This window comes from Ranitomeya imitator, chromosome 10 (assembly GCF_032444005.1).
Source record: "Ranitomeya imitator isolate aRanImi1 chromosome 10, aRanImi1.pri, whole genome shotgun sequence".
NCBI classification, from domain to species: Eukaryota; Metazoa; Chordata; class Amphibia; order Anura; family Dendrobatidae; genus Ranitomeya; species Ranitomeya imitator.
Genome location: NC_091291.1, coordinates 59,063,368 through 59,135,456, shown reverse-complemented (window position 1 = coordinate 59,135,456; position 72,089 = coordinate 59,063,368).

Sequence of the window (72,089 nt, the reverse complement as noted above, 5' to 3'; positions counted from 1 at the left end):
CTACAAGATGGGTCTGGGGTGTAGAGACGTTGTCTTCCACTCCAAGGTGTTCCCCAGGTTTCCTCTCCATTGCTTCGATCTTCTGGCTCTCGTTTAGTAGTTGTTGAAAACAACACTGCATTCGGCCTACAAGTTGGGTCTGGGGTGTAGAGACGGTGTGTTCCGCTCCAAGGTGTTCCCCAGGTTGCCTCTCCATTGCTTCAATCTTAAAGCTCTTGTTTAGTAGTTGTTGAAAACAACACTGCATTCGGCCTACAAGTTGGGTCTGGGGTGTAGAGACGGTGTGTTCCACTCCAAGGTGTTCCCCAGGTTTCCTCTCCATTGCTTCAATCTTCAGGCTCTTCTTAAGTAGTTGTTGAAAACAACACTGCATTCGGCCTACAAGTTGGGTCTGGGGTGTAGAGACGGTGTCTTCCGCTCCAAGGTGTTCTCCAGGTTTCCTCTCCATTGCTTCAATCTTAAAGCTCTTGTTTAGTATTTGTTGAAAACAACACTGCATTCGGTGTTGTGAATTCTGTTGTCAAGCTCCCTCTTGTGGTCATGAATGGTACTTCGGCTGGTTCTGTCCATGGGCTTCCTCTGGTGGTTGTGAGTGGGGCTGCGGCTTCTGAGTTTCCTTCCACAGGTGACGAGGTTAATTCGTTAGCTAGCTGTTCTATTTAACTCCACTTAGATCATTGCTCCATGCCACCTGTCAATGTTCCAGTATTGGTTTAGTTCACTCCTGGATCGTTCTTGTGACCTGTCTTCCCAGCAGAAGCTAAGTTCCTGCTTGTTTTTCTCTTGTTTGCTGTTTTTCTGTCCAGCTTGCTATTTTGATTTTTGTCTTGCTTGCTGGAAGCTCTGGGACGCAGAGGAGCGCCTCCGCACCGTAAGTCGGTGCGGAGGGTCTTTTGCGCCCTCTGCGTGGTCTTTTTGTAGTTTTTTGTGCTGACCGCAAAGTTATCTTTCCTATCCTCAATCTGTTCAGTAAGTCGGGCCTCACTTTGCTAAATCTATTTCATCTCTGTGTTTGTAATTTTCATCTTTACTCACAGTCATATGTGGGGGGCTGCCTTTTCCTTTGGGGAATTTCTCTGAGGCAAGGTAGGCTTTATTTTTCTATCTTCAGGGCTAGCTAGTTCCTTAGGCTGTGACGAGTTGCATAGGGAGCGTTAGGAGCAATCCATGGCTATTTCTAGTGTGTGTGATAGGATTAGGGATTGCGGTCAGCAGAGTTCCCACGTCTCAGAGCTCGTCCTATATTATTGGTAACTATCAGGTCATTCCGTGTGCTCTTAACCACCAGGTCCATTATTGTCCTAACCACCAGGTCATAACAATTCGGCCTACAAGTTGGGTCTGGGGTGTAGAGACGGTGTGTTCCACTCCAAGGTGTTCCCCAGGTTTCCTCTCCATTGCTTCAATCTTAAAGCTCTTGTTTAGTAGTTGTTGAAAACATCACTGCATTCGGCCTACAAGTTGGGTCTGGGGTGTAGAGACGGTGTCTTCCACTCCAAGGTGTTACCCAGGTTTCCTCTCCATTGCTTCGATCTTCTGGCTCTCATTTAGTAGTTGTTGAAAACAACACTGCATTCGGCCTACAAGTTGGATCTGGGGTGTAGAGACGGTGTCTTCCACTCCAAGGTGTTCCCCAGGTTTCCTCTCCATTGCTTCTATCTTCTGGCTCTCGTTTAGTGGTTGTTGAAAACAACACTGCATTCGGCCTACAAGTTGGGTCTGGGGTGTAGAGACGGTGTGTTCCGCTCCACGGTGTTCCCCAGGTTTCCTCTCCATTGCTTCAATCTTAAAGCTCTTGTTTAGTAGTTGTTGAAAACAACACTGCATTCGGCCTACAAGTTGGGTCTGGGGTGTAGAGACGGTGTCTTCCACTCCAAGGTGTTACCCAGGTTTCTTCTCCATTGCTTCGATCTTCTGGCTCTCGTTTAGTAGTTGTTGAAAACAACACTGCATTCGGCCTACAAGTTGGGTCTGGGTTGTAGAGCCGGTGTCTTCCGCTCCAAGGTGTTCTCCAGGTTTCCTCTCCATTGCTTCGATCTTCTGGCTCTCGTTTAGTAGTTTTTGAAAACAACACTGCATTCGGCCTACAAGATGGGTCTGGGGTGTAGAGACGTTGTCTTCCACTCCAAGGTGTTCCCCAGGTTTCCTCTCCATTGCTTCGATCTTCTGGCTCTCGTTTAGTAGTTGTTGAAAACAACACTGCATTCGGCCTACAAGTTGGGTCTGGGGTGTAGAGACGGTGTGTTCCGCTCCAAGGTGTTCCCCAGGTTGCCTCTCCATTGCTTCAATCTTAAAGCTCTTGTTTAGTAGTTGTTGAAAACAACACTGCATTCGGCCTACAAGTTGGGTCTGGGGTGTAGAGAGGGTGTGTTCTGCTCCAAGGTGTTCTCCAGGTTTCCTCTCCATTGCTTCAATCTTAAAGCTCTTGTTTAGTAGTTGTTGAAAACAACACTGCATTCGGCCTACAAGTTGGGTCTGGGGTGTAGAGACGGTGTGTTCCGCTCCAAGGTGTTCCCCAGGTTGCCTCTCCATTGCTTCAATCTTAAAGCTCTTGTTTAGTAGTTGTTGAAAACAACGCTGCATTCGGCCTAGAAGTTGGGTCTGGGGTGTAGAGACGGTGTGTTCCACTCCAAGGTGTTCCCCAGGTTTCCTCTCCATTGCTTCAATCTTCTGGCTCTTCTTAAGTAGTTGTTGAAAACAACACTGCATTCGGCCTACAAGTTGGGTCTGGGGTGTAGAGACGGTGTCTTCCGCTCCAAGGTGTTCCCCAGGTTTCCTCTCCATTGCTTCAATCTTGAAGCTCTTGTTTAGTAGTTGTTGAAAACAACACTGCATTCGGCCTACAAGTTGGGTCTGGGTTGTAGAGACGGTGTCTTCCGCTCCAAGGTGTTCTCCAGGTTTCCTCTCCATTGCTTCAATCTTAAAGCTCTTGTTTAGTATTTGTTGAAAACAACACTGCATTCGGTGTTGTGAATTCTGTTGTCAAGCTCCCTCTTGTGGTCATGAATGGTACTTCGGCTGGTTCTGTCCATGGGCTTCCTCTGGTGGTTGTGAGTGGGGCTGCGGCTTCTGAGTTTCCTTCCACAGGTGACGAGGTTAATTCGTTAGCTAGCTGCTCTATTTAACTCCACTTAGATCATTGCTCCATGCCACCTGTCAATGTTCCAGTATTGGTTTAGTTCACTCCTGGATCGTTCTTGTGACCTGTCTTCCCAGCAGAAGCTAAGTTCCTGCTTGTTTTTCTCTTGTTTGCTGTTTTTCTGTCCAGCTTGCTATTTTGATTTTTGTCTTGCTTGCTGGAAGCTCTGGGACGTAGAGGAGCGCCTCCGCACCGTGAGTCGGTGCGGAGGGTCTTTTGCGCCCTCTGCGTGGTCTTTTTGTAGTTTTTTGTGCTGACCGCAAAGTTATCTTTCCTATCCTCAATCTGTTCAGTAAGTCGGGCCTCACTTTGCTAAATCTATTTCATCTCTGTGTTTGTAATTTTCATCTTTACTCACAGTCATATGTGGGGGGCTGCCTTTTCCTTTGGGGAATTTCTCTGAGGCAAGGTAGGCTTTATTTTTCTATCTTCAGGGCTAGCTAGTTCCTTAGGCTGTGACGAGTTGCATAGGGAGCGTTAGGAGCAATCCATGGCTATTTCTAGTGTGTGTGATAGGATTAGGGATTGCGGTCAGCAGAGTTCCCACGTCTCAGAGCTCGTCCTATATTATTGGTAACTATCAGGTCATTCCGTGTGCTCTTAACCACCAGGTCCATTATTGTCCTAACCACCAGGTCATAACAATTCGGCCTACAAGTTGGGTCTGGGGTGTAGAGACGGTGTGTTCCACTCCAAGGTGTTCCCCAGGTTTCCTCTCCATTGCTTCAATCTTAAAGCTCTTGTTTAGTAGTTGTTGAAAACATCACTGCATTCGGCCTACAAGTTGGGTCTGGGGTGTAGAGACGGTGTCTTCCACTCCAAGGTGTTACCCAGGTTTCCTCTCCATTGCTTCGATTTTCTGGCTCTCATTTAGTAGTTGTTGAAAACAACACTGCATTCGGCCTACAAGTTGGATCTGGGGTGTAGAGACGGTGTCTTCCACTCCAAGGTGTTCCCCAGGTTTCCTCTCCATTGCTTCTATCTTCTGGCTCTCGTTTAGTAGTTGTTGAAAACAACACTGCATTCGGCCTACAAGTTGGGTCTGGGGTGTAGAGACGGTGTGTTCCACTCCAAGGTGTTCCCCAGGTTTCCTCTCCATTGCTTCAATCTTAAAGCTCTCGTTTAGTAGTTGTTGAAAACAACACTGCATTCGGCCTACAAGTTGGGTCTGGGGTGTAGAGACGGTGTCTTCCACTCCAAGGTGTTACCCAGGTTTCTTCTCCATTGCTTCGATCTTCTGGCTCTCGTTTAGTAGTTGTTGAAAACAACACTGCATTCGGCCTACAAGTTGGGTCTGGGTTGTAGAGCCGGTGTCTTCCGCTCCAAGGTGTTCTCCAGGTTTCCTCTCCATTGCTTCGATCTTCTGGCTCTCGTTTAGTAGTTGTTGAAAACAACACTGCATTCGGCCTACAAGTTGGGTCTGGGGTGTAGAGACGGTGTCTTCCACTCCAAGGTGTTCCCCAGGTTTCCTCTCCATTGCTTCGATCTTCTGGCTCTCGTTTAGTAGTTGTTGAAAACAACACTGCATTCGGCCTACAAGTTGGGTCTGGGGTGTAGAGACGGTGTCTTCCACTCCAAGGTGTTCCCCAGGTTTCCTCTCCATTGCTTCAATCTTAAAGCTCTTGTTTAGTAGTTGTTGAAAACAACACTGCATTCGGCCTACAAGTTGGGTCTGGGGTGTAGAGACGGTGTGTTCCGCTCCAAGGTGTTCCCCAGGTTGCCTCTCCATTGCTTCAATCTTAAAGCTCTTGTTTAGTAGTTGTTGAAAACAACACTGCATTCGGCCTACAAGTTGAGTCTGGGGTGTAGAGAGGGTGTGTTCTGCTCCAAGGTGTTCTCCAGGTTTCCTCTCCATTGCTTCAATCTTAAAGCTCTTGTTTAGTAGTTGTTGAAAACAACACTGCATTCGGCCTACAAGTTGGGTCTGGGGTGTAGAGACGGTGTGTTCCGCTCCAAGGTGTTCCCCAGGTTGCCTCTCCATTGCTTCAATCTTAAAGCTCTTGTTTAGTAGTTGTTGAAAACAACGCTGCATTCGGCCTACAAGTTGGGTCTGGGGTGTAGAGACGGTGTGTTCCACTCCAAGGTGTTCCCCAGGTTTCCTCTCCATTGCTTCAATCTTCTGGCTCTTCTTAAGTAGTTGTTGAAAACAACACTGCATTCGGCCTACAAGTTGGGTCTGGGGTGTAGAGACGGTGTCTTCCGCTCCAAGGTGTTCCCCAGGTTTCCTCTCCATTGCTTCAATCTTGAAGCTCTTGTTTAGTAGTTGTTGAAAACAACACTGCATTCGGCCTACAAGTTGGGTCTGGGTTGTAGAGACGGTGTCTTCCGCTCCAAGGTGTTCTCCAGGTTTCCTCTCCATTGCTTCAATCTTAAAGCTCTTGTTTAGTATTTGTTGAAAACAACACTGCATTCGGTGTTGTGAATTCTGTTGTCAAGCTCCCTCTTGTGGTCATGAATGGTACTTCGGCTGGTTCTGTCCATGGGCTTCCTCTGGTGGTTGTGAGTGGGGCTGCGGCTTCTGAGTTTCCTTCCACAGGTGACGAGGTTAATTCGTTAGCTAGCTGCTCTATTTAACTCCACTTAGATCATTGCTCCATGCCACCTGTCAATGTTCCAGTATTGGTTTAGTTCACTCCTGGATCGTTCTTGTGACCTGTCTTCCCAGCAGAAGCTAAGTTCCTGCTTGTTTTTCTCTTGTTTGCTGTTTTTCTGTCCAGCTTGCTATTTTGATTTTTGTCTTGCTTGCTGGAAGCTCTGGGACGCAGAGGGAGTGCCTCCGCACCATGAGTCGGTGCGGAGGGTCTTTTGCGCCCTCTGCGTGGTCTTTTTGTAGTTTTTTGTGCTGACCGCAAAGTTATCTTTCCTATCCTCAATCTGTTCAGTAAGTCGGGCCTCACTTTGCTAAATCTATTTCATCTCTGTGTTTGTAATTTTCATCTTTACTCACAGTCATATGTGGGGGGCTGCCTTTTCCTTTGGGGAATTTCTCTGAGGCAAGGTAGGCTTTATTTTTCTATCTTCAGGGCTAGCTAGTTCCTTAGGCTGTGACGAGTTGCATAGGGAGCGTTAGGAGCAATCCATGGCTATTTCTAGTGTGTGTGATAGGATTAGGGATTGCGGTCAGCAGAGTTCCCACGTCTCAGAGCTCGTCCTATATTATTGGTAACTATCAGGTCATTCCGTGTGCTCTTAACCACCAGGTCCATTATTGTCCTAATCACCAGGTCATAACAATTCGGCCTACAAGTTGGGTCTGGGGTGTAGAGACGGTGTGTTCCACTCCAAGGTGTTCCCCAGGTTTCCTCTCCATTGCTTCAATCTTAAAGCTCTTGTTTAGTAGTTGTTGAAAACATCACTGCATTCGGCCTACAAGTTGGGTCTGGGGTGTAGAGACGGTGTCTTCCACTCCAAGGTGTTACCCAGGTTTCCTCTCCATTGCTTCGATCTTCTGGCTCTCATTTAGTAGTTGTTGAAAACAACACTGCATTCGGCCTACAAGTTGGGTCTGGGTTGTAGAGCCGGTGTCTTCCGCTCCAAGGTGTTCTCCAGGTTTCCTCTCCATTGCTTCGATCTTCTGGCTCTCGTTTAGTAGTTGTTGAAAACAACACTGCATTCGGCCTACAAGTTGGGTCTGGGGTGTAGAGACGGTGTCTTCCACTCCAAGGTGTTCCCCAGGTTTCCTCTCCATTGCTTCGATCTTCTGGCTCTCGTTTAGTAGTTGTTGAAAACAACACTGCATTCGGCCTACAAGTTGGGTCTGGGGTGTAGAGACGGTGTCTTCCACTCCAAGGTGTTCCCCAGGTTTCCTCTCCATTGCTTCAATCTTAAAGCTCTTGTTTAGTAGTTGTTGAAAACAACACTGCATTCGGCCTACAAGTTGGGTCTGGGGTGTAGAGACGGTGTGTTCCGCTCCAAGGTGTTCCCCAGGTTGCCTCTCCATTGCTTCAATCTTAAAGCTCTTGTTTAGTAGTTGTTGAAAATAACACTGCATTCGGCCTACAAGTTGGGTCTGGGGTGTAAAGAGGGTGTGTTCTGCTCCATGGTGTTCTCCAGGTTTCCTCTCCATTGCTTCAATCTTAAAGCTCTTGTTTAGTAGTTGTTGAAAACAACACTGCATTCGTCCTCCAAGTTGGGTCTGGGGTGTAGAAACGGTGTGTTCCACTCCAAGGTGTTCCCCAGGTTTCCTCTCCATTGCTTCAATCTTAAAGCTCTTGTTTAGTAGTTGTTGAAAACAACACTGCATTCGGCCTACAAGTTGGGTCTGGGGTGTAGAGTCGGTGTCTTCCACTCCACGGTGTTACCCAGGTTTCTTCTCCATTGCTTCGATCTTCTGGCTCTCGTTTAGTAGTTGTTGAAAACAACACTGCATTCGGCCTACAAGTTGGGTCTGGGTTGTAGAGCCGGTGTCTTCCGCTCCAAGGTGTTCTCCAGGTTTCCTCTCCATTGCTTCGATCTTCTGGCTCTCGTTTAGTAGTTTTTGAAAACAACACTGCATTCGGCCTACAAGTTGGGTCTGGGGTGTAGAGACGGTGTGTTCCACTCCAAGGTGTTCCCCAGGTTGCCTCTCCATTGCTTCAATCTTAAAGCTCTTGTTTAGTAGTTGTTGAAAACAACACTGCATTCGGCCTACAAGTTGGGTCTGCGGTGTAGAGAGGGTGTGTTCTGCTCCAAGGTGTTCTCCAGGTTTCCTCTCCATTGCTTCAATCTTAAAGCTCTTGTTTAGTAGTTGTTGAAAACAACACTGCATTCGGCCTACAAGTTGAGTCTGGGGTGTAGAGACGGTGTGTTCCGCTCCAAGGTGTTCCCCAGGTTGCCTCTCCATTGCTTCAATCTTAAAGCTCTTGTTTAGTAGTTGTTGAAAACAACACTGCAGTCGGCCTACAAGTTGGGTCTGGGGTGTAGAGACGGTGTGTTCCACTCTAAGGTGTTCCCCAGGTTTCCTCTCCATTGCTTCAATCTTCTGGCTCTTCTTAAGTAGTTGTTGAAAACAACACTGCATTCGTCCTACAAGTTGGGTCTGGGGTGTAGAGACGGTGTCTTCCGCTCCAAGGTGTTCCCCAGGTTTCCTCTCCATTGCTTCAATCTTGAAGCTCTTGTTTAGTAGTTGTTGAAAACAACACTGCATTCGGCCTACAAGTTGGTTCTGGGTTGTAGAGACGGTGTCTTCCGCTCCAAGGTGTTCTCCAGGTTTCCTCTCCATTGCTTCAATCTTAAAGCTTTTGTTTAGTATTTGTTGAAAACAACACTGCATTCGGTGTTGTGAATTCTGTTGTCAAGCTCCCTCCTGTGGTCATGAATGGTACTTCGGCTGGTTCTGTCCATGGGCTTCCTCTGGTGGTTGTGAGTGGGGCTGCGGCTTCTGAGTTTCCTTCCACAGGTGACGAGGTTAATTCGTTAGCTGGCTGCTCTATTTAACTCCACTTAGATCATTGCTCCATGCCACCTGTCAATGTTCCAGTATTGGTTTAGTTCACTCCTGGATCGTTCTTGTGACCTGTCTTCCCAGCAGAAGCTAAGTTCCTGCTTGTTTTTCTCTTGTTTGCTGTTTTTCTGTCCAGCTTGCTATTTTGATTTTTGTCTTGCTTGCTGGAAGCTCTGGGACGCAGAGGGAGCGCCTCCGCACCGTGAGTCGGTGCGGAGGGTCTTTTGTGTCCTCTGCGTGGTCTTTTTGTAGTTTTTTGTGCTGACCGCAAAGTTATCTTTCCTATCCTCAATCTGTTCAGTAAGTCGGGCCTCACTTTGCTAAATCTATTTCATCTCTGTGTTTGTAATTTTCATCTTTACTCACAGTCATATGTGGGGGGCTGCCTTTTCCTTTGGGGAATTTCTCTGAGGCAAGGTAGGCTTTATTTTTCTATCTTCAGGGCTAGCTAGTTCCTTAGGCTGTGACGAGTTGCATAGGGAGCGTTAGGAGCAATCCATGGCTATTTCTAGTGTGTGTGATAGGATTAGGGATTGCGGTCAGCAGAGTTCCCACGTCTCAGAGCTCGTCCTATATTATTGGTAACTATCAGGTCATTCCGTGTGCTCTTAACCACCAGGTCCATTATTGTCCTAACCACCAGGTCATAACAATTCGGCCTACAAGTTGGGTCTGGGGTGTAGAGACGGTGTGTTCCACTCCAAGGTGTTCCCCAGGTTTCCTCTCCATTGCTTCAATCTTAAAGCTCTTGTTTAGTAGTTGTTGAAAACATCACTGCATTCGGCCTACAAGTTGGGTCTGGGGTGTAGAGACGGTGTCTTCCACTCCAAGGTGTTACCCAGGTTTCCTCTCCATTGCTTCGATCTTCTGGCTCTCATTTAGTAGTTGTTGAAAACAACACTGCATTCGGCCTACAAGTTGGGTCTGGGTTGTAGAGACGGTGTCTTCCGCTCCAAGGTGTTCTCCAGGTTTCCTCTCCATTGCTTCAATCTTAAAGCTCTTGTTTAGTATTTGTTGAAAACAACACTGCATTCGGTGTTGTGAATTCTGTTGTCAAGCTCCCTCCTGTGGTCATGAATGGTACTTCGGATGGTTCTGTCCATGGGCTTCCTCTGGTGGTTGTGAGTGGGGCTGCGGCTTCTGAGTTTCCTTCCACAGGTGACGAGGTTAATTCGTTAGCTAGCTGCTCTATTTAACTCCACTTAGATCATTGCTCCATGCCACCTGTCAATGTTCCAGTATTGGTTTAGTTCACTCCTGGATCGTTCTTAGTAACATAGTAACATAGTAACATAGTTAGTAAGGCCGAAAAAAGACATTTGTCCATCCAGTTCAGCCTATATTCCATCATAATAAATACCCAGATCTACGTCCTTCTACAGAACCTAATAATTGTATGATACAATATTGTTCTGCTCCAGGAAGACATCCAGGCCTCTCTTGAACCCCTCGACTGAGTTCGCCATCACCACCTCCTCAGGCAAGCAATTCCAGATTCTCACTGCCCTAACAGTAAAGAATCCTCTTCTATGTTGGTGGAAAAACCTTCTCTCCTCCAGACGCAAAGAATGCCCCCTTGTGCCCGTCACCTTCCTTGGTATAAACAGATCCTCAGCGAGATATTTGTATTGTCCCCTTATATACTTATACATGGTTATTAGATCGCCCCTCAGTCGTCTTTTTTCTAGACTAAATAATCCTAATTTCGCTAATCTATCTGGGTATTGTAGTTCTCCCATCCCCTTTATTAATTTTGTTGCCCTCCTTTGTACTCTCTCTAGTTACATTATATCCTTCCTGAGCACCGGTGCCCAAAACTGGACACAGTACTCCATGTGCGGTCTAACTAGGGATTTGTACAGAGGCAGTATAATGCTCTCATCATGTGTATCCAGACCTCTTTTAATGCACCCCATGATCCTGTTTGCCTTGGCAGCTGCTGCCTGGCACTGGCTGCTCCAGGTAAGTTTATCATTAACTAGGATCCCCAAGTCCTTCTCCCTGTCAGATTTACCCAGTGGTTTCCCGTTCAGTGTGTAATGGTGATATTGATTCCCTCTTCCCATGTGTATAACCTTACATTTATCATTGTTAAACCTCATCTGCCACCTTTCAGCCCAAGTTTCCAACTTATCCAGATCCATCTGTAGCAGAATACTATCTTCTCTTGTATTAACTGCTTTACATAGTTTTGTATCATCTGCAAATATCGATATTTTACTGTGTAAACCTTCTACCAGATCATTAATGAATATGTTGAAGAGAACAGGTCCCAATACTGACCCCTGCGGTACCCCACTGGTCACAGCGACCCAGTTAGAGACTATACCATTTATAACCACCCTCTGCTTTCTATCACTAAGCCAGTTACTAACCCATTTACACAAATTTTCCCCCAGACCAAGCATTCTCATTTTGTGTACCAACCTCTTGTGCGGCACGGTATCAAACGCTTTGGAAAAATCGAGATATACCACGTCCAATGACTCACCGTGGTCCTTGTGACCTGTCTTCCCAGCAGAAGCTAAGTTCCTGCTTGTTTTTCTCTTGTTTGCTGTTTTTCTGTCCAGCTTGCTATTTTGATTTTTGTCTTGCTTGCTGGAAGCTCTGGGACGCAGAGGGAGCGCCTCCGCACCGTGAGTCGGTGCGGAGGGTCTTTTGCGCCCTCTGCTTGGTCTTTTTGTAGTTTTTTGTGCTGACCGCAAAGTTATCTTTCCTATCCTCAATCTGTTCAGTAAGTCGGGCCTCACTTTGCTAAATCTATTTCATCTCTGTGTTTGTAATTTTCATCTTTACTCACAGTCATATGTGGGGGGCTGCCTTTTCCTTTGGGGAATTTCTCTGAGGCAAGGTAGGCTTTATTTTTCTATCTTCAGGGCTAACTAGTTCCTTAGGCTGTGACGAATTGCATAGGGAGCGTTAGGAGCAATCCATGGCTATTTCTAGTGTGTGTGATAGGATTAGGGATTGCGGTCAGCAGAGTTCCCACGTCTCAGAGCTCGTCCTATATTATTGGTAACTATCAGGTCATTCCGTGTGCTCTTAACCACCAGGTCCATTATTGTCCTAACCACCAGGTCATAACAATTCGGCCTACAAGTTGGGTCTGGGGTGTAGAGACGGTGTGTTCCACTCCAAGGTGTTCCCCAGGTTTCCTCTCCATTGCTTCAATCTTAAAGCTCTTGTTTAGTAGTTGTTGAAAACATCACTGCATTCGGCCTACAAGTTGGGTCTGGGGTGTAGAGACGGTGTCTTCCACTCCAAGGTGTTACCCAGGTTTCCTCTCCATTGCTTCGATCTTCTGGCTCTCATTTAGTAGTTGTTGAAAACAACACTGCATTCGGCCTACAAGTTGGATCTGGGGTGTAGAGACGGTGTCTTCCACTCCAAGGTGTTCCCCAGGTTTCCTCTCCATTGCTTCAATCTTAAAGCTCTTGTTTAGTAGTTGTTGAAAACAACACTGCATTCGGCCTACAAGTTGGGTCTGGGGTGTAGAGACGGTGTCTTCCACTCCAAGGTGTTACCCAGGTTGCCTCTCCATTGCTTCAATCTTAAAACTCTTGTTTAGTAGTTGTTGAAAACAACACTGCATTCGGCCTACAAGTTCGGTCTGGGGTGTAGAGAGGGTGTGTTCTGCTCCAAGGTGTTCTCCAGGTTTCCTCTCCATTGCTTCAATCTTAATGCTCTTGTTTAGTAGTTGTTGAAAACAACACTGCATTCGGCCTACAAGTTGGGTCTGGGGTGTAGAAACGGTGTGTTCCACTCCAAGGTGTTCCCCAGGTTTCCTCTCCATTGCTTCAATCTTAAAGCTCTTGTTTAGTAGTTGTTGAAAACAACACTGCATTCGGCCTACAAGTTGGGTCTGGGGTGTAGAGACGGTGTCTTCCACTCCAAGGTGTTACCCAGGTTTCTTCTCCATTGCTTCGATCTTCTGGCTCTCGTTTAGTAGTTGTTGAAAACAACACTGCATTCGGCCTACAAGTTGGGTCTGGGTTGTAGAGCCGGTGTCTTCCGCTCCAAGGTGTTCTCCAGGTTTCCTCTCCATTGCTTCGATCTTCTGGCTCTCGTTTAGTAGTTTTTGAAAACAACACTGCATTCGGCCTACAAGTTGGGTCTGGGGTGTAGAGACGTTGTCTTCCACTCCAAGGTGTTCCCCAGGTTTCCTCTCCATTGCTTCGATCTTCTGCCTCTCGTTTAGTAGTTGTTGAAAACAACACTGCATTCGGCCTACAAGTTGGGTCTGGGGTGTAGAGACGGTGTGTTCCGCTCCAAGGTGTTCCCCAGGTTGCCTCTCCATTGCTTCAATCTTAAAGCTCTTGTTTAGTAGTTGTTGAAAACAACACTGCATTCGGCCTACAAGTTGGGTCTGGGGTGTAGAGAGGGTGTGTTCTGCTCCAAGGTGTTCTCCAGGTTTCCTCTCCATTGCTTCAATCTTAAAGCTCTTGTTTAGTAGTTGTTGAAAACAACACTGCATTCGGCCTACAAGTTGGGTCTGGGGTGTAGAGACGGTGTGTTCCGCTCCAAGGTGTTCCCCAGGTTGCCTCTCCATTGCTTCAATCTTAAAGCTCTTGTTTAGTAGTTGTTGAAAACAACACTGCATTCGGCCTACAAGTTGGGTCTGGGGTGCAGAGACGGTGTGTTCCACTCCAAGGTGTTCCCCAGGTTTCCTCTCCATTGCTTCAATCTTCTGGCTCTTCTTAAGTAGTTGTTGAAAACAACACTGCATTCGGCCTACAAGTTGGGTCTGGGTTGTAGAGACGGTGTCTTCCGCTCCAAGGTGTTCTCCAGGTTTCCTCTCCATTGCTTCAATCTTAAAGCTCTTGTTTAGTATTTGTTGAAAACAACACTGCATTCGGTGTTGTGAATTCTGTTGTCAAGCTCCCTCCTGTGGTCATGAATGGTACTTCGGCTGGTTCTGTCCATGGGCTTCCTCTGGTGGTTGTGAGTGGGGCTGCGGCTTCTGAGTTTCCTTCCACAGGTGACGAGGTTAATTCGTTAGCTGGCTGCTCTATTTAACTCCACTTAGATCATTGCTCCATGCCACCTGTCAATGTTCCAGTATTGGTTTAGTTCACTCCTGGATCGTTCTTGTGACCTGTCTTCCCAGCAGAAGCTAAGTTCCTGCTTGTTTTTCTCTTGTTTGCTGTTTTTCTGTCCAGCTTGCTATTTTGATTTTTGTCTTGCTTGCTGGAAGCTCTGGGACGCAGAGGGAGCGCCTCCGCACCGTGAGTCGGTGCGGAGGGTCTTTTGCGCCCTCTGCGTGGTCTTTTTGTAGTTTTTTGTGCTGACCGCAAAGTTATCTTTCCTATCCTCAATCTGTTCATTAAGTCGGGCCTCACTTTGCTAAATCTATTTCATCTCTGTGTTTGTAATTTTCATCTTTACTCACAGTCATATGTGGGGGGCTGCCTTTTCCTTTGGGGAATTTCTCTGAGGCAAGGTAGGCTTTATTTTTCTATCTTCAGGGCTAACTAGTTCCTTAGGCTGTGACGAATTGCATAGGGAGCGTTAGGAGCAATCCATGGCTATTTCTAGTGTGTGTGATAGGATTAGGGATTGCGGTCAGCAGAGTTCCCACGTCTCAGAGCTCGTCCTATATTATTGGTAACTATCAGGTCATTCCGTGTGCTCTTAACCACCAGGTCCATTATTGTCCTAACCACCAGGTCATAACAATTCGGCCTACAAGTTGGGTCTTGGGTGTAGAGACGGTGTCTTCCACTCGAAGGTGTTACCCAGGTTTCCTCTCCATTGCTTCGATCTTCTGGTTCTCATTTAGTAGTTGTTGAAAACAACACTGCATTCGGCCTACAAGTTGGGTCTGGGGTGTAGAGACGGTGTCTTCCACTCCAAGGTGTTCCACAGGTTTCCTCTCCATTGCTTCAATCTTAAAGCTCTTGTTTAGTAGTTGTTGAAAACAACACCGCATTCGGCCTACAAGTTGGGTCTGGGGTGTAGAGATGGTGTGTTCCGCTCCAAGGTGTTCCCCAGGTTGCCTCTCCATTGCTTCAATCTTAAAACTCTTGTTTAGTAGTTGTTGAAAACAACACTGCATTCGGCCTACAAGTTGGGTCTGGGGTGTAGAGAGGGTGTGTTCTGCTCCAAGGTGTTCTCCAGGTTTCCTCTCCATTGCTTCAATCTTAAAGCTCTTGTTTAGTAGTTGTTGAAAACAACACTGCATTCGGCCTACAAGTTGGGTCTGGGTTGTAGAGACGGTGTCTTCCGCTCCAAGGTGTTCTCCAGGTTTCCTCTCCATTGCTTCAATCTTAAAGCTCTTGTTTAGTAGTTGTTGAAAACAACACTGCATTCGGCCTACAAGTTGGGTCTGGGGTGTAGAAACGGTGTGTTCCACTCCAAGGTGTTCCCCAGGTTTCCTCTCCATTGCTTCAATCTTAAAGCTCTTGTTTAGTAGTTGTTGAAAACAACACTGCATTCGGCCTACAAGTTGGGTCTGGGGTGTAGAGACGGTGTCTTCCACTCCAAGGTGTTACCCAGGTTTCTTCTTCATTGCTTCGATCTTCTGGCTCTCGTTTAGTAGTTGTTGAAAACAACACTGCATTCGGCCTACAAGTTGGGTCTGGGTTGTAGAGCCGGTGTCTTCCGCTCCAAGGTGTTCTCCAGGTTTCCTCTCCATTGCTTCGATCTTCTGGCTCTCGTTTAGTAGTTTTTGAAAACAACACTGCATTCGGCCTACAAGTTGGGTCTGGGGTGTAGAGACGTTGTCTTCCACTCCAAGGTGTTCCCCAGGTTTCCTCTCCATTGCTTCGATCTTCTGGCTCTCGTTTAGTAGTTGTTGAAAACATCACTGCATTCGGCCTACAAGTTGGGTCTGGGGTGTAGAGACGGTGTGTTCCGCTCCAAGGTGTTCCCCAGGTTGCCTCTCCATTGCTTCAATCTTAAAGCTCTTGTTTAGTAGTTGTTGAAAACAACACTGCATTCGGCCTACAAGTTGGGTCTGGGGTGTAGAGAGGGTGTGTTCTACTCCAAGGTGTTCTCCAGGTTTCCTCTCCATTGCTTCAATCTTAAAGCTCTTGTTTAGTAGTTGTTGAAAACAACACTGCATTCGGCCTACAAGTTGGGTCTGGGGTGTAGAGAGGGTGTGTTCTGCTCCAAGGTGTTCCCCAGGTTGCCTCTCCATTGCTTCAATCTTAAAGCTCTTGTTTAGTAGTTGTTGAAAACAACACTGCATTCGGCCTACAAGTTGGGTCTGGGGTGTAGAGACGGTGTGTTCCGCTCCAAGGTGTTCCCCAGGTTGCCTCTCCATTGCTTCAATCTTAAAGCTCTTGTTTAGTAGTTGTTGAAAACAACACTGCATTCGGCCTACAAGTTGGGTCTGGGGTGTAGAGACGGTGTGTTCCACTCCAAGGTGTTCCCCAGGTTTCCTCTCCATTGCTTCAATCTTCTGGCTCTTCTTAAGTAGTTGTTGAAAACAACACTGCATTCGGCCTACAAGTTGGGTCTGGGGTGTAGAGACGGTGTCTTCCGCTCCAAGGTGTTCCCCAGGTTTCCTCTCCATTGCTTCAATCTTGAAGCTCTTGTTTAGTAGTTGTTGAAAACAACACTGCATTCGGCCTACAAGTTGGGTCTGGGTTGTAGAGACGGTGTCTTCCGCTCCAAGGTGTTCTCCAGTTTTCCTCTCCATTGCTTCAATCTTAAAGCTCTTGTTTAGTATTTGTTGAAAACAACACTGCATTCGGTGTTGTGAATTCTGTTGTCAAGCTCCCTCTTGTGGTCATGAATGGTACTTCGGCTGGTTCTGTCCATGGGCTTTCTCTGGTGGTTGTGAGTGGGGCTGCGGCTTCTGAGTTTCCTTCCGCAGGTGACGAGGTTAATTCGTTAGCTGGCTGCTCTATTTAACTCCACTTAGATCATTGCTCCATGCCACCTGTCAATGTTCCAGTATTGGTTTAGTTCACTCCTGGATCGTTCTTGTGACCTGTCTTCCCAGCAGAAGCTAAGTTCCTGCTTGTTTTTCTCTTGTTTGCTGTTTTTCTGTCCAGCTTGCTATTTTGATTTTTGTCTTGCTTGCTGGAAGCTCTGGGACGCAGAGGGAGCGCCTCCGCACCGTGAGTCGGTGCGGAGGGTCTTTTGCGCCCTCTGCGTGGTCTTTTTGTAGTTTTTTGTGCTGACCGCAAAGTTATCTTTCCTATCCTCAATCTGTTCAGTAAGTCGGGCCTCACTTTGCTAAATCTATTTCATCTCTGTGTTTGTAATTTTCATCTTTACTCACAGTCATATGTGGGGGGCTGCCTTTTCCTTTGGGGAATTTCTCTGAGGCAAGGTAGGCTTTATTTTTCTATCTTCAGGGCTAGCTAGTTCCTTAGGCTGTGACGAGTTGCATAGGGAGCGTTAGGAGCAATCCATGGCTATTTCTAGTCTGTGTGATAGGATTAGGGATTGCGGTCAGCAGAGTTCCCACGTCTCAGAGCTTGTCCTATATTATTGGTAACTATCAGGTCATTCCGTGTGCTCTTAACCACCAGGTCCATTACTGTCCTAACCACCAGGTCATAACAATTCAGCCTACAAGTTGGGTCTGGGGTGTAGAGACGGTGTGTTCCACTCCAAGGTGTTCCCCAGGTTTCCTCTCCATTGCTTCGATCTTCTGGCTCTCATTTAGTAGTTGTTGAAAACAACACTGCATTCGGCCTACAAGTTGGATCTGTGGTGTAGAGACGGTGTCTTCCACTCCAAGGTGTTCCCCAGGTTTCCTCTCCATTGCTTCTATCTTCTGGCTCTCGTTTAGTAGTTGTTGAAAACAACACTGCATTCGGCCTACAAGTTGGGTCTGAGGTGTAGAGACGGTGTGTTCCACTCCAAGGTGTTCCCCAGGTTTCCTCTCCATTGCTTCAATCTTAAAGCTCTTGTTTAGTAGTTGTTGAAAACAACACTGCATTCGGCCTACAAGTTGGCTCTGGGGTGTAGAGATGGTGTGTTCCGCTCCAAGGTGTTCCCCAGGTTGCCTCACCATTGCTTCAATCTTAAAGCTCTTGTTTAGTAGTTGTTGAAAACAACACTGCATTTGGCCTACAAGTTGGGTCTGGGGTGTAGAGACGGTGTGTTCCGCTCCAAGGTGTTCTCCAGGTTTCCTCTCCATTGCTTCAATCTTAAAGCTCTTGTTTAGTAGTTGTTGAAAACAACACTGCATTCGGCCTACAAGTTGGGTCTGGGTTGTAGAGACGGTGTCTTCCGCTCCAAGGTGTTCTCCAGGTTTCCTCTCCATTGCTTCAATCTTAAATCTCTTGTTTAGTAGTTGTTGAAAACAACACTGCATTCAGCCTACAAGTTGGGTCTGGTGTGTAGAAACGGTGTGTTCCACTCCAAGGTGTTCCCCAGGTTTCCTCTCCATTGCTTCAATCTTCTGGCTCTTGTTTAGTAGTTGTTGAAAACAACACTGCATTCAGCCTACAAGTTGGGTCTGGGGTGTAGAGACGGTGTGTTCCGCTCCAAGGTGTTTTCCAGGTTTCCTCTCCATTGCTTCAATCTTAAAGCTCTTGTTTAGTAGTTGTTGAAAACAACACTGCATTCAGCCTACAAGTTGGGTCTGGGGTGTAGAGACGGTGTGTTCCACTCCAAGGTGTTCTCCAGATTTCCGCTCCATTGCTTCAATCTTAAACCTCTTGTTTAGTAGTTGTTGAAAACAACACTGCATTCGGCCTACAAGTTGGGTCTGGGGTGTAAAGACGGTGTCTTCCACTCCAAGATGTTCCCCAGGTTTCCTTTTCATTGCTTCGATCTTCTGGCTCTCGTTTAGTAGTTGTTGAAAACAACACTGCATTCAGCCTACAAGTTAGGTCTTGGTTGTAGAGACGGTGTCTTCCGCTCCAAGGTGTTCTCCAGGTTTCCTCTCCATTGCTTCGATCTTCTGGCTCTCGTTTAGTAGTTGTTGAAAACAACACTGCATTCGGCCTACAAGTTAGGTCTTGGTTGTAGAGATGGTGTCTTCCGCTCCAAGGTGTTCTCCAGGTTTCCTCTCCATTGCTTCAATCTTCTGGCTCTTCTTAAGTAGTTGTTGAAAACAACACTGCATTCGGTCTATAAGTTGGGTCTGGGGTGTAGAGACGGTGTCTTCTGCTCCAAGGTGTTCTCCAGGTTTCCTCTCCATCGCTTCAATCTTAAAGCTCTTGTTTAGTAGTTGTTGAAAACAACACTGCATTCAGCCTACAAGTTGGGTCTGGGGTGTAGAGATGGTGTGTTCCGCTCCAAGGTGTTCCCCAGGTTGCCTCTCCATTGCTTTAATCTTAAAGCTCTTGTTTAGTAGTTGTTGAAAACAACACTGCATTCGGCCTACAAGTTGGGTCTGGGGTGTAGAAACGGTGTCTTCCGCTCCAAGGTGTTCCCCAGGTTTCCTCTCCATTGCTTCAATCTTAAAGCTCTTGTTTAGTAGTTGTTGAAAACAACACTGCATTCGGCCTACAAGTTGGGTCTGGGGTGTAGAGACGGTGTGTTCCACTCCAAGGTGTTCCCCAGGTTTCCTCTCCATTGCTTCGATCTTCTGGCTCTCGTTTAATAGTTGTTGAAAACAACACTGCATTAGGCCTACTAGTTTGGTTGGGGCCTTCTATCTGTGTCTGCCGCTCCTTGCTGTTCTCCTACAGTGAGCAAAGCTGTGCCGCCGGTTTACTACTGTTGCCAATTTTGAACTGCATTTAGAATACTTACTGATTTGGGCCTACTCTCTGTTTCAGCCTCTCATTCCAGTTGTCCTCCAGTGAACAAAACAATGCCCCCTGGTTAGTCCTGTTACCAATTTTGAACTGCATTTAGCCCACTTTATTCTTTGGGCCCATATCTGTTTCCCCCTCATCCTGCCCATTGCCCAGCCAGTGATAGATGAGTCTGCTGGTACATTGACCCATAAGGCAACATTCCCCGTGCACGCTACACTGCAAGATTGTGACCCTGCTGAAAGTCAGGTCCCCCTTCCCGCATACCATACCACCTTATACGGTGACAAAGAGGAAGGTGCAGATGAAGGTGCAGGTTCCTTCATCAGGTGGGGGGAGGAATACTCGTTGGCGACGTCACTGGCACAGGGCTCCTCATAGTACGCAAAAGTGTTGCTGCCGGTGGGAGGCGCCCCCGCCGTGCAAACACACCGCTGTACTTTGAGGGGCCCTGTGCCAGTGCCAATGCCAACGAGTGGGCCCCCCCTGCTTGCTCAGGATCACAGCACTTGCAAAGTTGAAATACTTACCTCTCCCTGCACCACTGCCGTGACGTGGTCCAGATTTACTGGGCACACTAATTACTTGAACCAGCCCTAACCCCCACAAATTTAGCCAAATGACCCCAATTTCAAATGCCTTACAATTATTATAAGCTAAATTAAGATTGACAAGCGCTCAGTAACAAGAATGTATGTTTTTGCCATTAACATGGGTTCTGTACATGTTTTCCTGGCCTCTACTCACTGCCGACTATGCTCCCCCATTGACTTGCATTGGGTTTCGTGTTTCGGTCGATCCCCGACTTTTAGCGATAATCGGCTGATTCCACTCGACTCGACTTTTGAGATAGTCGGGTTTCGCGAAACCCGACTCGACTCTAAAAAGGTCAAGGTCGCTCAACCCTAGAGAGCAATATAGGCTGGTCAATTCAGAATGGAAAAAAGTGAGCTCACAAGTTATGACCAGATAGAGAAAGTGCCAAAGAAAGGAATATATGCAGCATCAATGCTGGGGGGTGCCACAGGTAAAGGTACCCAGAGGACCAAGAGACAAGGCAAGGGGTGAGGCAAGAGCCCAACGCGTATCGCTGCACTGCAGCTTCGTCAGGGGAAGTGAAGCAGCTGGACATTTCTGAGGTTAATATATAATTGTAAATAAGGGAAATACGAACCGGTGTGTAGAGATGCACTGGAGCGCCAGCAGAAGCCATGACGTGGAGCGCACAGGAAGCGGCTATAGCCGGAAGTGTGTGTCGTTGTCATGGTGCTAATGCACATGAACAACGGCAACACTAGGGGGAGCATGCGCTGATAAGATTGCAAGTGATATGTGTCATATCTATAGGAAAGGTCCAAGGCACACTAAAAGTGCTTGTGCATGGCGAACTAGATAAGATAGATAAGCATAATAAGCATAAGGACATAACACGTACAGTATTTGAACTAGTAAAATATTTTCACGGTAATTATACCCCACAGGCACAGGCAATCACTGCAGGGAACTGATGGGAGCCACAAATGACACAAAAGATCGATCCATCATGCTGCCCAAATCATAGGCAACAGGGTATAACCCAATAAGTAAGGGCACAGACACAGAAAATGGAAGGTTGAAAGTGGTATCATATGGTCAGGGAAGTACCATATGGTAATTAGGAGGAATAGACCAGAGAGACCAGCGGTAATCAGAATAAGCACACCAGATTTAACAAAAATGGACATCAAGGGACAGCAAATAGTGGCAACTCTATATAAAATAACATGTGGCCATAAATAGGAGTACATACAAAGAACTAAGGATAAGAATACAGAAACACATGTCCACCATCCATCTGGCAGTGGCAGAACAGCGCAAGGGTAAGCCCCTCACCCCAGTAGCAGCACATTTTTTGGCATCCCATGGGGTCTCCACCTCAAACATTAGGGTTGTGGGCCTACAGAAGGTTCCATATGGTGGTAGGGGGGGCCATCCATGCAAAAGACTCCTTCAAATTGAATCCCGATGGATTTTCAATCTTCAATCTGTAGCACCACAGGGTCTAAAAGAAGAACTTTTGTTTACGGGGTTCCTGGTTGGAAAATTAGGGCTACAGAAAGCTCTCTGGGTAGATGCTCATAATGCTCAGTACCATCTTCTCCTTTTTCCTGTTTTTCTTCAATGACCCTTATCCACATATTTATTTTATGTATTTGTTTTATTCCCTATTCTTAAAGGGTCACTCTTTTGTGAAAATTCGGAACTACTTGGCCTGTGTTGAGCTTCAGGATCTGGGCTGGCCCATTGGATATCAACTATACCAAAGGATATGGACTTACTCACTATCTAGGACTTCTTAGGACCTTTGAGACATTCAGTTGTGAAGGAACAAATTAAGAAGGATTCTCCATTTTGTGCTTTTCGACTCCATTTTGTTGTTTTGAATATAAATTTTGTTATTAGACTAAAAAGTTTACAGCTGTTATGAGACCTTGATGAGACCGTGATTGTTGCAACCTGGGCAGAACATGAGACTGAGGGTGCATTGTTCTACAAGACTTTGATGTCCAGACTGTTCCTGTATTCTTATAGGCTAAGAACTGTGAACGTGTTCTTATGCTGATTGGTTGAAGTATAACTTTTATGATTATAAAATATGATACGCAATAAACGGGGGCTAGAGCTCTGCTCGATCCACCACACAGAGGCACGAGTCTCCGTCTGGTCATTTTCAGTTGCCGGCAACGCCCTTTAGATTAATTTGGAAATCACTCAACCGTGAAGGATCACTTTAGATCCTCCCTCAACAGCTTGGCGCCCGAAACGTGGGGCCCCAACCAGGAACGCCTCTGTCCCCCGGTGGACAACCAGACAAAGGACCCTCGGAGCGGACACAGTCACTGGAAAATTGGGACTGATCATCCCCCACAACAACCACGGTAAGTTGGCAGTTATACTGTCCAGACTGACCGTTTGGTGTGGTTTTCCTGTGTTTGTTGCTGCAAAGAGGATCTGAGGTTTGTCCCCGATGTGGGGGTGATTTTTGGGTGGAATCATATAGAGGTGTAGTTCCGTTGGGAGCCCAGTGCTCGAACCGTACCTCATAAGGGACGGACACCCCGGATTGACCAGTGATGTAATTCTCTTTATAGTCAAAATATCCTGAATTCCTGATCATTGTTAGAATCAGGCTCGGTGAGGTGATCGAAGATTGGGTAGGATACGTAACTCAGGAATATATAGAAGTATACAGCATATATATCCAGAGGTATTCGGAGGGAATGTCTATGACGCCCTCCTCCTTTCACTGAGTACCGCGTTTTTGGGTTGTCCCAGCGGGGGACAGAGAGACCCAGTGGAACAAACCGTAACGGCCTCTCAGTATTGTGCACAACTAAGTAAGGATATTTAGCTCTAAAGGAGAATCATGTTTCCATGGAAGTAAGAGAAGACTTTGAATTTGTGTGTTGAATCTGATACTGTTAGCCAAAAGATGAGGAAAATATTCTCAATCATTGGTTTTTCTAAGGTGTTCTGGCATATGAATTGTGTGATGAAGGTTTTGTAGAAATTAATTAAGTCTGAGAACTGCTGTGTTCTGTTTCTGTGTAGATATCCCGATGGGAGGGGTCAAACATCTGCGCTGTGTCTTTCTGCTTTCTGTGCTGAGGAATGCTGTAAATTCTTATCTCTGTGTCTCTGGTATGGAGGGCGCACAATGCCGCGTCCTCTCTGAATTTTCTATCCTTGTGTAGTATGTGCAATAGTACAATATTGTATTGAAGTAGAAAGAAATATTGTAAGTTTAAAGTAAAAAATGGCGCCTAGTTTTAGAAGGAAACTTGAAAGAGATGGTTATCAGTGTGATTGAAAGATTGGTAAAAGATTCACCTGCTTCAAGTTGAGTGGTTGATATATAGCAAATTAAGGATTAACAGAGAAAGTGAATTCGGATTTGTTTTTGTTACGTTGAAAAAAGGAAAGTTGTCTATTACTATAACAAAAACTGGATGTTTGTGGTGCAAGAAGGAACTGAGAAAGTGATTGAGGGTAATGTGTTAGAAAGACAAACAATTAAAAATAATAATCTGAAACAGGGGGGCTTCCTGTTAGATGATAAGGTCCCTCCCCAGGAAATCAAGCCTCTTCTCCCGACTGTAAGCTGTGCCCCTTAACCGCAAAGCTCCAATATATCCTGGGTTGCCAAAACTTAGTGCGCCCCCACCCTATGATCCTGCTGGGTGGATTTGTGATGTATGCAGAGTTACTAATTCTCAGTGGAGAGACGTCTGTTACAGTTGTGAAGCAAGAAGATCCGGAGTTGTAGCCCCCACCTTTCCCTTGGTAAACGCTGACAGCTTATCAGCCAGAAACATCCCCCATGGCCTTCTACAGACAAATAGCAGCGAATTGAGAGATTTATTCCACTCCGGACGATGCATTAAAAGTAGTACAAAGTTTCCGGAAGAACTTAACCCATTCTGTATCAGCAGCTGCGCTCTCTAGCCCCCACCGCTCTCAGCCTCCCCCCCCCACAGCTGCAAGGGCACAGCTCCCAGCTCAGTTCCTTATCAGTGGCCCAAGCAGAAGACTTCAGCTCCAGCCCCCCTCCCTTACACAAATCCAGTCTCATACTCCAATATCCATTTTAACCCTGTGTCTGGAAATCTCCCTCGCCATGTTATTTCTCAGACCAAGACAAGACAGATGGACTTGTAAACATTGCGGTCAGACAAACCCAGACTGGAGAAATACTTGTATAATCTGTGCTGCAACCCAACCTAAGTGAATTACACTGAATCCTGTCCAGACAAGATCACATGTAGTGATATAAGAAGCTGACACAGGATTGTGGTTAGTGGGTAGTGGGGACATTAACTTTTGGGAAGGAGCTGTAGACCAGCATGTCATGTCACCCCCAACCGGTCATCTAGTCACCCCCACCACCAGAGAACCAACCACATCAGGTAGTGTAAGACAGATACAGGAGTATTATCCCTGGAAGCCCTCTGACTAGCTAGCTACGCTAAAATAATTGGCTGACCCTTAGAACAAACCTTTCCCATTATACAGACAAAGACAATATGATGGATGTATAAGTGCACCTGAGCAGACCTAGAGAGTTGGTGAGCCAAGATGATGGTCAGATGGTCCTTATGTTATATAACCTGTATCTTACACGCCCTTTCCTGATCAGTTTGAAAAAAGAAAAAAAAAATAGGGGGGATAGTGTCTTTAACCCTGGCAGTTAGAATATCCTTATGTCACGCTGCTTCAGTATGTGGGTAATTTTTTTGTTTTTTGTTGTGTGCACAGACAGAGCAGGAAGCCATTGTTGCCACTGTTAGTTTTCGCAAGTATCTGGCAGATCTGAACTGTCAGGTTTCGGCCTCGAAACTTCGGTTCTGCCTTGGTCAAGTGATATTTTTGGGTCACTGTCTCCTTCAGGGTGCCAGACACCTCACAGAAAAAAAAGAAAAATAGCCGTCAGCTACAAAAGATGAGACTGAACTCCAGCGTTTTCTTGGATTATGTACTTATTGTTGTCAGTGAATACTGGACGCATCCCGCATAATGCTACCTCTCTACAATGCCCTGAAAATATGGTGATGATTTTGGCAGATTCCACACAGGATACACTGTTACTACGGAAGATACTGTAGTGCACGGAGCTGCACTCTCTCCCTCCCTGTCAGGACAAGAAGCAGAACGTCAGGCTCTGTCTACTGCATGTGTTCTGGCCAAAGACAGGTGGGCTAATATATACACGGACTCACAGTATGCATTTGGTATTGCTCATGATTTCGGAGCCCTATGGGCCAATCGAGGGTTTGTTACTACCGCCAGGACTCAGTGAAGAATGTTGAAGCTGTTAAAATCCTCATGGACTCAATCGAATTACCTACCCAGGTGGCCATTATCAAAGTTAAGGAGCATGGTACTATGGAACAGTCCACAGAATGGTGGTAACGCCTTTGCGGATATGCAAGCAAAAGCCGCTGCTCTTCTGCCCGTTGAACAGACCATACCAGCTATAGTGACCACACGCTCTCAGCGTAAACAGTTACAAGAAACACTGACTCTACAGGAACCTGATGATCTACGACAGACTGAGGTTTTCTGCCGGACCCCGCAAGACCGCTTAATGACGATGCAGAGAATGTCTCCAAAGGAAGAAGTGAAGCAGTGAAAAGCTGATGGAGCACGTATGGACAATGGTCGCTGGAAAAAGGACCAACTTGTGTGTCTCCCTAAGTGGATGTACCCTGCTATTGCCACGTGGGCGCATGGGCCCACACATCGAGGTATCTGTCAGACCTGCAATCCCGGTCAACTTCAACGTGTAACCCCCAAAGCATCTTGCTAAGCCCGACTATCTTTTCCAAAAGCTCCAGGTGGACCACATCACGTTGCCTAAGTCTGGAAGGTATGAATATTGTCTGGTGGTTGTCGACATGTTCTCCAATTGGCCGGAAGCATTCTGCGTTACCAACGTGACTGCAAAGACCACAGCAAAGAAACTGGTGATGGAAGTTATATGCAAATATGGTGTTCCAGAAGTCGATGAAAGTGACCAAAGCCTGGACTTTTCTTCTCATGTGTATCAGGAGGTTCTGACAATGCTTGGATCCACTGTAGCCCTCCATATTCCGTACCATCCACAATCCAGTGGGAAAGTTAAGAGGCTGAACGGCACACTGAAGGAACAATTGACCAAAATGATGCAGGAGACTACGGCTCCATGGCCAGGGCTCTTACACATTCGTACTACCCCTATTGCAAAACATGGCCTGTCCCCATATGAGATATTGTTTGGTGCTAGGCCCTCAGTTGCAAATTTCAGTCTCAGTAGTTGTCAGAATAAACTGACCGTGCTGTTCAATATGTTATTCAGCTTAGTAAAAATGTTGCTAACACCCATGTTTTAGTTTCTTCTTTCCCTCCAGATTCAGCAGAAACCGACACTTGTCACAATTTGAAGCCTGGTGGTTTTATGGTCGTGAAAAGCTATGTCAGAAAACACGGACTAGAACCCTTGTATGACAGTCCCTACCAAGTCCTCCTCATTACTCCTATGTCAGTAAAGCTGGAAGGAAGGCCGACATGGATCCACGTATCGCACTGCAAGCTGGTCAAACAGACTAGTAGCAAATAAGGGGACATAATATTTTGGTTTTTCATATTTCCATATAATAATATTGATAACCGCATGGGACAGCCTAAATTCTCCAACATCCTTGAATAATAAGTTTGTACAATATCATGAAAGATTAATAGTACAGATGGGTATAGCCAATAAAATTGTCAGTTCTATTTTCATTTACCCTATGATTACACAAATGTGGGATAAATTGCTTAGGGGCACAGATTATCCAGATGATCAAATTTGGGATATATTGGATATACTTTATACTACTGTTGCTGTCCAAAACTAACTTATCATAGTCACTAATCAACACACTGTAGTACTGGACTACTTAACAGCAGCACAGGTGGTATGTGTCAGATTATTGGACCCGCATGCTGTTATTATACAGATCCCAATAGTACTCTAAAGTTAAAGTTAGAGGACATTCAAAGATTTAGAGATCAATATGATAAAGACAATGATTGTAATAAGGACAGTTGGTGGGCAGACACCTTCTCCTTTCTTAATCCAGCCAATTGGTTTGAGGGACTTGCGGCTGGATAGCTGGAATCTTGCAAAGTTTGTTTCACATCGCTGCCTTTATCCTTGTCATGTATGTAATACTAAAACTTGTTCTTTGGTGTATTTCTGTATGTATTAGGAAATTCTGCACTAAGACAACTAATGATGAAACCAAAAGCGTTGCCACCCCTGCTCTTTACACCGATTTCACAAAGTTACCAGATGAAGATGTTGAAGCCAAGCGCATGGCTATCTTCAAAAGATCCCCACCACCGTCATCAACAATTGTTATTCGTAAATTCTAGCATACAGGGGGGACGGGTACGCCGCAACAGCCATGGCTGGTAATATGGCACCAGTCATGTGAAGACCAGTACCCCTCGAGCTTATAGCTTGGGATAGTACCTCTGATGCTGGACATTAATTAACAAAATTTATCTGGGGGGGAATGTGAAGGAACAAATTAAGAAGGATTCTCCATTTTGTGCTTTTCGACTCCATTTTGTTGTTTTGAATATAAATTTTGTTATTAGACTAAAAAGTTTACAGCTGTTATGAGACCTTGATGAGACCTTGATTGTTGCAACCTGGGCAGAACATGAGACTGAGGGTGCATTGTTCTACAAGACTTTGACGTCCAGACTGTTCCTGTATTCTTATAGGCTAAGAACTGTGAATGTGTTCTTATGCTGATTGGTTGAAGTATAATTTTTATGATTATAAAATATGATACGCAATAAACGGGGGCTAGAGATCTGCTCGATCCCCCACACAGAGGCACGAGTCTCCGTCTGGTCATTTTCAGTTGCCGGCAACGCCCTTTAGATTAATTTGGAAATCACTGAGTCAACCGTGAAGGTTGCAGCCGTAGGGCTGCAAGGTCAACCTCAACGAACTTTAGCAGAGGGAAGAATCTTCAAAATTTAAATACAAAGTGCATGCTTAGACATTTAACCAGCATGCACTTGCAAGCCTGGACTAACTACCAAACGTCCCATACCAATGGTGCACCTGCTCAGAATGAAGGTAGTCAGCAACGCTACATTGCTTCCCTCACTGTAAGCCCACCGGTTAGGACACCACCAGCAGCAAATGTGAAGGTATCGTCGCAAGGCCAAAGCAGTCAGGGAATCACAAGGTTCTTGGTAGGAAACACTGTATGTAGGTCAACATCGAGAAAACCATCACCAACCCTCTCTCAATCCGCCATGTTCACCACCACCACTAGTTCCAACATACGCACCTCTCCAGTCCAGCTCACCCTACAAGAGACTCTCATTAGGAAAAGAAAGTACTCATCATCTCATCCGCGTACACAGGGTTTGAACGCCCATATTGCTAGACTAATCTCATTAGAGATGATGCCCTACTGGTTGGTTGAAAGCAAAGCTTTCAAAGCTCTGATGGCCTACGCAGTACCACGCTATGACCTACCCAGTCAGCACTTCTTTGCGAGAAAAGCCATCCCAGCCCTCCACCAGCATGTCAAAGACCGCATTGTCCATGCACTGATGCAATCAGTCAGTAGAAAGGTGCACCTCACAACAGATGCATGGACCAGTAGGCATTGGATGCAGGGTCCACAGGGGACAGCCATAGTGGGACAGTTCTGCCTAGCCCACGGTCTAGGAAATAGTTGGCTGTAGGCGTTCGCCACTCCTCCTCCTCCTCCAGAAGCGAAAGCTCATCCACAGAGCGCAGTCGCACGACCACTCCATCCGCAGCTTCCGGTGTTGCACATGAGGTGTCCCATTATCGAACAGCTAGTGGTAAGCGTCAGCAGGCTGTGTTAGAAATGAAGTGTTTGGGTGACAACAGACACACCGCAGAAGTACTGGCCGAGTACTTGCAGCAACAAACTCAGTCATGGCTGGGCAGTGTACATCTTGAAGCAGGCAAGGTAGTCAGTGATAACGGAAGGAATTTTATGGCTGCCATAGCCCTTTCAGAACTAAAACACATACCTTGCCTTGCTCACACCTTGAACCTGGTGGTGCAGTGCTTCCTCAAAAATTATCCGGAGTTACCAGCCCTGCTCCTGAAGGTGCGAAGACTTTGCTCGCACATCCGCCGGTCGCCCGTACACTCCAGCCGTATGCTGAACCATCAGCGATCACTGAATCTTCCCCAGCACCGCTTAATAATCGACGTTGCAACAAGGTGGAACATGGTTCAGAGGCTGTGCGAACAGAGGCATGCTGTAATTAATTTGTGGGAGGATACACATACACGGGCAGGCAGTTGGATGGCAGACATGGAGTTGTCAGGTGTGCAGTGGTCGAAGCTCCAAGACCTCTGTCAAGTCCTTCAGTGTTTTGAGGAATGCACATGGCTGGTAAGTGCAGACGACGCAATCATAATCATCCCATAGAATGTAAGTCTGCAAGGACAGGGTCCTCTCCCCTCTGTACCAGTCTGTCACTGTAAACCTGTTTACTGTAAACAATATCTATAACCCTGTATGTAATCCCTTTCTCATCTACAGCACCATAGAATTAATGGTGCTATATAAAATAAATAATAATAATAATAATAAGCATGAGCATCCCACTAATGCATCTGCTGATGCAAAGTTTGACGCACATTAAGGAGCTGGCGTCTGCAGCCGAGGAGGAGGGAAGCCTTGATGACAGTCAGCCATTATCAGGTCAGGGAACTCTCCTGGACGAGGTGGCGGACAAAGAGGAGGAGGAGGATGATGATGGGGATGAATATTTATGGGAGGAGGATGCTTCTCAGGGGGCAATAAAAACTGGTGGCGTTGCAAGGTCAGGTACAGCGTTTTTGCGGGACACAAGTGATGTTGATTTGCAAGAAAGCGCTCCTTAACCCAGCATAAGCAGTGAATTGACACCTGGAACATTGGCCCACATGGCTGAGTATGCCTTGCGTATCCTAAAAAGGGACCCCCGCATTATCAAAATGATGACCGAAGACGATTACTGGTCGGCCTGCCTCCTGGATCCACACTACAAAGGAAAATTGCAAAATATCATGCCACATGAGAACCTTGAGCAAATATTGGCTGTTATGATCCGGTGACCTTGGAGCAGCATGAAAACTTTCACTGGAGTAAGTGGTAACTATACTGACCGCAAATCCTGATCTAAACACCGCAATTAGAAGTAGCCGTGGGATGTACCTAACAACCTAGACACCTCGTCACAGCCTGAGGACTAAATACCCCTATAGATGGAAATAGGAATACTATCTTGCCTCAGAGCAGAACCCCAAAGGATAGGCAGCCCCCCCCACAAATATTGGCTGTGAGTAGGAGAGGAAAAACACACACAGGCAGAAAAACAGGATTTAGCACAAGAGGCCACTCTAGCTAAAATAGGAAAGGATAGGACAGAGTTCTGTGCGGTCAGTATTAAAACCCTTCCAAAAATATCCACAGCAGATTATACAAAAAATTCCTCCATCTAACTAAAGACGTGGAACGTATATCTGCAACTCCAGAGACAAATACACTCAGAGCAGTAATACAATCAAAAAACAAGCACACAGCTTGTGTGCCATGGAAAAAGAAACAGACACTTATCTTTGCTGAATTGGCAGCTAAGCAGGAGAAGCCAGACAGAGATCCAACACTTCCAAGAAACATAGACAACTGGCAAGGACTAATGAGTCCTGCAAACCCAAATATCCCAGTCAGAACTGCAATCAGCAGATACAACTGTCCAGGACTGCCGCCCAGGGACAACTGCATTACCACCTACAACCACCGGAGGGAGCCCAAAAGCAGAATTCACAATAATTGGCTACCAAACAAGCAACTCTTGTAGACCGTTTGGTTCAGGCATTCCCAGGACACAGCGGCGGTGATGGTTCTCACACGAGTCGTAGGGGGCAACATGGCAGAGGTGTTAGAGGTGCACAAATCAGAAATGGCATTGGACAGAAGGGGTTTATGACCTGGTTGTGGAGTGATTTCGCAATGACCGCTGACGCGGCAGGTAGTACTGCATCGATTCAAAGTGACAGGAGACAGCATTTGTCCAGTATGGTTACGAACTACTTTTCCTCCCTTATCGATGTTCTCCCTCACAGGTCATTCCCCTTTGATTACTGGACATCTAAAATAGACACCTGGCCTGAATTAGCAGAATATGCATTACAGGAGCTCGCTTGCCCTGTTTCTAGTGTGCTACCAGAAAGAGTCTTCAGTGCTGCTGGTTCAATACTGACCGAAAAAAGGACACATCTGGCTACCCAGAATGTTGATGATCTATCCTTCATTAAAATGAACCAATCGTGGATTTCAAATTATTTGCCCCACCTTCTCCTGCTGACACATAGCTTGCCTGAAAAATGTCTTGCTTTTGGCCTCCTTACTGACTTCTCCAATTCCTCCATTTGCAGCTGCTGAATGTCCACCATAGGTAATTTTTATACCTCCCTAAATGGGCTGACTCCCCCCACAGGGCCGTAGTCACCACATGGCGCAAGCACCCGTGCGGGTGCCGTTTGCCTGGACAGGTGTGTGTGCTAACTCTTGAGCGACGGCACTGGGACAGGGTCCCTCATAGTACAATGAAGGTTCTCTGACGGTGGTGGTGCACAACCAACATCAGACACACCGTCGTAATATGAGGGGCCCTATGCCAGTACCGCCGCCCACGAGAGAGTGTTCCCCCCAGCTCAAACAGTGCTCTACCACTTGCAATACTTACCTCTCCCTGCTCCACCACTGTGTAGTCTGTGCTGTTAAATCCTTCAATGGCACTGCCAATACAAATTTGTTGAAATGATAGAGCATAGTAAAAATATACAGGGGCCCTGGCCTCCATTTAGACCAGTTAATACTTTGCGCCTACTACCACTGTCTGCTACTCAGCAGAAGAGCCCACTCCAGTACCTAGCTATGCCGCCTGTTTAGTCCTGTTACCAATTTTGAACTGCATTTGGCCCACTTTATTACTTGGGCCTACTAACTGTGTCTGCCACTCATTACAGTTGTCCTCCACTGAACAAAGCAATGCCGCCTAGTCAGTCCTGTTCCCAATTTTGAACTGCATTTAGCCTACTTTATTATTTGGGCCTATATCTGTGCTTCCTCCTCATCCTGCCCATTGGCCAGCCACTGCTAGATGAGTCTGCTGGTAGATTGACCCAGACCACTACATTCCCCTTGCACGCTACACAGCCTGAATCTGACCCTGCTGAAAGTCAGGTTTCCCTTCCCGCATACTATACCACCTTACAAGGCGACAAAGAGGAAGGTGCAGATGAAAGTGCAGGTTCCTTCATCAAGTGGGGGGGGCATACTCGTTGGCACTGGCACAGGGCCCCTCATAGTACGCAAAAGTGTCTCTGGCAGTGGGAGGCACCACCCGCCTTCAAACACACCACCGTGCTATGAGGGGCCCTGTGCCAGTGCCAACTAGTGCCCCCCCCTGCTTGCTCAGGATCACAGCACTTGCAAAGTTGAAATACTTGCCTCTCCCTGCTCCACCGCCGTGACGTATTCCGCATTTCCTGGGCCCACGAAAATCTTGAGCCAGCCCTACCCCCCACAACTTTAGCCAAATGACCCCCTGTTTCCAATGCCTAACTATTATTATTAAGTAAATTAAGATTGACAAGCTTAAGAAATAAGAATTGATGTTTTTGGCATTAAAATGGGCACTGTAGGTGTTATCCTGTCCTCCACTCACTGCAGACTTTGATTCCCCATTGACTTGCATTGGGTTTCGTGTTTCAGTCGGCCCCCGATCGATTTCACCCAAAACCTGTCTCAATCCTAAAAAAAGTAAAAGTCGCTCAACTCTAGTCATGGGTCTACCAGCAGGACAATGACCCAAAACACACTTCAAAAAGCACTAGAAAATGGTTTGAGAGAAAGCACTGGAGACTTCTAAGGTGGCCAGCAATGAGTCCAGACCTGAATCCCATAGAACACCTGTGGAGAGATCTAAAAATGGCAGTTTGAAGAAGGCACCCTTCAAATATCAGGGACCTGGAGCAGTTTTCCAAAGAAGAATGGTCTAAAATTCTAGCAGAGCATTGTAAGAAACTCATTGATGGTTACCGGAAGCGGTTGGTCGCAGTTATTTTGGCTAAAGGTTGTGCAACCAAGTATTAGGCCGGGGTCACACTAGACCATAATATGGACGAGTGTAATGCGATAAAAAAAATAAAAAAAATCGCATAGCTCTCGTCCCAATGTTAATCTATGGGGCAGCTCCCATCATTCGATATTTTCTCGGCCGTATTCAAGATCCGAGTGAAATCGCAGTATGCTGCGATTGTCAGCGTATCTCGGCCGAGAATCGCCAATGAAAGTCTATGGGGGTGAGAAAAAAAAGCACAGGACACGGACCATCAGTGTGACTTGCGAGAAATTCTCAGGCATTGGGCAGGTGACAGGAAAGGCTCAGCCATTATTTGCTCATTTTGCAAGTGTGTGAGAAAATCTCGCCATACGGATGCCATACGGATGTCACACGGATGTCAAACGGATCATTTGATGTGAGAAAATCGCATCCTCGCACTGCACACGGATCACTGTTTTGGTAACATTTGTGCGATTCTCGTCCGTCAAAAACGGACCTTTTTTTATACATTGTGTGTGTCCCCGGCCTTAGGCTGAGGGTGCCAATACTTTTGACTGGCCCATTTTTGGAGTTTAGTGTGAAATGATCAATGTTTTGCTTTTTGCTTCATTCTCTTTTGTGTTTTTTCATTTAAGACAAATTAAATAATACCAAAGAATTTGTGTTTGCAATCATTTTCAGGAAGAAAATGAGTATTATCTGACAGAATTGCAGGGGTTTTGGCCACAACTGTATGTATCAGAGGCTATCAGACAAGTTCAGCTTCCAGCCTCCCATGGAGGCTATTGAAGCATGCAGAAAGTAAAAAAAAAAAAATGTTTTTAAACATATTAAAAAAATGAAAAAAAATATAAAAGTTCAAATCACCTCCCTTTCTCCCCATTCCAAATAAAACAATTTTTTTTTAAATATACACATATTTGGTATCACTGCGTTCAGAATCCCCCGATCTGTCAATTAAAAAAAAAAAAAAAAAAAAAATCGGTAAACGGCGTAGTTAGAAAAAATTTGAAATGCCAGAATTATGTTTTTTTGGTCACTGCAACATTGCAGTAAAATGCAATAACAGGCGATCAAAATAATGTATCTGCACCACAATGGTATCATTAAAAACGTCAGCTCGGTGCGCAAGAAATAAGCTCTCACCCAATCTGAGATCACGAAAAATGTAGACGCTATGGGTCTCGGAAAATGCAACTTTTTTTTTTTTTACAAATTTTGGAATTTTTTTTCACCACTTAGACAAAGGAGAACAGACAGGTTTGGTGTCCATGAACTTGTAATGACCTGGAGAATCATAATGGCAGGTCAATTTTACAATTTAGTAATCCTAGCAAAAAAAAGCTGAATAAAAAACAAGTGTGGGATTGCACTTTTTTTTGCAATTTCACCCTACTTGGAGTTTTTTTTCCTGTTTTGTTACACAACATGGTAAAACCAATGGTGTCATTCAAAAGTACAACTCATTCCGCCAAAAAAAGTGACTCGCATGGTCAGTTTGACCAAAAAATAAAAAAGCTATGGCTCTGGGAAGAAAGGGAGAAAAAAAAAAGAAAATGTAAACCAAAAATACCCCTGGTCATTAAGGGGTTAACTGCGCCCACTTCCTGCATGGCTGAAACAACACAAATCCCTTTCAGCATGCAATGTTCAAATGTGCTGCAATTCCTGCTGTGCCATAACACCTTTTAATTTAAATGGTGGTCTATACGTGTTTGGAGGGGGACGATTGAGTTAAGTTTCAAATGTGGAGTAAATATGAATCTTTACTGTAGTAAAAACCCAGCTATGGCCCCATTATTTTATTTTTAATATCATATTAAGCTACACTAGCTTTATTAATACTTTCTTCTTACAGCTAGAGAATACTATTTATGACTGAACATTCAACAATATGTCCAGCATTTCCTGAAATATCATATGAATAGTAATATTCTTAATTTATTGTCATACTCCTTTTAGTTAGCTATGGTGCATGACCCTATTTTTGGCTTTTTTATTGTTTTTTTTTTTTAGCTTCGGAGCTGAATAGAGGTGAACTTTTCAACTCGTTGATATGCAGAGCGAGTGTTACTCTTTTACCACTGTTCATTACTAAGTTCTCTCATTCTCTCTTTTCACCATTGTAATATTCTCAAACCAGTATGTGAACATAAGACAAGGCTGGAAATATATCTACATCTTTATACATTAGATTTGCGTGCTTTTATATATGTACACATTTTAACAATGCACCATTTTCGTAGTATTGAAGAAATTGTTGTAAAGAAATGATCAATGAGCTACAAATATATAGAGAAACAATTGTTTAAAATTAGATGCATAAGAGATTGATTTTGGATTATGCAAGGAGCCGTATGTTTTTCTGAGTATTCATAATTCGTTTACCTGCAAGCAAATGGGATGTAAATTTGCATTATGAAATATGACTTTGCCGTTGATAAATAAATTAATGTCAAGATATTTTAAAAAAATATGTAAAAAAGGAGGTAAAATGTAAATTTTATGTCTGTAATATATGTATTTTTACTTTTACACTAGCTTGCAAAGATGACATATGTACAGTGTATAGATTGCTGAATGCTGAATAGATCAGTGATGGATATACCTGTAGCAAAGGCTACTGTGTTTTGAAAAAGTATTCCTAACTTTTGAACTTTACCACAATATTTCACATTACACCCATTAACTTATTAACGTTACACCCATTAACATTAATTAGTTTTCTAACTAATAAAAAATATATAAATCTGAAAATGATGAAGTGCATTTGCATTCAGCCCCCTGTAGTCTGACACCCTTAAATAAAATCCTTGAGTGATCTATTGCCTCCATAAGTCACATAATTATTAAATTGAGTTAACCTTTGTGTAATTTATTCTCAACATAGCTACAGTACATCTATTCTGTAAAGGCCTCAGAGGTTTGTTTGAGAACATTAGGGATATAGGAGCATCATGACCAGAGAGGTCATGGATAACTTTGTGCAAAAAAGGAAAGCAGGGTTAGGTTATAAAAAATAGCCCAAGCTCTGAACATCTCAAGGAGCGCTGTTCAATACATCATCCAAAAATGGAAGCAGTGTGGCAGACCTACAAACTTACAAAGACATGGCGTTCACATACACTGACATCCCAAACAAGGAGAGCTGCCAGGAGGTCCATGGCCAATCTAGAGGAGCGGCATAGATCCACAGCTAAGGTGTGAAAATCTGTCCGCCGGATAACGGTTAGTGGTATACTCCACAAATCTGACCTTTATGGAAGAATGGCAAAAAAGTAAGCCATTTTTGAAAGTAAGCAATAAAAAGTCCTGTTTGCAGTTTGCAAAAAGCCATGTAGGGGACACAGCTAGCAGGATGGAAGAAGGAGCACTGGTCAGATGAGAGCAAAGTAAAACTTTTGGGGCTAAATGCAAAACGTTATGTGTCATGGACATCCATCCTGCACTGCACCCTGAAAACACCTCCGCAGTCAAACATGGTGACTGCATTTCTTCAGCAGTAACAAGGACCCTTGCCAGAGCTAGTGAGATTGAACCGTGTGGAAGACAGGGTGCTGCTGGGAAACATTATGGAAGCATTATCTTCCATCCAACCGACCAGCTGTTTGCACTTTCTTCAATAGTGGTGTCCCACGCCTCCTAAAGTGTGACAGAAGCTGGTCTCATGGGTCAGCATGTTTGTTGTGCTCCCACAGTATACACAGTTTCACCTGGCCCATGGATGGTCTCTGCCTTTGCATGCACCATTAGCAGCATGTCTAATTCCCCGTCCCTTGCAGCACATCTTGCACATTTTAAATTCGGTATTAGGGATGAGTGAGCGTGCTCAGTGATACAGATATCACTCAAGTATCTGTATGCTCGGATGTGCTCGTTACTCAGCAAGGATTAGCCGATTCTTGACTTCAAACTGAAATAAAAATTATTTGTTTTATTCTGTAATATGTGTTTGCCTATTTTTCTTAATGTTCTCTTATTTATTTTGAGTTGATATTTTGATTTCTTTAGAACCAGTTATTACATGTAGTTGTAATGTCGGCATCTCTGCTTGCAGTCTCTCTCTCCCTGTAGAGATGCAAGAGTGCTCACCGCCAAGGCCCCCCATCTTGCTCCTTCCGGGTCTGCTGCTACCCGGGATTCGTGCAATGCACACCAGCACCCCGAGCACTGTGCTTTGGGCTCGCACACACACACTTCCTTTTTCCCCTTTTCCTCAAAAGTGTCCCCAGCCAATATTTGGAGGACACTTACTATTTAAGGCACCTCCAACATGGAGGTACCTGTGCAATGTTGTAAGTTTGTTTCCTAACACGCTTGCGAGTTCTGAGGTCCAAGTGCTCGTATCTCAGTACACTGCCCCTACCAATGCTTATCTCTACATCAGCCGGTCCTGCTGCCCCTGCCAGGGCTCAACTCAACATCAGCTGGTCCCGCTGTACCTGACTTCACTCGTCTTTATGTCAGCCGGTCCAGTTACACCTGCTAACGCTCATCTCAATGTCATTCGATCCCATTGACATTCCATTAGTGATGGGCGAGCACGAAAATGCTCAGGTGCTCGTTGCTCAGGTCGAGCAAATTTAAATGCTCAGGTGCTCGACCTGAACAACAAGCCCAATCTAAGTCTATAGGGAACATGAGCATTTTTATAGCGCCCCCCGGCGGTCTGCCGAGGGACTAGAAGTTGCGGAAATCAATGGGAACAGCATGTTGAAGACCCCTGGAAGCATTCCTGACTCCCAGGTCACTGTCAGAGTCTTGCGCAACTTTTACAGACTCACAATAAAATATACAAAAATGAAGCCAAAATGGAATTTCCTGGGAAATATGTTAAGGAACATCCTTTCCAGGATAATGACTTGTATATAAGGCAAAATAAATAACCAAAAACAAAAATGCTCCTTCACACCTTGGGCTATGTTCACATGTAGCGTTTTTGACTATTTTTTGAACTTTACAGTGCCTCCCTGGAACTTTCCAACCTTTTCCCACATATCATGCTTCAAACATAAAGATACCGAATGTAAATTTTTGGTGAAGAATCAACAATAAGTGGAACATAATTGTGAAGGTAAACGAAATTTATTGGTTATTTTAACCCCTTTACCCCCAAGGGTGGTTTGCACGTCAATGACCAGGCCAATTTTTACAATTCTGACCACTGTCCCTTTATGAGGTTATAACTCCGAAACGCTTCAACGGATCCTGGTGATTCTGACATTGTTTTCTCGTGACATATTGTACTTCATGATAGTGGTAAAATTTCTTTGATAGTACCTGCGTTTATTTGTGAAAAAAACGGAAATTTGGCGAAAATTTTGAAAATTTCGCAATTTTCAAACTTTGAATTTTTATGCAATTAAATCACAGAGATATGTCACACAAAATACTTAATAAGTAACATTTCCCACATGTCTCCTTTACATCAGCATAATTTTGGAACCAATTTTTTTTTTGTTAGGGAGTTATAAGGGTTAAAAGTTGACCAGCAATTTCTCATTTTTACAACACCATTTTTTTTTAGGGACCACGTCTCATTTGAAGTCATTTTGAGGGGTCTATATGATAGAAAATGCCCAAGTGTGACACCATTCTAAAAACTACACCCCTCAAGGTGCTCAAAACCACATTCAAGAAGTTTATTAACCCTTCAGGTGTTTAATAGGAATTTTTGGAATGTTTAAATAAAAATGAGCATTTAACTTTTTTACACAAAAAATTTACTTCAGCTCCAATTTGTTTTATTTTACCAAGGGTAACAGGAGAAAATGGACCCCAAAAGTTGTTGTCCAATTTGTCCTGAGTACGCCAATACCCCACATGTGGCAGTAAACCACTGTTTGGGCGCATGGGAGAGCTCGGAAGGGAAGGAGCACCGTTTGACTTTTCAATGCAAAATTGACAGGAATTGAGATGGGACGCCATGTTGCGTTTGGAGAGCCACTGATGTGCCTAAACATTGAAACCCCCCACAAGTGACACCATTTTGGAAAGTAGACCCCCTAAGGAACTTATCTGGATGTGTGGTGAGCACTTTGACCCACCAAGTGCTTCACAGAAGTTTATAATGCAGAACCGTAAAAATAAAAGATCATATTTTTTCACAAAAATTATATTTTTGCCCCCAATTTTTTATTTTTCCAAGGGTAAGAGAAGAAATTGGACCTCAAAAGTTGTTGTCCAATTTGTCCTGAGTACGCTGATACCCCATATGTGGCAGTAAACCACTGTTTGGGCGCATGGGAGAGCTCGGAAGGGAAGGAGCGCCGTTTGACTTTTCAATGCAAAATTGACAGGAATTGAGATGGGACGCCATGTTGCGTTTGGAGAGCCACTGATGTGCCTAATCATTGAAACCCACCACAAGTGACACCATTTTGGAAAGTAGACCCCCTAAGGAACTTATCTGGATGTGTGGTGAGCACTTTGACCCACCAAGGGCTTCACAGAAGTTTATAATGCAGAGCCATAAAAATAAAACAACATTTTTTTCCCACAAAAATTATTTTTTAGCCCCCAGTTTTGTATTTTCCCTAGGGTAACAGGAGAAATTGGACCCCAAAAGTTGTTGTCCAATTTGTCCTGAGTACGCTGATACCCCATATGTGGGGGGGAACCACCGTTTGGGCGCATGGGAGGGCTCGGAAGGGAAGGAGCGCCATTTGGAATGCAGACTTAGATGGAATGGTCTGCAGGCGTCACATTGCGTTTGCAGAGCCCCTAATGTACCTAAACAGTAGAAACCCCCCACAAGTGACACCATTTTGGAAAGTAGACCCCCTAAGGAACTCATCTTGATGTGTTGTGAGAGCTTTGAACCCCCAAGTATTTCACTACAGTTTATAACGCAGAGCCGTGCAAATAAAAAATATTTTTTTTTCCACAAAAATTATATTTTAGCCCCCAGTTTTGTATTTTTCCAAGGTTAGCAGGAGAAATTGGACCCTAAATGTTGTTGTCCAATTTGTCCTGAGTACGCTGATACCTGATATGTGGGGGGGGAACCACCGTTTGGGCGCATGGGAGGGCTCGGAAGGGAAGGAGCATCATTTGGAATGCAGACTTAGATGGATTGGTCTGCAGGCGTCACATTGCGTTTGCAGAGCCCCTAATGTACCTAAACAGTAGAAACCCCCCACAAGTGACCCCATATTGGAAACTAGACCCCTCAATGAACTTATCTAGATGTGTTGTGAGAACTTTGAACCCCCAAGTGTTTCACTGCAGTTTATAACGCAGAGCCGTGAAAATAAAAAATCTTTTTGTTTTCCCACAAAAATTATATTTTAGCCCCCAGTTTTGTATTTTCCCAAGGGTAACAGGAGAAATTGGTCCACAAAAGTTGTTGTCCAATTTGTCCTGAGTACGCTGATACCCCATATGTGAGGGTAAACCCCTGTTTGGGCACACAGGAGAGCTCGGAAGGGAAGGAGCACTGTTTTACTTTTTCAACGCAGAATTGGCTGGAATTGAGATCGGACGCCATGTCGTGTTTGGAGAGCCCCTGATGTGCCGAAACAGTGGAAACCCCCCAATTATAACTGAAACCCTAATCTAAACACACCCCTAACCCTAATTCCAACGGTAACCCTAACCACACCTCTAACCCTGACACACCCCTAACCCTAATCCCAACCCTATTCCCAACTGTAAATGTAATCTAAACCCTAACCCTAACTTTAGCCCCAACCCTAACTGTAGCCCCAACCCTAACCCTAGCCCTAACCCTAGCCCTAGCCCTAACCCTAGCCCTAACCCTAGCCCTAACCCTAGCCCTAACACTAGCCCTAACCCTAACCCTAACCCTAACCCTAGCCCTAACCTTAGCCCTAGCCCTAACCCTAGCCCTAACCCTAACCCTAGCCCTAACCTTAGCCCTAACCCTAGCCCTAACCCTAGCCCTAACCCTAACCCTAGCCCTAGCCCTAACCCTAGCCCTAACCCTAACCCTAGCCCTAGCCCTAGCCCTAACCCTAGCCCTAATGGGAAAATGGAAATAAATACATTTTTTTTTATTTTTCCCTAACTAAGGGGGTGATGAAGGGGGGTTTGATTTACTTTTATAGCGAGTTTTTTTAGCGGATTTTTATGATTGGCAGCCGTCACACACTGAAAGACCCTTTTTATTGCAAAAAATATTTTTTGCAATTCCACATTTTGAGAGCTATAATTTTTCCATATTTTGGTCCACAGAGTCATGTGAGGTCTTGTTTTTTGCGGGACGAGTTGACGTTTTTATTGAAAACATTTTCGGGCCCGTGACATTTTTTGATCGCTTTTTATTCCGATTTTTGTGAGGAAGAATGACCAAAAACCAGCTATTCATGAATTTCTATTGGGGGAGGCGTTTATACCGTTCCGCGTTTGGTAAAATTGATAAATCAGTTTTATTCTTCGGGTCAGTACGATTACAGCGACACCTCATTTATATCATTTTTTTATGTTTTGGCGCTTTTATACGATAAAAACTATTTTACAGAAAAAATAATTATTTTTGCATCGCTTTATTCTCAGGACTATAACTTTTTTATTTTTTTGCTGATGATGATGTATGGCGGCTCGTTTTTTGCGGGACAAGATGATGCTTTCAGCGGTACCATGGTTATTTATATCTGCCCTTTTGATCGCGTGTTATTCCACTTTTTGTTCGGCAGTATGATATTAAAGCGTTGTTTTTTGCCTCGTTTTTTTTTTTTTTTCTTACGGTGTTTACTGAAGGGGTTAACTAGTGGGCCAGTTTTATAGGTCGGGTCGTTACGGACGCGGCGATACTAAATATGTGTACTTTTATTGGGTTTTTTTTTATTTAGATGAAGAAATGTATTTATGGGAATAATATTTTTTTTTTTTTTTTCATTATTTTGGAATATTTTTTTTAATTTTTTTTACACATTTGGAAAATTTTTTTTTTACTTTTTTACTTTGTCCCAGGGGGGGACATCACAGATCAGTGATCTGACAGTGTGCACAGCACTCTGTCAGATCACTGATCTGACATGCAGCGCTGCAGCCTTCACAGTGCCTGCTCTAAGCAGGCTCTGTGAAGCCACCTCCCTCCCTGCAGGACCCGGATCCGCGGCCATCTTGGATCCGGGGCTGGAGGGAGCAGGGAGGGAGGTGAGACCCTCGCAGCAACGCGATCACATCGCGTTGCTGCGGGGGGCTCAGGGAAGCCCGCAGGGAGCCCCCTCCCTGCGCGGTGCTTCCCTGCACCGCCGGCACATCGCGATCATCTTTGATCGCGGTGTGCCAGGGGTTAATGTGCCGGGGGCGGTCCGTGACCGCTCCTGGCACATAGTGCCGGATGTCAGCTGCGATAAGCAGCTGACACCCGGCCGCGATCGGCCGCGCTCCCCCCGTGAGCGCGGCCGATCGGCTATGACGTACTATCCCGTCCAGGGTCAGATAAGCCCAGGGCACCTCGACGGGATAGTACGTCTAAGGTCACAGAGGGGTTAAATATTTGTGGAAATTCAAAAAATGAAAAGTGGGGCGTGCAATATTATTCGGCCCCTTTACTTTCAGTGCAGCAAACTCACTCCAGAAGATCACCGAGGATCTCTGAATGATCTAATGTTGTCCTAAATGCCTAATGATGATAAATATAATCCACTTGTGTGTAATCAAGTCTCCGTATAAATGCACCTGCTCTGTGATAGTCTCAGGGTTCTGTTTGAAACACAGAGAGCATCATGAAGACCAAGGAACACAACAGGCAGGTACGTAATACTGTTGTGGAGAAGTTTAAAGCCGGATTTGGATACAAAAGGGTTTCCAAAACTTTAAAAATCCCAAGGAGCACTGTGCAAGCGATCATATTGAAACGGAAGGAGTATCATACCACTGCAAATCTACCAAGACCCGGCCGTCCCTCTAAACTTTCATCTCAAACTAAGAGAAGACTGATCAGAGATGCAGCCAAGAGGCCCATGATCACTCTGGATGAACTGCAGAGATCTACAGCTGAGGTGGGACAGTCTGTCCGTAGGACAACAATCAGTCTGACACAGCACAAATCTGGCCTTTATGGAAGAGTGGCAAGAAGAAAGCCATTTCTGTTTAAAGTTTGCAACAAGCCACCTCGGAGACACACCAAACAAGTGAAAGAACATGCTCTGGTCAGGTGAAACCAAAATCGAACTTTTTGGCAACAATGAAAAATGATATGTTTGGCGTAAAGGCAACACAGCTCATCTCCCTGAACACACCATCTCCACTGTTAAACATGGTGGTGGCAGCATCATGGTTTGGGCCTGCTTATCTTCAGCAGGGCCAGGGAAGATGGTTAAAATTGATGGGAAGATGGATGGAGCCAAATACAGGAACATTCTTGAAGACAATCTGTTAGAGTCTGCAAAAGACCTGAGACTGGGACGGAGATTTGTCTTCCAACAAGACAATGATCCCAAACATAAAGCAAAATCTACAATGGAATGTTCACAAATAAACATATTCAGGTGTTAGAATGGCCAAGTCAAAGTCCAGACCTCAATCCAACCAAGAATCTGGGGCAAGAGCTGAAAACTGCTGTTCACCAACGATCTCCATCAAAACTCACTGAGCTCAAGCTGTTTGCCAAGAAAGAATGGGCAAGAATTTCAGTGTTTCGATGTACAAAATTGATAGAGACATACCCCAATCAACTTGCAGCTCTAATTGCAGCCAAAGGTGGCAAAACAAAGTATTAAGTTAAAGGGGCTGAATAATATTGCACGCCCCACTTTTCAGTTTTTGAATTTCCACAAAAATTTAAAATAACCAATAAAAATTTCATTCAACTTCACAATTGTTGTAAATTTTTGGGGAAGAATCAACAACAAGTGGAACATTTGGTATCTTTATGTTTGAAGCATGATGCGTGGGAAAAAGATGAAAAGTTCCTGGGAGCCGAATACTTTTGCAAGACACAGTAGCATTGCTTTCAGCCAAGACAAATGCATTCACTGGGAAATGTCATTTTAACATTTTACAACCAAATCTGGCCATGTGGTGTGTGACACATCCTGTTTCATTTATGAAGGAGGGACTCTGAAAGTCACAAAGCCTATTTTTATTGGGCTATTAGGAGGCCTTTTACTATTCTTAAAGGGCCAGCAGTTGGCCTTCACTATTCTTAGCCATCAGCCAGTTTATACTTGCTGTTCCTATTATTAAACAGTGGGTATCCTATACGGTCATTGCATATATAGTGAGTGACAAGGCTGCCCAAAATTTGGACGCACCCCAATACCCCTTTGAAGAGACGTACAGGAGGGCCTCATGAAAAAAATGTTCCCATTATTAGGAAGTGGGTCTCCCATACTGTTTGCCTATGCAGTGAATGCAAGGGCTGCCAAAAAATTGGAGGCACTCCAATGCCCCATTGAAGAGACGTGGAGGAGTGCCTCATATAGAAATGTTCCCATTAGAAAGGAGCATGTCTCCTAGACTTGTAATGACCATGCACTAAGTGTATGGGCTGACAAACATGTACCCCTGAGGGGTATACATGAGCATACTGTATACCAATTTATTTTTACGGGCATCATAAACACCCTTTAAAAAAATTATGTGGGTGTTGCATCACGGACCACACGGTCACCCTGGTGTTATGGTAATGAAGGATGAGGAGAAGGAGGACAACAGCAAAGAGCCAAAATAAGGAAGCGTATACCAATGTATGGGTGTAAACAGTTGCATGGGAAAAAAAAGACACTGGATGTGAGTTTGTTACGCTGCTATCATTCGATGGTGTTGAGAAGTTTGGCCCAATCCAGCCCTTGTTGATTTTTATAAGAGTCAGCCTGTCAGCATTTTCAGTTGACAGGCAGATGCGCTTATCAGTTATAATTCCACCAATGGCACTAAAAACCCGCTCTGACAAAACGCTAGCGGCATGGCAGGGCAAGGCGTATAGAGCCAGTTCATGCCATGTGTCCAGCTTGGATACCCAAAAAGGCAACAGATGAATCACGTAGGACATTGGTACGGTCAGCAAGGTACTCCCACAGCATCTGCTCAAACTTTGCACTCCTTGTGAGAGTACCCCATGCCTCAGTACCTGTGCGATGGGAGGGTCTGAGAAAACTCTCCCAGAACTTTGACAGTGTTCCCCTGCCTCCGTTGGATTGGAGTTGTATCTCTCTTGCCTGTACTCCTTGGTTATCCAACAAACTGTGACCTCTGCTGCCAGCATTTTTAGATGGGAATTTTTTTAATATTTGCGCAACAAGGGCCTTCTGGTACTGCCCCATTTTAGTAGACCTGTCTGCCTCGGGAATAAGAGATAGAAAGTTCTCCTTGTAGCATGGGTCTAGAAGTGTCACCAACCTGTAATGACAGTTAACCAAAATTTTGAGAATATGAGGGTAACAGGAAAGGCAGCGTAACATAAACTCAGCCATTCGTGCCGGACTGCTAATAGCCAAAACTTCCATGTCCTCACCAAGAGGATGACTGACCCTGCTCTTCTCCTCCTCCTCACTGTCTTCAGGCTATCCACGCTGAACCGACGATATGACAGTTGTGCAGGTATTACTGTCTATAGCGCATGAAACTAGCTCCTGTTCTTCCTCTTCCTCCTCCTCATTGTCACCCAATCCACATTGGGATGAGATGAGGCTGGGCTGTGTGTAATCACCCTGTATGGTTCCTTGCTTCATCTCATCATGCTGCACCTGCAATGCTTCCTATTTCATTGTGAGCAGAGAACATTTGAGAACTCAGAGAAGTGGGATGGTGACGCTAATTATGGCATCATCGTCGCTCACCATCTTGGTGGAGTCCTCAAACTTTTAGAGGATGGTACATATGTCTGACATCCATGTCCACTCCTGAGATCTTATGTGTGGAGTCTGAACGACCTTGTTGATGCTGGTAGTCAACAATTGCCCTCTTCTGCTCAAAAATCCTTGCCAACATCTGCAGTGTAGAATTCCAAAGCATGGTAATATCACACACCAGTTGGTGAGCCGGAAGCTACAAACGATGCTGAAGCATGGTAAGGGTGGCGGAAGCTGCAGCTGACTTTCCTAAATGGGCACACAAGCGGCGTGATTTGACAATCAGATCCGGCAGCTCCAGGTAGGTTTTGAGAAATCGCTGAAGCATATGGTTAAGCACATGGGCCAGGCATGGTACGTGTGTGACATAAAGAGCACCAAACATGCCTGGCAGGGACTTGAGTTCCCGCTGAACAAGACCAGAAATACTCGTCGAGCTCCGAGCATCTCAAGCAGTGAGATGCTCGGGCGAGCACTGAGTAGAGACGAGCATGCTCACTCATCACTACCTCCCAATTCTAGTCTCAATGTCATCCGGTCCCAGTGCACCTGCCAGGCCCATCTCAATGTCAGCAGGTCCTGCTGCATCTGCCAGGGCTCATGTCGATGTCAGCCAGTCCAGTTACACCTGCATATGCTCATCTCAATGTCAGCTGGTCCCCCTGCACCTGCTAGTGTTCATCTCAATGTCAGTCTATCCTGTAGACCTGCGATCTCATCTCCACATCAGCCAGTCCTGCTGCACCTTCCAGTGCTCATTTCAATGTCAGCCAGTCCTATTGCACCTGCCATTGCTCATCTCAATGTCAGATGGTCCACTTGAACTTTCTAGTGCTCACTTCTCCGTCAGCCAGTAAGTGTCATCCTACTCCACCTGTCTGCATCTCTTGGACATTCCCGCTGGAATCCCAGTCCCCGGTCCTCTCTGCTACCTGGCCTCTGTCCCTGGGTCCATGAGCTCTCTTCCTGCTGCTGCGAGGGGTCTGTCTGGGGCTCACAGTCACAACCCATTTGGAGCCCCCCCGGTCCGTTGTCCCACAAAATTGCAATAAACAAATGTACACTGCAACACCAGTGCCTCCGTTTCCATTCATTACAGATTGCTCAGGCCATGGAACCCACTGGAGCCCAAGCACCTCCGGCTGCAGAGTTATGTCAAGAGGTTGCCCTCCTGAGAGACCAGCAGGAGAAGATCATGACCTATCTGCGCAACTTGTCTACATGCGTGGATTCGGTGATATCCAAGGCTTCTTCCATCTCCGCCCAGGTTGTGACCTCCTCTGCTACAGGTCTCCAGGTTCCCAGTTATGCTGCAGGTAAAGGACGTCGTCTGGCTGCTCCCACCCACTTCGATGGTGATCCTGCCCAGTGTCGGGGGTTCATCAATCAATGCACACTGCACTTTGAACTCCTAGGCCATATGTTTACATTAGATCTGGCAAAGGTAGTCTTTGTTATTTTGCACCTTGCTGGAGAGGCTCTCGCCTGGCTGAATCCGTTATGGGTGAGATGTGACCATCTGATAAATGACCTCCAGTCTTTCCTTGGGTGTTGTGAATTCTGCTTTTGGGCTCCCTCCGGTGGTTGTAGGTGGTAATGCAGTTGTCCCTGGGTTGCAGTCCTGGTCAGGTGTATCTGATTGCAGTTCTGACTGGGGTATTTAGGTGTGCAGGACTCATTAGTCCTTGCCAGTTGTCCATGGTTGCTGGGAGGTGTTGGACCTCTGTCTGGTTCCTCCTGCCTTGCTGCCAAATCAGCAAAGATAAGTGTCTGGTTTTGTTTCTTTGGCACACATGCTGTGTGCTTGATAATTCAGTGCTATTCATTTGTTTTTTTCTTGTCCAGCTTAGATTGTGTCAGCATTTTCTTAGTCTAGTTGGATTCTCAGGAGTTGCAGATATACGTTCCACATCTTTAGTTAGATGGTGGAATTTTTTGTATTATCTGCTGAGGATATTTTTGGAAGGGTTTTAACCCCTTCATGACCTTGGGATTTTTTGTTTTTCTGTGTTTGTTTTTCGCTCCCCTCCTTCCCAGAGCCATATCTTTATTTTTCCGTCAATTTGGCCATGTGAGGGCTTATTTTTTGCGGGATGAGTTGTACTTTTGAACGACATCATTGGTTTTAGCATGTTGTGTACTAAAAAACTGGAAAAAAATTCCAAGTGCGGTGAAATTGCAAAAAAAGTGCAGTCCCACACTAGTTTTTTGTTTGGCTTTTTTGTTAGGTTCACTAAATGCTAAAAATGACCTGACATTATGATTCTCCAGGTCAGTACGAGTTCATAGACACCAAACATGACTAGGTTATTTTTTACCTAAGTGGTGAAAAAAAATTCCAAACTTTGCTAAAAAAAAAAAAAAAATTTGCGCCATTTTCCGATACTCGTAGCGTCTCCATTTTTCGTGATCTGGGGTCGGTTGAGGGCTTTTTTTTGCGTGCCGAGATGATGTTTTTAATGATAGCATTTCGGTGCAGATACGTTCTTTTGATCGCCCGTTATTGCATTTTAATGCAATGTCGTGGCGACCAAAGAAACGTAATTCTGGCGTTTCGAATTTTTTTCCCGCTACGCTGTTTACCAATCAGGTTAATGCTTTTTATTAGTTGATAGATCGGGCGATTCTGAGTGCGGCGATACCAAATATGCGTAGATTTTATATTTTTTTTATTGATTTATTTTGATTGGGGCGAAAGGGGGGTGATTTAAACTTTTATATTTTTTTTATTTTTTTAACATTTTTTTAAACTTTTTTTTTTTTACTTTTGCCATGCTTCAATAGCCTCCATGGGAGGCTCGAAGCAGGCACAGCACGATCACCTCTGCTACATAGCAGCGATCTGCTGATCGCTGCTATGTAGCAGAAATGGAGGTGTGCTGTGAGCGCCGACCACAGGGTGGCGCTCACAGCCACCGGCGATCAATAACCATAGAGGTCTCAAGGACCTCTATGGTTACAATGGAGACCCATCGCCAACCCCCGATCATGTGACAGGGGTTGGCGATGACGTCATTTCCGGCCGCCCGGCCGGAAGCGGTAGTTAAATGCCGCTGTCTGCGTTTGACAGCGGCATTTAACTAGTTAATAGGTGCGGGCAGATCGCGATTCTGCCCGCACCTATTACGGGCACATGTCAGCTGTTCAAAACAGCTGACATGTCCCAGCTTTGATGCGGGCTCACCGCGGAGCCCTGCATCAAAGCGGGGCTTCTGACCTCGGACGTACTATCCCGTCCGAGGTCAGAAAGGGGTTAATACTGACCGCTTAGTATGCTGTCCTATCTTTTCCTATTTAGCTAGAGTGGCCTCTTTTGCTAAATCCTGTTTTCTGCCTGCGTGTGTGTTTCCTCTCCTACTCACAGTCAATATTCGTGGGGGGCCGCCTATCCTTTGGGGTCCTGCTCTGAGGCAAGGTAGAATTCCAATTTCCATCTATAGGGGTATTTAGTCCTCCGGCTGTGTCGAGGTGTCTAGGGTTTGTTAGGCACACCCCACGGCTACTTCTAGTTGCGCTGTTAGTTCAGGATTTGCGGTCAGTACAGTTACCACCTACTCCAGAGAAAGTTTCATGCGGCTCCAAGGTCACCGGATCATAACACTTGGGGCATTCCGCAGGACCTTTGATGAGCCTGGCCATTCCTCTTCGACAGCTTCCTCTGTTCTTTGCCTACGCCAGGAGGGTCTTACGGTGGCTCAGTATGCTATTCATTTCCGCACTCTTTCCTCTGAGTTATCCTGGAATGACGAGGCATTGGTGGCTGCTTTCTGGGAGAATAAAGGATGAGCTGACATGCCGGGACGTTCCCACGACTCTGGATCACCTGATTTACCTGGCTAGAGGATTTATTCAGGAGAAATCTTCTCCAGCGGACGCAGTGTTGGAGGCGTCGCAGCTACAGCCACAAAATTTTGCACAGTCACATGTCTGGACCCCGAGAGCATCATAGGCTATGTTGTGAGGTGAAATTTTAACCCCGCGCTTTCCAAATCACTAAACAATTTTGCCCCCATCTACATAATGGGGAAAAGTGAAAGGAAAAGTGTTGGAGGCGTCGCAGTTACAGCCACAAAATTTTGCACAGTCACACGTCTGGACCCTGAGAGCGTCATAGGCTATGTTGTGAGGTGAAATTTTAACCCCGCACTTTCCAATTCACCAAACAATTTTGCCCCTATCTACATAATGGGGAAAAAGTGAAAGGAAAAGTGTTGGCGGCAAATTGACAGCTGCCAGATGTGAACAAGGGGGACTTAAAGCAGGGCCGGCTCCAGGTTTTCGAGGGCTCCGGGCGAAAGAGTCTCAGTGGGCCCCCCCCTTTAACACATACCGCGATTTATGACGCACAGATACGGCAGAGAAATGTATAGTACAATGCCAGATTTCACTTCTTACATGAGTGACAGCTATTGTAGATTCTGCAGTGTATATATACAGGAGGAAAGGCTCTGTGCAGTGTATATATACAGGAGAGGTGCTTTTCTGTTTTGAGTTTTTCTATGAAACAAAGACTTTTCTACATATTATTATTATTATTATTATTATTATTATTTATTATTATAGCGCCATTTATTCCATGGCGCTTTACATGTGAGGAGGGGTATACATAATAAAACAAGTACAATAATCTTGAAAAATACAAGTCACAACTGGTACAGGAGGAGAGAGGACCCTGCCCGCGAGGGCTCACAATCTACAAGGGATGGGTGAGGATACAGTAGGTGAGGGTAGAGCTGGCCGTGCAGCGGTTTGGTCAATCGGTGGTTACTGCAGGTTGTAGGCTTGTCGGAAGAGGTGGGTCTTCAGGTTCTTTTTGAAGGTTTCGATGGTAGGCGAGAGTCTGATATGTTGTGGTAGAGCATTCCAGAGTAGGGGGGATGCACGAGAGAAATCTTGTATGCGATTGTGGGAAGAGGAGATAATAGGGGAGTAGAGAAGGAGATCTTGTGAGGATCGGAGGTTGCGTGCAGGAAAGTACCGGGAGACGAGGTCACAGATGTATGGAGGAGACAGGTTGTGGATGGCTTTATATGTCATGGTTAGGCTTTTGTACTGGAGTCTCTGGGTGATGGGGAGCCAGTGCAGGGATTGACAGAGGGGAGAGGCCGGGGAATAGCGGGGGGACAGGTGGATTAGTCGGGCAGCAGAGTTTAGAATAGATTGGAGGGGTGCAAGAGTGTTAGAGGGGAGGCCACAGAGCAGGAGGTTACAGTAGTCAAGGCGGGAGATGATGAGGGCATGGACTAGGGTTTTTGCAGATTCTTGGTTTAGGAATGTGCGGATCCGTGAAATATACATAAACAACGTTGTTTGGTTTTGCGGCCCCAACAGATCTGTGCTACAAAGTAACAGGCGGCTCGGGCATTAATGAGGGACCTGATGCTGAATCCTTTCCACAAACCCTAATGACCCAATTAGTGCCCTGTCATTAGAAGCTCATTAAGCGCCTCCCTGTCCCGAGCAGTCATGTACAGTATGGGGGGATCCTGCAGCCCACCCCCTGACTGCTCCATACCATACACTGCCCTCTGTCGCGCTCACTATTATCCTGTGCATTTCTCCTTCATCGTTACCCCATGTTACACTTGTCAGTTGTCACCCCCCACTACAGAGTAGCAGGGCAGCCAATGTCACCCCCTCCCGGACACTAATGGCAGCAGGAAATGTCTGCTCCTCTATTGGGTTGGAACCTGATTTAATCAAGGAATAATGTGGATTTGTTGCCGGTGGCTGCAGGGGAAGGGTTAAGTGATGCCATGTCCTTGGTGGAAGCAGTGGCAGCTGCTGGGACCTGGACAGAGACAACCAATGTTGCTGTGACTGCACAGTGTGACCTGGAGGAGAGAAGCTGAGACTCCAGAGCAGAAATCACCCACATGCCAGCACTGGGCAGAGTCCCTCCAGTCACCAGCCTGGGGCCACGGGCCCCAATGTACAGCCCACAGCTCAGTTTTATCCATGGCAGCAGCTCCCCTTCCTCCTGGCATCTGGTTAACCCCATTTATGCGGGTCGGATTGTTATCTTTAAGGTTCAGCAATAACCTTCATACAGATGGGAAGGGGTTAAGCTTCTTCCTACCCCACTGGTGCAGGTTTGGTGCAGCATGCATGTATTCTGGGTGAGCTGGGCGGCTACAGGCTGCTCCCCACCAGCTGCTCCTCCAGACATCACCCACATTTTTAGGCAGTGGAGAAAGACAGCAGCAGACTGAGGCACAACTACAACCACTGCTGGATACCATAACACTCACTCAGGCACTAGTAGGACTGAGCTCCTCCGGAATCTGCCTGATAAACTTCAGCACTGTCTGCAGCCACCCAGGGGGGAGAGCAGAGAACGTGCTCTCTCCGCCCACAATGTCACACTGGCTGCCTTCTGTTAACCCCTATGTGTGCCTGCCTGGCTGCACTGACTGAGTGAGAAGATGCTTGTGTCAGAGCTGGCACATAGGGGTTAAGAGAACGCAGCCAGCGTGACTTTGTGGGGGGAGAGAGCATGTTATCTCCTGCTCTGCTCTCCCAGCTGTATCTATGACAGCATGAGTGGGCCCCCCCCTCTCCCCAGGGCCCCGGCACTTGCCCGCTGTGCCGGGTGCTGACGCCGGCCCTGACTTAAAGAATGAGAGCGATGGTGCCAAAGAGTATATACCATACAGTTGCTAAGGTGGGGCCTTGACATGGGATACTCACCACACACGGGGATATGAACACACACACAAAAGGCGCCACAAACTACCACGTGCTTGAACACATATACCACGATCAGCACACATTTCACCACACATACACAAACCTCGCCAAATAAAAGTCGAAACACAAGTCGCCGCTCAAAACTCGCCACGCGCAAAACTCGCCACATGCAAAACTAGGCTCATGCAAAACTCGCCACAAGTGCAAAACTCACCTCATGGAAAACTCGCCACATGCAAAACTTGCACACGCGGAAAATTTGCCACATGCACAAAAGTTGCAACACATGCAAAAGTTGCCTCACATAAAACTTGCACATACTCAAAACGCACCACACATAAAACTCGCCACGCGCAAAACTCGCCATACGCAAAACTTGCTGCACACAACTTGCTACACTAACCTGTCACATGCAACTCGACACACAAAAAGTTGCTACACACATGTCGCCACACAAAACTCATCTCACAAATGTCGGTACATGCATGTCGCCACACGCAACTCAACACACACAACTTGACACATGAAACTCGCCCTAAAACACACACAAGTCTGGTATTATCCTTCAAAACTAAAAATCTGATTAATAAGCAGACAAACTACAAGAGCAACAAATGTACCATATAGGAAATACGGCAGCTGTCAGTCACATGACCTGTCTATTATGTGTATGTGTGAGCTAATATATACTGCCAAGGGGAGGGCTTCCTGTTGGCTGGGGATTTATGAGGCTGCCAATTTAGATTAAAAATACTGAGGTAAAAATACTGAGCAAATAACGTGTGAATGAGGTCTAGTACAGGAGGAGATGACACACAGGTATATACTATATAGAGGAGGAGATGACACACAGGTATATACTATATAGAGGAGGAGATGACACAGGTATATACAGGAGCAGATGACCTACAGGTATATACTGTATACAGAAGATGACATACAGGTATATACTATATATAGAAGGAGATGACATACAGGTATATACTATATCAGGCTGCCAATTTAGCTTACAAATACTGAGGTAAAAATACTGACCAAATAATGTGTGAATGCGGTCTAATACAGGAGGAGATGACACACAGATATATACAGGAGGAGATGACACACAGGTATATACTATATACAGGAGGAGATGACACACATGTATATACTATATACAGGAGCAGATGACACATGTATATACTATATACGGAAGCAGATGCCACACGTATATACTATATATGTGAGCAGATGACACACGTATATACTATATACAGGAGGAGATGACACATGTATATACTATATACAGGAGGAGATGACATACAGGTATATACTATATACAGGAGGAGATGACACACACATATATACTATATACAGGGGAGATGATACAGGTATATACTATATACAAGAGGAGATGACAACCTGTTATATACTATATACAGGGGAGATGACATACAGGGGCGATGACACAGGTATATACTATATACAGTGGAGATGATACACAGGTATATACTATGTACAGGAGGACATGAGACACAGGTATATACTATATACAGGAGGAGATGACAACCTGTTATATACTATATACAGGGGAGATGACATACAGGGGCGATGACACACAGGTATATACTATATACAGTGGAGATGATACACAGGTATATACTATATACAGGAGGAGATGACATACAGGTATATACTATATACTGGAGGAGATGACACAAGTATATACTATATACAGGAGCAGATGATACACAGGTATATACTATATACAGGAGGAGATGACTTACAGGTACATACTATATACAGGAGGAGATGACACACGTATATACTATATACAGGAGGAGATGACATACAGGTATATACTATATAAAAGAGGAGATGACATAGGTATATAGAGGAGATGACACAGCAGGTATATACAATATACAGGGGAGATGACATACAGGTATATACTATATACAGGAGATGACATACATGTATATACTATATATAGGAGGAGATGACATACAGGTATATAGTATATACAGAAGAGATGACATACAGGTATATAATATAGGAGATGACACATGGGTATATACAATATACAGGAGGAGATGACATACAGCAGGTATATACTATTTACAGGGGAGATGACATACAGGTATATACAATATACAAGAGAAGACATACAGGTGTATACTATACATAAGGGAGATGACAAACATGTATATACTGAGGTGAAAATGAGGGGTGTGAGGTGAAAATGAAAAGGTGTGAGTGCAAAATGAGAGGAGTGAGGGAAAATAGTGGAGTGATCGGAAAATGACAGATGTGAGGTCGAAATGACAAGTGTTAGGGGGTATGAGAGGAGTGACGGGGAAAATGAGAGGTGTAAGGGAGAAAATGAGAGGCTTGATGAGAAAATAAGAGACGTGAGGTGCTATAACTAACCACAGATATTTACTATGCCCAGGCAACGCCGGGCTCTTCAGCTAGTCTAATATATAAAGCTGAATGTGTGTGTGTGTGTGTGTGTGTGTATATGTATGTATGTATGTCCGGGATTAGCATCTGCACCGTCGCAGCTGCAGCCACAAAATTTTGCACAGTCACACGTCTGGACCCCGAGAGCGTCATAGGCTATGTTGTGAGGTGAAATTTTAACCCCACGCTTTCCAAATCACCAAACAATTTTGCCCCTATCTACATAATGGGGAAAAGTGAAAGGAAAAGTGTTGGATTTATTCGGGAGAAATCTTCTCCAGCGGACGCAGGCTTTTTTTGTCAAGAAGAAGGATGTGTCCCTATCGCCCAGTATCGACTATCGGGGTTTAAACCTAATCACTTATTTCGGAGCTGTTTGATCATCTCAGAGGAGCCAAGATCTTCACCAAGCAAGGTCTCAGAGGGGCCTACAACCTGATTCACATACATCAGGGAGACGAGTGGAAGACAGCCTTCAACACCCGAGATGGTCACTATGAATACCTGTTTATGCCGTTCGGCCTCAGTAATGCACCCACGGTTTCGAGGAGTTCATGAATTACATTTTTAGGGATCTTCTCTATTCATGTGTTGTTGTCTAGCTGGATGACATCTTAATTTACTCCACAGACTTAGCGAATCATCGGAGGAATGTTCGCCAGGTTTTGCAGAGGCTCAGGGAGTACAGACTGTATGTCAAGTTTGAGAACTGTCACACTGTTGGAGGCGTCGCAGCAACAGCCACAAAATTTTGCACAGTCACACGTCTGGACCCCGAGAGCGTCATAGGCTATGTTGTGAGGTGAAATTTTAACCCTGTGCTTTCCAAATCACCAAACAATTTTGCCCCTATCTGCATAATGGGGAAAAGTGAAAAGGAAAAGTGTTGGAGGCAAATTGACAGCTGCCAGAGGTGAACAAGGGGGACTTAAGAGTGAGAGCGATGGCGCCAAAGAGTATATACCGTATAGTTGCTAAGGTGGGGCCCCGACATTAGATACTCACCACACACGGGGATATGAACACACACACAAAATGCGCCACACACTACCACGTGCTTGAACACATATTACCCTCAGCACATATTTCACCACACATACACCAACCTCGCCACATAAAAGTCGAAACACAAAAGTCACCGCTTAAAACTCGCCACGCGCAAAACTCGCCACATGCAAAAACTAGGCTCACGCAAAACTCGCCACAAGTGCAAAACTCACCTCATGGAAAACTCGCCACACACAAAACTTGCACACGCGGAAAAATTGCCACATGCACAAAAGTTGCAACACATGCAAAAGTTGCCTCACATAAAACTTGCACATACTCAAAATGCACCACACATAAAACTCGCCACGCGCAAAACTCGCCATGCGCAAAACTTGCTGCACACAACTTGCTACACTAACCTGTCACATGCAACTCGACACAAAAAGTCGCTACACGCATGTTGCCACACAAAACTCATCTCACAAAAGTCGCTACATGCATGTCGCCACACCCAACTCAACACACACAACTTGACACATGAAACTCGCCCTAAAACACACAAGTCTGGTATTATCCTTCAAAAATAAAAATCTGATTAATAAGCAGACAAACTACAAGAGCAACAAATGTACCATATAGGAAATACGGCAGCTGTCAGTCACATGACCTGTCTATTATGTGTATGTGTGAGCTAATATATACTGCCAAGGGGAGGGCTTCCTGTTGGCTGGGGATTTATGAGGCTGCCAATTTAGATTAAAAATACTGAGGTAAAAATACTGAGCAAATAACGTGTGAACGAGGTCTAGTACAGGAGGAGATGACACACAGGTATATACTATATAGAGGAGGAGATGACACAGGTATATACAGGAGCAGATGACCTACAGGTATATACTATATACAGAAGATGACATACAGGTATATACTATATATAGAAGGAGATGACATACAGGTATATACTATATACAGAGGAGATGACACACAGCAGGTATATACTATATACAGGGGAGATGACATACAGGTATATACTATATACAGGAGATGACATACAGGTGTATACTATATACAGTATAAGGGAGATGACAAACATGTATATACTGAGGTGAAAATGAAAAGGTGTGAGTGCAAAATGAGAGGAGTGAGGGAAAATAGTGGAGTGATCGGAAAATGACAGATGTCAAGTCGAAATGACAAGTGTTAGGGGGGAATGAGAGGAGTGAGGGAGAAAATGAGAGGTGTGAGGGAGAAAATGAGAGATGTGATTGAGAAAATGAGAGGCGTGATGGGAAAATAAGAGAAGTGAGGTGCTATAACTAACCACAAATGTTTACTATGCCCAGGCAACGCCGGGCTCTTCAGCTAGTACATAAATAATTAGCCAAAAATATGGGCATCGTCGCCAGAAATGATCACTGTGCGGATAATTCACATTTGCATGTCTAAATAAGATCATTTGCAAAATGAAAATTGGGCATCATCGCCAGAAACTTCTAAGAACTACACAAATAACAACAACATAATAATAACATCTGCATGTTCAATTTGACCATGTGCACATTAATATACTGGCATCATCGCCAGACATGACAAATATCGCTGAACAGATGATTAGCGTTTATACACTAAAAATAACCATGTGCAATATCTTGCATATTAATCCTCCTACAAACACAACGGAAGCAAATGCCATAATAGAAAATAAAATGTCTTTTTATTACACATATACGTACAATACAACAAAATCTATACGAAGAGATACAATACAAAACTATATCCCCCCAGGGAAGAAGCTAAACACGAAACGCGCGTCGGGGTCTGCACTGCTTATACAGGTCATGTATTGCCTCCTTTCTTAGCCTTTTTTCATGTATATTTGTAGCTGCACTGTGCGTTACCGCTAGTATAGGTTACTTACTATACCTTTGTCACTTTATCCTTGTCCTATCGGGGTCTGCGCTGCTCTCATAGGCTATTACCTTCTATTCTAAAGCCTTCTTTTGCTTATTATAGCTGAACTTTGTATTACCAGTATAGGCTATTTATGATACTTTTGTCACTTGGCACTTTATCCCCGTCCTATTAGGGTTTGCGCTGCTCTTATAGGTTTTTGTATTACTTTCTATCCTAGCATCTAATTTTTACTTATTATTACTGCAAATATAGGTTACTTATTATATATTTTTTGTCACTTGGCACTTTATTCCCATACTATCAATTGCACTTAATTATTTTCTTTCTGGTCATGTAGCATTTGTGTACTTATGAAATTTAAAATCTTGGGTGTATACAGTCTAAGGCCTCTTTCAGACGTCCAGATAATTCCGGTACCGGAGAAATCGGTACCGGAATTATCTGTGTCCGTGTGCTCACGTAGCACATCAGTGGCACACGTGCGGCATCCGTGTGCTGCCTGAGGACCACACGGACCGTGCAGGGGAGACAGCACTACACTAAGCGCTGTCCCCCCTGTGCGGTGCTGAAGCCGCATTCTTCTCTTCTCCCCCGCAGGAGAGAAGAGATGAAAGATTAATTTTTTTTTTGTTTGTTTAAAATAAAGTGTTTGTGAATCCCCCCTCCCATCCCCCGTGTGCCGCCCGGCCCCTTGCATAGAAATACTCACCTAGCTCCCACAATGTCTCCTCTGTCCTCTCAGCGGCTGCAGCTTCTCCTGTGTGAGCGGTCACGTGGGACTAATAATTACAGTGAGGAATATGTGCATATTCCCCCACTGTAATGAGCGGGACCACGTGACCGCTCACACAGCACAGGCTGCAGCCGCTGAGGAGACATCGCTGGAGCTGGGAGCTGGGTGAGTATTTCCTGGCCAGCCGGGGGGGGGGGGGCGCACAGGGGATGGGAGGCGGGAGGGGACACATAAAGTTTATTTTTAAGGGGAAAGGGAAAATAAAAAGATGATTCATCCCTTCTTTCCAGCAAATGCTGCTGGGAAGAAGGGATGAACTCTGGATTCAGCACCGCACGCGGGGGGGACAGGGCTTAACTGTAGCGCTGTCTCTCCTGCGGGCGGTACGTGTACACAGAGGAGAGTGCACACTGTTCTCCGTGTGCACGTGTGCGGCACGTATTGCAGTACGTGCTGCCGGCGAAAAACTGACATGTCTCCGTGTTTTCAACACGGACACACGGTCCGTGAAAGCACAGAGACATGTGCATAGACCCATTCATTTGAATGGGTCTACGTGTGTCAGTGTCTCCGGTACGTGAGAAAACTGTCACTACACGTACCGGAGACACTGACGTGTGAAAGAGGCCTAATTTTAATTAATTATTATAGTAGTTGCATGTGACGGGATGTTATCAATTAATCATCATGTAGCATTTTTTTACAAAATTACATTCCATGATGTATTCAGGACAGCCGTGTCTCTTGTTTTTTGTCCTCTTGGCTTGGGTGAATTATTTTACTAATTAAATGTGTATCATTATTGTTATATTACCCAGCTTTTGGAGTTATGTATTGAATCACTGTATATACAATTGAAATTTGAGAGGGCTGAAAAGGCATTTGAATGGAGTGCAGGGCACTGTATTGGCAGCTATTTTGTATTGTATCTCTTCATATAGATTTTGTTGTATTGTACGTATATGTTTAATAAAAAGACATTTTATTTTCTACTATGGCATTTGCTTTTGTTGTGTTTGTAGGAGGATTATAATTGGAAGTGTCTTATTTTAGGCCTGAGTATTTTTGGGTTAATCTTGCATATTAACCCCTTCATGACCAGGGGATTTTTCGTTTTTCCGTGTTCGTTTTTCGCTCCCCTCCTTCCCAGAGCCATAACTTTTTTATTTTTCCGTCAATTTGGCCATGTGAGGGCTTATTTTTTGCGGGACGAGTTGTACTTTTGAACGACATCATTGGTTTTAGCATGTCGTGTACTAGAAAACGGGAAAAAAATTCCAAGTGCGGTGAAATTGCAAAAAAAGTGCAATCCCACATTGGTTTTTTGTTTGGCTTTTTTGCTAGGTTCACTAAATGCTAAAAATGACCTGCCAATATGATTCTCCAGGTCATTACGAGTTCATAGACACCAAACATGACAAGGTTATTTTTTATCTAAGTGGTGAAAAAAAATTCCAAACTTTGCTAAAAAAAAAAAAAAAAAAATTGCGCCATTTTCCGATACTCGTAGCGTCTCCATTTTTCGTGATCTGGGGTCGGTTGAGGGCTTATTTTTTGCGTGCCGAGATGACGTTTTTAATGATAGCATTTCGGTGCAGATACGTTCTTTTGATCGCCCGTTATTGCATTTTAATGCAATGTCGCGGCGACCAAAAAAACGTAATTCTGGCGTTTCGAGTTTTTTTCCCGCTACGCTGTTTAGCGATCAGGTTAATACTTTTTTTTATTTGATAGATCGGGCAATTCTGAGCACGGCGATACCAAATATGCGTAGATTTGATATTTTTTTTATTGATTTATTTTGATTGGGGCGAAAGGGGGGTGATTTAAACTTTTATGTTTTTTTTATTTTTTTCAACTTTTTTTTTTAACTTTTGCCATGCTTCAATAGCCTCCATGGGAGGCTAGAAGCAGGGACAGCACGATCGGCTCAGCTACATAGCAGCGATCTGCTGATCGCTGCTATGTAGCAGAATTGCACGTGTGCTGTGAGCGCCGACCACAGGGTGGCGCTCACAGCGACGGGCAATCAGTAACCATAGAGGTCTCAAGGACCTCTATGGCTACAATGGAGACGCATCGCCGACCCCCGGACATGTGACGGGGGTCGGCGATGACGTCATTTCCGGCCGCCCGGCCGGAAGCGGTAGTTAAATGCCGCTGTCTGCGTTTGACAGCGGCATTTAACTAGTTAATAGGTGCGGGCAGATCGCGATTCTGCCCGCGCCTATTACGGGCACATGTCAGCTGTTCAAAACAGCTGACATGTCCCGGCTTTGGTGCGGGCTCACCGCGGAGCCCTGCATCAAAGCAGGGGAGCCGGCATCGGACGGTATAGTACGTCCGATGCCGGTAAGGGGTTAAGGCTACTTTCACACTTCCGTCGGTACAGGCCTGTCGCAATGCGTCAGGCCGACGGACGTTGTTAAATAACTGCAAGACGTGGGCAGTTTTTCCACGCATCCGCTGTCCATTTTGCAGTCCGGGGAGAAGGTGTGTGGGGGGGGGGAGTTTCGGCCGCGCATGCGCTGTCAAAAATGGCAGACACGTCACACAAAAAACGTTACACTGAACTTTTTTTGTGCATCGCGTCCGCCAAAACACGATGGATCCGTCCCACGAGGGATGCGACGTGTGCCCATCAGTCGCGATCCGTCGCTAATACAAGCGTATGGGCAAAAAACACATCCTGCAAGCACATTTGCAGGATCCGTTATTTGCCCATAACGACGGATTGTGACGGAGGACAAAAGACGGAAGTGTGAAAGTAGCCCAAGGCAGATAAAAGCAGCCAGACTCACAGCACCAATATATCCTCATAATGTACTTATCTCAAAGGGATATGCTATCCCATCCCGACGCGGTTCCCCCCTCCTGGGGGACACTACTGCTGGACCGCATGCAGCGATCTGTTACTTCCTAGTTACCTGCCGCCCCAATATTCCCCTGATTAACCCCTCGGGACCGCAGGAGGGGGGAAACGTGTTGGGATAGGATAGCATATCCCTTTGAGATAAGTACATTATGAGGATGCAGTATATTGGTGCTGTGAGTCTGGTTGCTTTTATCTGCCTTAATATGCAAGATATTGCACATGGTTATTTTTAGTGTACAAACGCTAATCATCTGTTCAGCGATATTTGTCATGTCTGGCGATGATGCCCGTATACTAATGTGCACATAGTCATACCGGAAAGACTTTGGCTTCCAGTTCGAACAGGAAATGAGTTATGATCTGTAAACTAATGAAAGTGGAGCTGGATTTTTATTCTGCTTATCATCCTCAATCCAGTGGGCAGGTGGAGAGGACCAATAAGATCGTGTCCGGGTTCCTGCGTCATTTCATCAACATACATCATAATGATTGGGTCAATTTGCTACCATAGTTGGAGTTCTCCTACAATATTCATGTGAGTCCTCTGCTAAGTATCCCTTCCAGATTGTGTTTGGACTGCAACCCGGAATCCCTCTTCCTATCTCTGGGTCTTCGGGAATTCTTGCAGCTGACACCTTTTCGGAGGAATTCTCTAAAGTGTGGAGAGATACCAAGACTGCTCTAGAGAGAGCCTCACAGCGTATGAAGAAACATGCCAATAAAAAATGCCTGGATGATCCGACCATTTGGCCTGGGGATAAAGTGTGGCTCTCCTCCAAGTACATCCTTAAGGTGCCATTCTACAAATTGGTGTGGACCGGCTCCTGAGACCGGCTATTCTGTTCCTGTTGCAAGTCTTTCTCCCCCATTGTGGGGTATCCGGCTGGAGCTGCGGGGACCTGCACACTTATTCCCTCCTCATTGGGACGGCCGCTAGCGCTCCTTCTACAAACCACCATTTGTTGTTCCAGATTCACTATTCCCACGAGGATGGCGGCCGGAGCTGCAGCGGCTATACCCATTCCATCAATAGTACAGGACCTTCTGCACCATGTGACCCGCAGGTCCTTCTGCCTAAAGACTATTACGGTCTGGTCTCCTGGAGTGTGTGCACACAGCTGCAGGGATCTTTAACTGAGGGACAGCCTGTGGAACCCTATCACTTGGTCACATTGTTATGCATGGTTACATAACCAATTCAGGTTAGTACCCCCCTGCTATCATATTGGGGCATAATATTTATCGTGAGGTACCGCTCATCCTAGATCTCCTTTTTTCCTTTTTATCTGAGGTAACTGGTTACAAACCATTCTACTATCAAGCCTAGTGTTTTGTCTTTTCCTTACATCATATGGACTCTGGAGATCCTGATAAAAACCTATTCCCCATGGATATACCTTTGGGGAATCTGAAAAAACTTTGTTTTCCTTGCATTATTGAAGTGGAAACTATTCACCTGTTTGACCTGCAATCAGTCACCAGCGATTTTGACACCGGTCATATTGTGATATTTAGGCCATTTTAAGAGTTAATTCATCTTATGTGGTTTTATGTTCATGAGCGATTAACTTATCACTCATGATAGAATTTTATATTTGATACTGGAATAACTATTTTCTAATTTTTTATTTGTTTATGTGTGCATTTTCACACTGATCCATTAACCACTTACCCTTGGTGTTGGATTTTTTTTTCTTCATCATCTAGTTCACGCCATGGATTTTTTTTTACATCCAGTACTGAAGTTCATAGACTGTCCTGCATTCTTAAGGTTTTGGGCACATCTGATGAGTCTAACATCTAATATTAATTCTACTATGTACATCTTAAATGTGAATGAGAGGAAAGAGATGATCAAAATGTTTTCTGATTTTGAAAATTTAAGCAAAATTAAAATTACTAATCACATAATAAATAATAATAATAATCTTTATTTTTATATAGCGCTAACATATTCCGCAGCGCTTTACAGTTTTGCACACATTATCATCACTGTCCCCGATGGGGCTCACAATCTAGAATCCCTATCAGTATGTCACATGGATGTCCTCTTTCTTAGGCTGCCGTCACACTAGCAGCATTTAGTCAGTATTTTACATCAGTATTTGTAAGCCCAAACCAGGAGTGGAACAATTAGAGGAAAAGCATAACAGAAACATATGCACCACTTCTGCATTTATCACCCACTCCTGGTTTTGGCTTACAAATACTGATGTAAAATTCTGACCAAATACTGCTAGTGTGACGGCAGCCTTAAACAGTACATCGCAGAAGGCTTAGTCCTCAAGGGTTTAACCCCTTAGCGACCGCCGATACGCCTTTTAACGGCGGCCGCTAAGGGTACTTAAACCACAGCGCTGTTAATTAACGGCGCTGTGGAAAAAGTCCATAGCGCCCCCCAGAGGCCGATTTTCTCCGGGGTCTCGGCTGCCGAGGGTAGCCGAGACCCCAGAGAACATGATTCGGGGGTTTTTTAACCCACCCCGCATTTGCGATCGCCGGTAATTAACCGTTTACCGGCGATCGCAAAAAAAAAAAAAAAAAGCGATCTCTTTTTAATTCCTCTGTCCTCCGATGTGATCGCACATCGGAGCACAGAGAAAAGGGGTCCCAGGTGGCCCCCCAATACTCACCTAGCTCCCCCGATGCTCCTCGTGTCTCCCGGTGGGCGCCGCCATCTTCAAAATGGCGGGCGCATGCGCAGTGCGCCCGCCGGCCGGCACCGGGAGAATCTTTGGGGTCTCGGCTGCCGGGGGTAGCCGAGACCCCAAAGAGCATGATCGGGGTCGGTATTACCGACCCCTGTTTTGCGATCGCCGGTAATTAACTGTTTACCGGCGACCGCAAAAAAAAAAAAAGTAAAGTGTAATTCTCTGTCCTCTGATGTGATCGCACATCAGAGGACAGAGAAATAGGGGGATTCGGGGACCCTAGCATACTCACCTAGGTCCCTGGATCCTCTTGCTGCTCCTCCTGGCCGCCGGCAGAAGAACATGGCGGACGCATGCCCAGTGCGCCCGCCATCTGTCTCCATCTGCCGGCCGGTAGGAGAACAGCAGTTGGGGCTAAAATTAGGGGTAGGGGTAGGGTTAGGGGTAGGGTTAGGGGTAGGGTTAGGGTTAGGGGTAGGGGTAGGGTTAGGGGTAGGGTTAGGGGTAGGGTTAGGGGTAGGGGTAGGGGTAGGGTTACTGAGTATGTTTTCCTGGGTCTTCTTTGGTCGAGTCTAATGTTTTTCTTCCCGTCCCCTCTTCTTCTAGTTTAACGCCCTCCTGATGAGTGTAGCGAGTCTTCTGGCGAATGTTTGTTTCCCAGGTTTGTTGAGGTGTAGTCCGTCTCTGGCGAGGAGTCCATCGTACCACTAATTCACACCGTGGTCCAGGAATCCGAATCCTTGTTGTCTGCACCATCGTCTTAGCCAGTTGTTTGCATCAAGGATCCTGTTCCATCTCCTGGTGCCATGCCCGTCTACTGGAAGGATAGAAGAAAAAACTACCTGTGCATCCAGTTCCTTTACTTTCTTCCCCAACTCTTCAAAGTCTTTGCAGATTGTCGGTAGGTCCTTCCTTGCCGTGTCATTGGTGCCAACATGTATCAGAAGAAATGGGTGGACGTCCTTGGAGCTGAAGAGCTTTGGTATCCTATCAGTCACATCCTTGATCATCGCACCTGGAAGGCAGCATACTTCTCTTGCAGTTATGTCCGGTCTGCAGATGGCTGCTTCTGTGCCTTTCTGTTTAGAAAGGATCGTAAAAATCGGAGAGGAGGAGGGGTTTGTCTCTATGTAAAGTCTTGTCTAAAGTCCACTTTAAGGGAGGATATTAGCGAAGGAAATGAGGATGTCGAGTCCATATGGGTCGAAATTCATGGAGGGAAAAATGGTAACAAAATTCTCATTGGGGTCTGTTACAAACCCCCAAATATAACAGAAATCATGGAAAGTCTACTTCTAAAGCAGATAGATGAAGCTGCAACCCATAATGAGGTCCTGGTTATGGGGGACTTTAACTACCCGGATATTAACTGGGAAACAGAAACCTGTGAAACCCATAAAGGCAACAGGTTTCTGCTAATAACCAAGAAAAATTATCTTTCACAATTGGTGCAGAATCCAACCAGAGGAGCAGCACTTTTAGACCTAATACTATCTAATAGACCTGACAGAATAACAAATCTGCAGGTGGTTGGGCATCTAGGAAATAGCGACCACAATATTGTGCAGTTTCACCTGTCTTTCACTAGGGGGACTTGTCAGGGAGTCACAAAAACACTGAACTTTAGGAAGGCAAAGTTTGACCAGCTTAGAGATGCCCTTAATCTGGTAGACTGGGACAATATCCTCAGAAATAAGAATACAGATAATAAATGGAAAATGTTTAAGAACATCCTAAATAGGCACTGTAAGCGGTTTATACCTTGTGGGAATAAAAGGACTAGAAATAGGAAAAACCCAATGTGGCTAAACAAAGAAGTAAGACAGGCAATTAACAGTAAAAAGAAAGCATTTGCACTACTAAAGCAGGATGGCACCATTGAAGCTCTAAAAAACTATAGGGAGAAAAATACTTTATCTAAAAAACTAATTAAAGCTGCCAAAAAGGAAACAGAGAAGCACATTGCTAAGGAGAGTAAAACTAATCCCAAACTGTTCTTCAACTATATCAATAGTAAAAGAATAAAAACTGAAAATGTAGGCCCCTTAAAAAATAGTGAGGAAAGAATGGTTGTAGATGACGAGGAAAAAGCTAACATATTAAACACCTTCTTCTCCACGGTATTCACGGTGGAAAATGAAATGCTAGGTGAAATCCCAAGAAACAATGAAAACCCTATATTAAGGGTCACCCATCTAACCCAAGAAGAGGTGCGAAACCGGCTAAATAAGATCAAAATAGATAAATCTCCGGGTCCGGATGGCATACACCCACGAGTACTAAGAGAACTAAGTAATGTAATAGATAAACCATTATTTCTTATTTTTAGGGACTCTATAGCGACAGGGTCTGTTCCGCAGGACTGGCGCATAGCAAATGTGGTGCCAATATTCAAAAAGGGCTCTAAAAGTGAACCTGGAAATTATAGGCCAGTAAGTCTAACCTCTATTGTTGGTAAAATATTTGAAGGGTTTCTGAGGGATGTTATTCTGGATTATCTCAATGAGAATAACTGTTTAACTCCATATCAGCATGGGTTTATGAGAAATCGCTCCTGTCAAACCAATCTAATCAGTTTTTATGAAGAGGTAAGCTATAGGCTGGACCACGGTGAGTCATTGGACGTGGTATATCTCGATTTTTCCAAAGCGTTTGATACCGTGCCGCACAAGAGGTTGGTACACAAAATGAGAATGCTTGGTCTGGGGGAAAATGTGTGTAAATGGGTTAGTAACTGGCTTAGTGATAGAGACTATACCATTTATAACCACCCTCTGCTTTCTAACTGGGTCACTGTGACCAGTGGGGTACCGCAGGGGTCAGTATTGGGACCTGTTCTCTTCAACATATTCACTAATGATCTGGTAGAAGGTTTACACAGTAAAATATCGATATTTGCAGATGATACAAAACTATGTAAAGCAGTTAATACAAGAGAAGATAGTATTCTGCTACAGATGGATCTGGATAAGTTGGAAACTTGGGCTGAAAGGTGGCAGATGAGGTTTAACAATGATAAATGTAAGGTTATACACATGGGAAGAAGGAATCAATATCACCATTACACACTGAATGGGAAACCACTGGGTAAATCTGACAGGGAGAAGGACTTGGGTATCCTAGTTAATGATAAACTTACCTGGAGCAGCCAGTGCCAGGCAGCAGCTGCCAAGGCAAACAGGATCATGGGGTGCATTAAAAGAGGTCTGGATACACATGATGAGAGCATTATACTGCCTCTGTACAAATCCCTAGTTAGACCGCACATGGAGTACTGTGTCCAGTTTTGGGCACCGGTGCTCAGGAAGGATATAATGGAACTAGAGAGAGTACAAAGGAGGGCAACAAAATTAATAAAGGGGATGGGAGAACTACAATACCCAGATAGATTAGCGAAATTAGGATTATTTAGTCTAGAAAAAAGACGACTGAGGGGCGATCTAATAACCATGTATAAGTATATAAGGGGACAATACAAATATCTTGCTGAGGATCTGTTTATACCAAGGAAGGTGACGGGCACAAGGGGGCATTCTTTGCGTCTGGAGGAGAGAAGGTTTTTCCACCAACATAGAAGAGGATTCTTTACTGTTAGGGCAGTGAGAATCTGGAATTGCTTGCCTGAGGAGGTGGTGATGGCGAACTCAGTCGAGGGGTTCAAGAGAGGCCTGGATGTCTTCCTGGAGCAGAACAATATTGTATCATACAATTATTAGGTTCTGTAGAAGGACGTAGATCTGGGGATTTATTATGATGGAATATAGGCTGAACTGGATGGACAAATGTCTTTTTTCGGCCTTACTAACTATGTTACTATGTTACTATGTTAGGGGTAGGGGTAGGGGTAGGGTTAGGGGTAGGGTTAGGGCTAGGGTTAGGGCTAGGGTTAGGGCTAGGGTTGGGGCTAAATTTAGGGTTAGGGTTGGGGCTAAATTTAGGGTTAGGCTTCTTTCACACTTACGTCAGTACGGGGCCGTCGCAATGCGTCGGCCCGACATACCGACGCACGTTGTGAAAATTGTGCACAACGTGGGCAGCAGCTGTAGTTTTTCAACGCATCCGCTGCCCAATCTATGTCCTGGGGAGGAGGGGGCGGAGTTACGGCCACGCATGCGCGGTCAGAAATGGCGGATGCGACGTACAAAAAAAAACGTTTCATTGAACGTTTTTTTGTGCCGATGCTCCGCCAAAACACAACTGATCCAGTGCACGACGGACGCGACATGTGGCCATCCGTCACGATCCGTCGGCAATACAAGTCTATGGGCAAAAAACGCATCCTGCGGGCACATTTGCAGGATCCGTTTCTTGTCCAAAACGACGGATTGCGACGGAATGCCAAATGACGCAAGTGTGAAAGTAGCCTTAGGGCTAGGGTTAGGGTTGAGGCTAAAGTTAGGGCTAGGGTTGGGGCTAAAGTTAGGGTTAGAGCTGGGATTAGGGTTAGGGTTTGGATTAGGGTTGGTATTAGGGTTAGGGTTGGCATTAGGGTTACGCTTGGGATTAGGGTTAGGTTTGGGATTAGGGTTAAGGTTAGGGTTGTGATTAGGGGTGTATTGGGATTAGGGTTAGGTTTGAGGTTAGGGTTGAGATTAGGATTAGGGGTGTGTTGGATTTAGGGTTTTGATTAGGGTTATGGTTAGGGTTGACATTAGGGTTGTTTTGGGGTAACGGTTGTGATTATGGTTAGGGTTAGTGATTAGGATTATGGATCAGGTTGGGATTAGGGTTAGGGGTGTGTTGGGGTTAGGGTTGGAGCTAGAATTGGGGGGTTTCCACTGTTTAGGTACATCAAGGGGTCTCCAAACACGACAGCCAATTTTGCGCTCAAAAAGTCAAATGGTGCTCCCTCCCTTCTGAGCTCTGCCGTGCGCCCAAACAGTGGGTTACCCCCACATATGGGGCATCAGCGTACTCGGGATAAATTGGACAACAACTTCTGGGGTCCAATTTCTCTTGTTACCCTTGTGAAAATACAAACTTGGGGGCTACAAAATCTTTTTTGTGAAAAAAAAAATATTTTTTATTTTCACGACTCTGCATTCTAAACTTCTGTGAAGCACTTGGGCATTCAAAGTTCTCACCACACATCTAGATAAGTTCCTTGGGGGGTCTAGTTTCCAAAATGGGATCACTTGTGGGGGGTTACTACAGTTTAGGTACATCAGGGGCTCTGCAACCGCAACATAATGCCCACAGACCATTCTATCAAAGTCTGCATTCCAAAAAGGCGCTCCTTCCATTCCGAGCTCTGCCGTGCGCCCAAACAGTGGTTTACCCCCACATATGGCGCATCAGCGTACTCGGGATAAATTGGACAACAACTATTGCAGTCCAATTTCTCCTGTTACCCTTGTGAAAATAAAAACTTGGGGGCTACAATATCTTTTTTGTGGAAAAAAAAAATATTTTTTATTTTCACGACTCTGCATTCTAAACTTCTGTGAAGCACTTGAGCATTCAAAGTTCTCACACACATCTAGATAAGTTCCTTGGGGGGTCTAGTTTCCAAAATGGGGTCACTTGTGGAGGGTTTCTACTGGTTAGGTACATCAGGGGCTCTGCAAACGCAACATAATACCCGCAGACCATTCTATCAAAGTCTGCATTCCAAAACGGCGCTCCTTCCTTCCGAGCTCTGCGGTGCGCCCAAACAGTGGTTTACCCCCACATATGGGGTACCAGCATACTCAGGACAAATTGGACAACAACTTTTGGGGTCCAATTTCTCTTGTTACCCTTGTGAAAATAAAACCTTGGGGGCTAAAATATCTTTTTTGTGGAAAAAAATTTTTTTTTTATTTTCACGGCTCTGCATTATAAACTTCTGTGAAGCACTTGGGCATTCAAGGTTCTCACCACACATCTAGATAAGTTCCATGGGGGGTCTAGTTTCCAAAATGGGGTCACTTGTGGGGGATTTCTACTGTTTAGGCACATCAGGGGCTCTCCAAACGCGACATGGTGTACGATCTCAATTCCAGCCAATTCTACATTGAAAAAGTAAAACGGCACGCTTTCTCTTCCAAGCTCTGCGGTGCGCCCAAACAGTGGTTTACCCCCACATATTGGGTATCGACGTACTCAGGAGAAATTGCACAACAACTTTAGTGGTCTAATTTCTCCTGTTACCCTTGTGAAAATAAAAATTTGTGGGCAAAAAGATCATTTTTGTAGAAAAAATGCAATTTTTTTTTTTCACGGCTCTACGTTATAAACTTCTGTGAAGCACATGGGGGTTCAAAGTGCTCGCCACACATCTAGATAAGTTCCTTAAGGGGTCTAGTTTCCAAAATGGTGTCACTTGTGGGGGATTTCTACTGTTTAGGCACATCAGGGGCTCTCCAAACGCGACATGGCGTCCAATCTCAATTCCTGCCAATTCTACATTGAAAAAGTGAAACGGCGCTCCTTCACTTCCAAGCTCTGCGGTGCGCCCAAACAGTGGTTTACCCTCACATATGGGGTATCGACGTATTCAGGAGAAATTGCACAACAACTTTTGTGGTCTAATTTCTCCTGTTACCCTTGTGAAAATAAGAATTTGTGGGTGAAAAGATCATTTTTGTGTAAACAAAAGCGATTTTTTATTTTCACGGCTCTACGTTATAAACTTCTGTGAAGCACTTGGGGGTTCAAAGTGCTCACCACACATCTAGATAAGTTCCTTAAGGGGTCTAGTTTCCAAAATGGTGTAACTTGTGGGGGGTTTCCACTGGTTAGGCACATCAGGGGCTCTCTAAACGTGACATGGCGTCCGATCTCAATTCCAGCCAATTCTGCATTGAAAAAGTCAAACGGCGCTCCTTCACTTCTAAGTTCTGCGGTACGCCCTAACAGTGGTTTACCCCCACATATGGGGTATTGGCGTATTCAGGAGAAATTGCGTAACAAAATTTATGGTTACATTTCTGTTTTTACACTTGTTAAAATAAAAAAAATGGTTCTGAATTAAGATGTTTGCAAAAAAAAGTTAAATGTTCATTTTTTCCTTCCACATTGTTTCAGTTCCTGTGAAGCACGTAAAGGGTTAATAAACTTCTTGAATGTGGTTTTGAGAACCTTGAGGGGTGTAGTTTTTAGAATGGTGTCACACTTCATTATTTTCTATCATATAGACCCCTCAAAATGACTTCAAATGTGGTGTGGTCCCTATAAAATATGGTGTTGTAAAAATGAGAAATTGCTGGTCAACTTTTAACCCTTATAACTCCCTAACAAAAAAAAATTTTGTTTCCAAAATTGTGCTGATGTAAAGTAGACATGTGGGAAATGTTATTTATTAACTATTTTTCGTGACATATCTCTCTGATTTAAGGGCATAAAAATACAAAGTTTGAAAATTGCAAAATTTTAAAAATTTTCGCCATATTTCCGTTTTTTTCATAAATAATCGCATGTAATATCGAAGAAATGTTACCACTAACATGAAGTACAATATGTCACGAAAAAACAATCTCAGAATCAGCGGGATCCGTTGAAGCGTTCCAGAGTTATAACCTCATAAAGTGACAGTGGTCAGAATTGCAAAAATTGACCTGGTCATTAAGTACCAAATTGGCTCTGTCACTAAGGGGTTAATCATAGCCCAGAAAACTTCCTTTCCTAATGATGCAGCCTTCTCAACCAGCTGGGATAACATATGCCTAGGATGCTCTGTTCACATGATGCGTCTACTAATTTCCAAACGTAATTCCCTTGCAGATGATGCCCTAGTTCAACTCAGTTCTATTAATGAGAAACTTAAAACTTTTGATCAATGTTCTGATTTTTTTGGAATTTAATTTAAAACTACATTGGAGACTTAATAAGTTTGAAGATGCACTAATCAAAAATAAGGTGTTTAAAATTATGAGGGATAATAAAGATAGGTTTTCTAAAAATACCAGTGTTCCTATGGGAAATTAAATATGCAAATTGCGTCTTCTGAGAAAAAGAGGACTTAAACTCTATAGCGCCACCTGTTGGAAGTAGCGATCCTACAAGTCACAATCAACCCTTTAGCGAGTCGTGCAATATGACTTAAGATAAAAGCCAAATCAGTATCTCAATTCGCAGACACAGTGTTTTGGGCTGTTGGCCCTCGTCAGTGCGAAGCATGAGAACTGATTTG